This window comes from Palaemon carinicauda, chromosome 37, assembly GCF_036898095.1.
Source record: "Palaemon carinicauda isolate YSFRI2023 chromosome 37, ASM3689809v2, whole genome shotgun sequence".
NCBI lineage: Eukaryota > Metazoa > Arthropoda > Malacostraca > Decapoda > Palaemonidae > Palaemon > Palaemon carinicauda.
In genome coordinates this window covers 48,376,414-48,438,913 of record NC_090761.1, presented here as the reverse complement: position 1 = coordinate 48,438,913, position 62,500 = coordinate 48,376,414, and the positions used below count along the sequence as shown (strand labels likewise).

The 62,500-nt window shown below is 42.1% G+C and overlaps 2 long non-coding RNA genes across 2 annotated transcripts in view; one reads left to right on the top strand and one right to left on the bottom strand.

Moving 5' to 3' along the window:
• Window positions 1-3,719, top strand: part of LOC137629635 (uncharacterized) — a 37,737-nt gene extending 34,018 nt beyond the window's left edge. Inside the window, exon 3 of the long non-coding RNA XR_011041565.1 lies at window positions 481-3,719. This is a non-coding gene — a long non-coding RNA (uncharacterized lncRNA). The remainder of the gene's footprint in view (window positions 1-480) is intronic.
• A 24,201-nt stretch (window positions 3,720-27,920) lies between these two features.
• Window positions 27,921-42,886, bottom strand: LOC137629081 (uncharacterized). Its single transcript, XR_011041442.1, has 2 exons — window positions 42,776-42,886; window positions 27,921-28,164 (listed from the first exon to the last, which is right to left on the bottom strand). It is a non-coding gene; the product is annotated as an uncharacterized lncRNA (long non-coding RNA).
• Window positions 42,887-62,500: the final 19,614 nt, after the last annotated feature.

The window sequence follows — 62,500 nt, the reverse complement described above, 5'->3', positions numbered from 1 at the left end:
TCATTGTCATACCACTTCTCTTGTCCATACAGTAACACCGATCTCACTAAACTGATATATAGCCTGATTTTTATATGAAATTTCAGGCGATTTGATTTCCAAATTTTACTTAACCTAGCCATTGTATGATTTGCTTTTTTAAAATTTTTCGTTGAACTCAAATTCTAGAGATCCTGTATTAGAGATAATAGTTCCTAAATATTTAAATGATTCTACCTCATTAATCATTTTCCCCCCCTCAAATTATATTTGATCTTCCATTGCATATTCCGTACTCATCATGTCTCTCTTCTATTTATATTGAACCCAACCCCATGTGATATTTCATGTATTCTGGTTAGCAAGCTTTGCAAGTCGTGAACTGATAATATAGCCTGTTTTTTATATGTAATTTCAGGCTGTATTAGTGTCCAGAAATTTTGTTGTGTAGTAAAATATCCATCTAAATGTCAAACTGATATTTCAATTTTCTTTTCACAGGATTAAAGAATCCATGGCAATGGACCCTCTACAACTACTGCTGTCAACAAGCCGAGAGCTTCTTAGGATGAATTATTGGCATATTTAACGAAGGATTAATTTCGAAGCTTCAATTTCATTTTAATAAGTCTTGTATCAGAAAAAGTTTCATGTTCTTGACCAAATTTATTTAGGGTAGTTCAATCTTAAACCTTTTCCTATAAAGAATTCAATTTCCACTCCGAACATTTACATTTAATCAGTCAAATTTTAGTATTAAAAATTTGATTAATTTCTTCAAGCATTATTAAGTTCGACCTCAGTGCTTCATATGGTCAACATTTTCAAAATTGGTTTTCATGGCATGAACATTTGAAATATTTTCCGTTTGAAACTCAAAGAATTTAAAGTTTCGATAGCTAAGCTTTTCTTCAATTTAAGACCATCTGAATATTCTTACGAAGTCTCTTCAAGTTAAATCAGCCTTAGATCAAGGAATTAGTTTTAGGTTTTAAGTTTGTTCAAACCTACAAGGAACAAGATTGATATAAGCTTTAATAATTGACAGTAATTATTTATACAATAAGGTCAGTAATTAACTAAGCTGAAAAATATGAAATACAGTAATTTAAAACATTAATTCAGTAGTCATGAAAATGAATTTGAGCACTAAAAGTATTCTTTAAGTGTCCTGTGATGTAGGAAAACACGTCACGCCTACGAATTTTCATGTTAGAGAGAAAAAAAGGTCTACAGTTTTCTCCAGAACAGAAATGTCAAACTTGAGGCTTGAGGGCCAGGTGTAGCCCTTGAGATAACTACGGTAGATTTTTCAACTCTTTAATTGTTACAACTGAGGAAAATTTAACTAAACTATTAAAGTGAACCCAAATGTATTTTTTGGTAATCCATGATGACCAGCAAAAAAAAAAAAAAAAAAAAAAAAACTTTTTCAGTCTATTTTTCAGTCTTGCCAATAGATAATTACCAAATCTTTGATGGTCCTCGAGACTACATTCAAGTGCATTATTGGCCCTAGAAGGGATTTGAGTTTGACATACCTGTTCTAGACTTGTCAGTGAGTAATATTATCTTTGAATTTATGTAACTATTTCAAACAAGTTATCAGTACGTGTGACTGCTGGGTTGTTAGCTGTGTTTCACATTCTAATTTCTAAAACCTATTATTTGCATTGCTTAAAATTCTCAGAACTGTAACTTCAAACCATTCCCCAATTATTCTGCTTTCGTAACTCGTCCCATTTAGACTTGGTTTATAGTTTATTTTAAATTAATCTACTTTTATTTTGAAAGACATTCAAAATAGGCTAAAATCTTACTTAGTTTTAACTTGCACCGTCTATCCCTGTACTTTATTACAAGCATTGATCCCATAGCTATCTTAATTTAAGTAATTGCTGGCTAAAATCTTACTGAATGTCAACTTATACCATCTTTCCCTGTACTGTAGTACAAACATTGATCCCATATCTATCTTTATTTAAGTAATTGCTAAAGAGAATTCTGTTGAACCCATCTATTTGATTCATTAAGAAATTGACAAGTTTCTGAATGAATATTTGTCTTCAGTGTGTTCATTCATAATTTTATAGTTTGAAACCTTTATCAGTCCGTAATATAGCATTAAAATTGAGCGAGATTTTATTTTAAGAAGTTTTGATATATAATGTTATTACCCGGTAAGAATTAAAGTAAACTTACTCTAAATTATTAAAGCTATTTTGAAATCCTGTTCACACAATGGTATCTGATGGAGATCTGTTGAATTAATGATATTACCCAATAGAAATTGCATCTCTCTCTCTCTCTCTCTCTCTCTCTTTTCTTATACAATTCAGGTTTTCAGTAAGTTCCCGTTATGTTAAAGAAAAAAAGTTAATGGCATGTATTTTGATTTCAATAAAGTTAGGACAGTATTTTGTTCACCATTCTCCACTTGCTTTCTTCTTGATGAAAAATTTAAAAGAAAAATCCTTTGTGGAACATAAATGCAGTCACATGTAAGATCCTTGTTCAAAATAGCAGAGAAATTGTCCTAAACTTGATGTTCTTGGAATTACTAGTTTCAGATAGTAGGCCTTAAAATAACTTCATTGTTTTGCACAAAAGTAACTCATTTTAAGGAATGTTTTAGTTCTCGGTATTATATGTAATGACCTTAGCCATGAGCATGTCATATGATCTGCTTCACATCACTAGTTATGTAATGTAGGTCAAGTGACTCTATGGAAAGACTTAAAGGACATAAGGAAGATTAAAGCTTCAGTGTAGGTATCTTGGAATAAATTGTTATAAAGACTTTAGTTTTTAAAAGGTTTGAAGTTAAGACTGATTTTTTAAATTAATGGTAGAGTTATAAGATAAGAGGATGGGTAGATAAAGATTGTTAATAAATATAAGATTAATTATAGATTTTTGAGGATACTTGTTGGATTTAAGATCTATGAAAGAATGTGTATATAATAACTCTATTAGTTTTAAAATCTCAAAGAACGTGTTGATTGATAGATTAAAGGAAGGACGTATTGATTGTAATATTGAAGGAAAATGTAGCTATAAAACTAAAACCATATTTTAAAAAGGGTTCAGTGGTATTGAAGGAATAGATAAGAAATGTCATGGCGTCAATGAAGTATGAAAAAAGGTAAAACACAGAAATGTATTATTTTAAATTGATAGCTGAGATTGATTGAATGGTAGTATAGTGAATTTAGGTAAAACATTTGTGTAAGTTTATTATTTAAATGAGATTCCATATGAATTATCGAAAAGCAAATTAATGCTGATGTTTATCAGGACAAGATTTTAAGCTGTAAAGTTCAGGCCAAGTTTAAAGAAATTTGTATTTATAAATGACTTTAATTTTTTTTTTTTTAAATGAAAGTAAGTGATTGGCGTAAGAATAGCTTTTAATGAGATTAAAGGGCATAGTTTATAGATTAATTCTAGAAAGGCAGTCTAGAGAAGGTATATCTCTTGGTAGTCTTTGTTTGAGTTTTAAGAGAAATTATTTATGGAGAGGTCAGCTTTCAAAATGTATCCTCGGGTGGACAATAATCCTAAACTTTAATGACAAAGAAATGTCTAAAGTTGAAGGAAAAGTTCAATAAGATCTTGAAGCGTAACAAGTGAGGGGATGAGTTTGTTTCTTGCTGGTTTGAAATATGTCACTATTAGGTAGCTTCTAAAAACATCTGTGCTTGAAACACAAGTGATTAACCTATAATTCGTTCTGAAAACGTTCTGTGGTGGCAACCAGATCATGCAGACATTGCTTAAAATCAACATGATGAAAATTGTGAGAAATGTTTTAATTTGCACTTTCAGTTGTCATTCTAAGATGGTTTAGATTCAAGAAAAAATAAGTCAGGCAAGTGGTCCTTATATAGCTATTTTACTCTATATATAGTAAAATTCCTAATCAATTTTGAATAATATTCCAACTTGTGTAAATTGCTGTCGGTAATGTGTTTTTTATATTGCAATTGTACTGTCGGCTTATGTATTGCTTCTGACCTCTGTTTACGTATTGCTACTGTATCTTCTATCCATATATTACAATAATGTCTAATATTTATCCATTATTACTTTATCTGTTATTTATACATTACTCTGTATCTATTATTTATACATTACTACTATATCTTCTATTTTATACATTATTACTGTATCTTCTATTTTATACATTATTACTGTACCTTCTATTTTATACATTATTACTCTGCTTCTATTTTATACATTATTACTGTATCTTCTTTCTTATACATTACTCCTGAATCTATTCATACATTGCTACTGTATCTTCTATTTGTATATTACTACTGTATATTCCATTCATACATTACTACTGTATCATTGTTTATAAATTGCTACTGTATCTTGTAATTTTGATATGAAAATACAGCTGTTTTAACAATGAAAATACAAAAAAGACATTAGTCATGTAAAGTGCTAGAGATTTTTAATGGTAAAGTAGAATACGTTATAGAAGACATAAAAAAACATCCATGGCTTAGCCTTGAATGTCTTAAGATGTCTTTCTTCTATAATGTATTTTACTTTACGATTACAAGTCTTGCACTTTTACATGGCTTATGTCTCATTTGTGTTTTCATTGTTAAAACAGCTGTATTTTCATAATAAAATTACAAGATACAGTAGCAATTTATAAACAAAGATACAGTAGTAATGTATGAATGGAATATACAGTAGTAATATACTAATAGACACAGTAGCAATGTATGAATAGATTCAGGAGTTATGTATAAGAAAGATACAGTAATAACGTATAAAATAGAAGGTTACAGTAATAATGTATAAAATAGAAGATACAGTAGTAATGTATAAAATAGAAGATACAGTTGTATAATAGAAGACATAGTAGTGTAGGAAAGCAGTCAAACTTTGACTGATTTTGTAAACTGTTATAATGTATGATTTATAGAACAAAAGTTGTGAATAAAAGAAATAAAAACTTTTATAAAATTTATTTAATTTCATTACAACCCTATCAAATACAAAAATTTATTGAACAAAATAAAAATAAAATGAAAATATCAGTAACAAGGAGTATTCTCCTTATGCTAACGTTCATATGGCTGAGTGGTCTCCCCAGTCGCCCCCTCCCCCTTCTGGTACCAGTAAATGCCTGCATTCTCCCTCCTCTGAATGACCAGAGCTCATGAAGTATAAACCTTGCTTTCGACTATAATAAACCACAGGTGTTCATTATACAAGACTGGTTTATTACCTTCCCATGTACAGAGCTCGTTCAATCTTCCACTGGTCATATGAGAGAATATATACTGTCTCTTGGTATGGGAGTATTGTCAAAATAAGATGGACTATGCTCTATGATAATTCATGTTCAGTCCAATTATCTTAGTAAATTCATTCCTGACAACTCTAGTCATAACTCATTTCAGCCTCAAAATTAGTTATCTTAATATGCCTCAAAATGGTTTTGTTTAAATTATATAAGTTACTTTATCTCTGGGTTTAAGCCTGGCTAAGAGTCGACTATTATTTTGTGTTCATTTTCAAGTTTATGACTTAATAAAAACAAACAAATTTCGATCGTCTTTTATTGTAGAAGATTGATTGCCATACACAGGACAGGTTTCAATATACTCAATAGCAATATTAAGTATAAATATGAATACACTACAAAGCCAATGACAAACTATATCAAATTCTTTAACCCCGTTTTCTAACAACAAACTCAACTAATGACAGAAAACCATGGAAAACGGAAATTTCAGATCTCATAACATGGATACTGAGTTAACTTATTTTCTTTGATTTTTCTGAACATTGGAATGAGTTCGAAGTTCAACATTTGAGATTACAAGTGTCATGATTGTGTAAATTAGTTAGTTTTCAATAAAAAAAAAAAAAGGAAATGGAAAGCCCACCAAGGCCCGCCCCTTCCCACCTGGTAACAAAAGACTAATTAGGCATTTAGTTTTTGAACGAACAAAGTCACCAGGCCCTTGAATGCTTCCCATTTCCTTCTCTTTTGAAATGTTTTATTGAAAATCTTACAGAAATTAATGCAATGATTGTGAATTAAATATACCAGGAATAGTATGATTTTTCCAAGATAATGTTATAGTATTCTAGTTAATTCTTTGTTAGATTTTAATGAAAATGGCAAGTCATAAATGAAAATTTATAAGAAATTAATTTTTTTTTTTTTTACATTTTAAATTATAAACAGATCAAGGGGATTTCTTTTTACATTTAAAGTTTCGTTTAGAAACAATCATGAAGTGAAAACATGGTTGGAGGGAGTGGAGACCTCATCAGTCTTATAGTGCAATTCCACCACGATCGATTACTCCAGAAACCTTTTGCTCTCTCAAAAGCAGACAGGAACCACAACTGCCCAAAGGCATCTCTCATCCGTCCCATTTCATGTGCATGATTGAGTCGGGTAAAGGAGAAGACACGTGCAAACCACTGCCCTGACTATCCTTACTACTCCTCCTAGCAGATAGCCAGATCGGACCGAAGTACACATTAACCTTGCACGTGGACCACAAAAGTCAATTCAGTTCCATGTGTAATACATTCTCAAATAAGACCCCTTTTAAAAGCTACGTGGAGAGAACCTAATTTAAGATTCTCTTAAACGCTAAACAACATTTAACCTAACAGTAGGCCTTCCTACAAAGCTGAATAACCCTTAAACTAACAGTAGGACTACCTGCAACCCTGAACAGTCCTTAAACTATCAGTAAGCCCTCCTACAAAGTTAAACAACCCTTAATCTATCAGTAGGCCTACCTACAAAGCTGAATAATCCTTAAACTAACAGTAAGCCTACCTACAAAGCTGAACAACCCTTGAACTAACAGTAGGCCTACCTACAAAGCTGTTGCTGATGACCAAATGGAGATTTTACCTAAGAGTCACATTGCCTAGTACTTATTTCTATCATATAGGCACACCAACTAATCGAACAGTTGGCCTACTATGATGAAAATTAGTATACCATATGAAACCACACACACACTGTCCAGTCCTGAATAAAATCTATTGATATACCTGCTCTTGAACATCTTTTATCAAACCATAAAGTATCAACAAGCTTAAGGAGATTTTTAATTATTCAGAATCCCTCTCTATCATATGAATACTTTTAAGTCTGTCTACCCTTAACAGAACATCTTTGGCATTATAAACTTTGTATTCACGATCTTATTAGTCAGTAGAATTTTTAATAATTCGGAAAATTATTTATCTTAAAGCATATTATGTGAAATGAATATAATTTCAATTTGAGTTTATCAGAAATTCATCATAAAATTAATGTCAAAGTCAAAACTTGGCAAACTTGAATTATATTAGACCATTAAATGGTTTAAAAAAGGTTAACAATATAAAAACATCTATGGGTATGATAATCATCATCTTCAACTGTTAAATTCTTAGTAATGTTAAGGGTAGTGGACGGTCTTCAGTTATCCTAGATGTGGCCAAACTGGTTGGCTTCTAACCAAACTATCTGCATTTGGACGATCTCATGAATAATGAAGATAAATGAAACGACTTGAAAAGAATCAATCCCGAGATTTTAACTAATGATTTTACTCTTTCATCAAAAATTAATTCCATTTATGAAGAGAAACTCTTGAAAAAAAGCATTATTATAAAGTGTCTTATACATTAGGTATCATTTGTAAATTTCATTGCCTATGATAAAAGCACAAACCTGAAGCTTGTCCCCTAAAAACAAATTATGTGAAAAACCTTAAGCTCGTCCTTCATATTAAAAAAGAATATTTTTATATCTGCATATCTAACTCTCGCCACCTTGCTTATCGCCTTATCTTAATGTGGTCGCGTATAAAGTTAATGATATTAAACGATTCATAAAATAACATGATATAATTATGACAATCTATGTGGACCAAGACCATTCTTTTACTGGGGGAAAATAGCTCATACGTCACAAATACATAAGAAATATTAGGATACAGTGAACCCTCGTTTATCGCGGTAGATAGGTTCCAGTCGCGGCCGCGATAGGTGAAAATCCGCGAAGTAGTGACACCATATTTACCTATTTATTCAACATGTATATTCAGACTTTTAAAACCTTCCCTTGTACGTAGTACTGTTAACAAACTACCCTTTAATGTACAGAACACTTAATGCATGTACTACAGTACCCTAAACTAAAACAGGCACAAATATTAAAGGTGATTTTATATCATGCATTTCCTAAACATGCTAAAAAGCACGATAAAAAATGGCAACCAATGTTTTGTTTACATTTATCTCTGATCATAATGTAGAAACAAACTGGAGGTAGAGCTTTGCTTATTACCCAGACATATTTCCCATACTTTTCCCTTAGAACTACATCACATCTTCCTACTTTAGATATATAGATATATATATATATATATATATATATATATATATATATATATATATATATATATATGTGTGTGTGTGTGTGTATATATATATATTTATATGTATACATATATACATACCTACATATATACATAAATACATGCATACATATATATATATATATATATTACTGTATATATATGGGTTATGGAAAAAATCCGCGAAGTGGTGAATCCGCGATGGTCGAACCGCGAAGTAGCGAGGGTTCACTGTATACCGATATAATAAACTGAGCAACCGATTAAGCAGTGCACAACTGCGATCCTAGATTCCTTTGGCAGTAAACTGACTCTCCATAGAATGCACTTTTGGGGTATCATTATTAGGAATTTATTTGGTACTATTGAACAACTATTTAGATTTAATCTTTAATATAATTAAAAACAAGTGAAATTACTTTAAATTGATTAACCAGTGGATTTGCTTATTCATATATGCATTCAATTACTCGTTAAAATCTTTAATATCTACGATTCAAATATGAAATATATTTAGGCAATAGAGTTATTCAAATTATTCTTAAAACCTTTTGATTTGAAACTCCCGTTTGGCCAATTATGCAAGGAAACCAACTAATACTGTCATTTATGAAATAAGATTAATCTTAAGAGCTGCCTACTAAACAAAGTTTACCCTACTTTCTCTCCATTTAAACAAAATTTCCTATGATTTTGTACAATTCTAGATTAAATATTTTATGTTAACCTGAGGTATAGACTACTTGTTAACCTTGATTCAACCCAAGTAAACCAACGTGTGTCTCGCGAAGATAACCTTGACACAGCTCTATTAAAATCAGCACCCAATTAAACTAATTTCCACTAAAGACAAAACTAGTGCGAAACTACGATTCTTTTCTATAGACTGGATCCCCTTCGTAACATTTACACCAGACATCATCCAACCACTCGTTCATTGCTTGTTACAAATTTACTGATGTACAAGGAATGCATTGTCCTCTATCAATTAATTCTTAAATTCAATCCCAAGGTTTAATTTTGTGGTAGAGCAGCAACCTAAGTGCTGCACTCTCAGAGCTTACTGTCGTGAAACAATTGTGATAATTACATTTAAAAAGATTTGTGTAGTTACAAAGAGACAAACGGACCTTTTTTTCTTGCCCCATCACGTTACTTAAATATTACTACAATATTTACATTAAAATCAATGCAAGTGGAGACATTTTAAAACTGTACTGTATCCTGTTTTAAGAAAACTATAATTTCACTTAAATAATCTTTACTACCTTTTTCTAAAAGATAATTCCGCTGATCTAAAGCAACAAATTGAAATTCAAAGCTTTCCAACCAAATCAGTAAAGATTTTCTGTGCTTCTCATCTATGTGAAAATATTGAAATGCACGACATAACTCGAAAAATTAAGTCTCAAACAAAGAATTATTGGCTAATTGGTATGTAATTTAAACGCTGGGTACATGAAATATTAAGACATTAAAATCACCTAAACTGATTTTTCAGGATTTTTCTTATAATACTTACATATATTTTGATAAAGTGCTTTGAAAATTAATGGAAAAATTCTAGTTTTAAATTACATCAAGTTACTACACATTTACTCAACATGGATGCAAATTTACAAAAGTTCTAAACCGTTTAATCAACCGTTTATGACGTTAATCTTAAATATATTAGCATTTAAACGTAAGGGACTTTAGCATAAGCAGATCAGACTTTATCAAGCTTTCATTTAATCTAACAGTTTTTGGCTTTAGTTGTCTAGAAAGATTAGCCTAGAACTTATGATCTTCTTTCACGTAAACAACCTAAATTGTACGTTCAAATCTCAAGTGTTAGTAAAATCAGAAGAAATTAGCGAGTTATGTAGTTTATTACAATATAACACTAATGCTGTGACTTGATATTTTGTACAAGCTGCAGAGGCTTATCAGGCTATGACTAGCATTTCTGAATTGCATAGTTTCCTCGCACGAAAAAAAGAAGATAACTTTAGTGTAGTTAATTCTGTAAATTACTACAAAAGATGCATTTCTGTACATCAGTATAACAGTACGTATATAAAATCTAATCTTAAAAAGTCAAACTTCAGTTTGGACACCTTTGCCAAATCATGTATAAATTTTAGAAATACTTAACCAAGAGTTGATTAAATGAAATTGAAGCCATATAATTTAACCCTGTATAAACATCTCCTAGGCTAGGTTACCCGATCCTGAATTACACAAACAAGGACTGTAATAATCCCTCCCCTAGTCAACATTGACAGTAACTCCCAAGCACAAACTCAACTAAAACTATACCAACAACAATATATTCAAGAATGTATTACACATTTCCTCTAAAATGACTACAGCAGTTCTATATCCCTCCTTTATGTCATGAACAGAAACAGTAGGAATCAGATATCTTAGGACATTTATAATCCCAGCTGGACCCCTTTTCAGAGAGCTCGGGTATCTCAGTGTAATGGAAAGCACTGGATTGCAAGACTGAATGTCACCACTTTTTAAGAAAATTATCTAAAGGTTTAAACCTAAAGAAAAATATCTCAACCTTTCAATTGTCATTGACAGATAAAATTTAAAAATTTAGCAATACAGTTACTAATTTAACATTATCATTGAAAACTCACATATTTTTGGACAAGTTTTAAATTACTATCTTCACAAATTTTTTTTCACAATTCAATTTACACAATACATGACAAATTTGAAATAGTTTGACTAAAATTACAGTGTATACATTACAGAAACCTGTTCAATTTGACATTACAATCTCCTACAATTCAAGATTCAAGATTTTTAAAAATAATTATTAAACAATTCCAAAAATATTTAAAAGCATGAAACATCAATATTTAAGATCATTTGAGCCTTTAAAGATCCTTTAACAAGACTGAATTATTATCATGACTAGAATTGACACTACAGAATCTACACTGACATGATTTCAGGGAAATCAAATTGGACTGAACATGTTGACCATGGCACGCAGTCTAGCATTTTGACAATACAACATAACCAAGTTAACAGTCTTCTTTTCTCATTAAACCAGCAAAAGAATGAACGAGTTCCGTACATGGGAAGCTCATAAACAGCCCAAATGAACAGTGGTTCTAGAAAAAAGCAAGATATACTTCATGAGCCCTTTGGCCTTTCAGTGGTGAGGAATATGGCAAATACTGATACCAGAAGAGGAAGGGGGGCAGAGGGGGAGGGAGGCTCAGCCATATGAACGTTCCCTTTATTTTTTAAAATCTTTCCAAATTGGGAGGGGGAAGGATTAAGGAGTGGGAATGGGAGTTCTGAAACTTTAGTTATGTGTTAGAGGGAACAACAATCTGATTCGAACCCATTTGCAAGATTTTCCAAAACACTGCCCTGCGTCATTTTCAAAATTCAAAATTAATTTCAAGGTATGTTCATGTAGCTTAAGAGAGGAAGAGGAATAATACTAATACTAGCCAAAGCTCTATCATTTCACACACTCACATCCTAGCCCTCCCACTTCCTAGCCCTACTACCTATTTCATACTGAAACCCTCCTAGTCATTTCAAACCGAAGCCTTCCTAGTCATTTCACACCAAAGCCCTCCTAGCCCTTTCACAACAAAGCCCTCCTAGACCTTTCACACCAAAGCCCTCCTAGCCCTTTCACACCAAAGCCCTCCTAGCCCTTTCACAACAAAGCCCTCCTAGCCCTTTCACACCAAAGCCCTCCTAGCCCTTTCACACCAAAGCCTTCCTAGCCCTTTCACAACAAAGCCCTCCTAGCCCTATCACAACAAAGCCCTCCTAGCCATTTCACACCGAAGCCCCCTGGCCATCCCACACTAAAAACCTCCAAACTAGCCCTCCTAGCCATTTCACACCCTATCCCTCTTAGCTATTTCACACCATAGTCCTCTTAGCCATTTCACACCCTAGCCCTCATAGCCATTTCACACCGTAGCCCTCATAGCCATTTCACACTAAAACCTTCCTAACCCTTTCACACCAAACTCTTCCTAGCCATTTTACACCAAACTCTTCCTAGCCATTTCACACCAAAGCCTTCCTAGCCATTTCACACCAAAGCACTCCTAGCCATTTCATGCCAAATTTCTCCTAACCTTCTAGTCTGCCAATCATCACCTAAAACTATTCACTATTCTGTATTATCCAGCAATGTTTAATTCCTACTTTAATATGATATTTTAATTATAAAATAAATTTTTGAATATACTTACCCGGTAAATATATAATAGCTGCAACTCTGCGGCTCGACAGAAAACATACTAAAAAACTCGCGAGCGATCGCTATGAAGGTTGCGGGTGTGCCCACCAGCGCCAACTGTCGGCCAGATACCACTCTTGTATGTAAACAAAACCTTCAATTCTTCTCGTCCCGCTGTGTCTCTATTGGGGAGGAAGGGAGGGTCATTTAATTTATATATTCACCGGGTAAGTATATTCAAAAATTTATTTTATAATTAAAATATCATTTTTAAATATTTAACTTAGCCGGTGAATATATAATAGCTGATTCACACCCAAGGAGGTGGGTAGAGACCAGAGTTAATTATGTTTACAGCGTATAAGCTAAGAGTTTTTTCATTTTGGCAGTTATCAATATAACAAAACCAAAATAAATAGGTACCTGGTGAGGAAGTTGACTTAGACGATTACTCTGCCTTGTAAGTCTGTCTTCCTCACGGAGCCCAGCGATCCTCTTAGGATGCTGACAGACTCCCAGGAGCTGAAGTATCAAGGGCTGCAACCCATACAACAGGACCTCATCAAACCCCTAATCTGGGCGCTCTCAAGAAATGACTTTGACCACCCGCCAAATCAATCAGGATGCGAAAGGCTTCTTAGCCTTCCGAACAACCCATAAAACAATATTAAAAACATTTCAAGAGACAGATTAAAAGGATATTGGAATTAGGGAAGTGTAGTGGTAGAACCCTCACCCACTACTGCACTCGCTGCAACGAATGGACCCAGTGTGTAGCAGTCCTCGTAAAGAGTCTGGACATCTTTTAAGTAAAATGACGCGAACACTGACTTGTTTCTCCAAAAAGTCGCGTCCATAATACTTTGCAGAGATTTACTTTGCTTGAAGGCCACGGAGGTTGCTATATCTCTAACTTCGTGCGTCTTAACCTTAAGCAAACATCGGTCTTTCTCATTCAAGTGAGAATGAGCTTCTCGTATTAAAAAAATCTGATAAAATATGACAAAGAATTCTTTGACATGGGCAATGAAGGTTTCTTAACTGAGCACCATAATGCCTCAGATTTCCCTCGTAATGACCTAGTACGAGCTAAATCGAACTTAAGAGCTCTAACAGGACATAATACTCTTTCCAGTTCGTTGCCTACGATCTCTGATAAGCAAGGAATATCAAAAGATTTAGGCCAAGGACGAGAAGGCAGTTCATTTTTGGCCAGGAAACCAAGTTGAAGTGAACAAGTGGCTTTTTTCTGTAGAAAAGCCGATGTTCTTACTGAAGGCATGAAGTTCACTGACCCTTTTAGCCGAAGCCAAGCACACTAGGAAAAGTGTCTTGAGGGTGAGATCCTTCAGGGAGGCTGAATGTAATGGCTCAAACCTGTCTGACATGAGGAACCTTAGGACCACATCTAAGTTCCATCCAGGAGTTGCCAAACGACGTTCCTTAGAGGTCTCGAAAGACTTAAGGAGATCTTGGAGATCTTTATTGTTGGAAAGATCTAAGCCTCTATGTCAAAAGACCGAAGCCAACATGCTCCTGTAGCCCTTAATCGTGGGAGCTGAAAGGGAGCGAACCTTTCTCAGATGTAAAAGAAAATCTGCGATTTGGGCTACAGAGGTACTGGACGAGGACACAGATGCTGACTTGCACCAGTCTCGAAAGAATTCCCACTTCGACTGGTATACTCTAATGGTAGAAGCTCTCCTAGCTCTTGCAATCGCACTGACTGCCTCCTTCGAAAAACCTCTAGCTCTTGAGAGTCTTTCGATAGTGTGAAGGAAGTCAGACGAAGAGCGGGGAGGCTTTGATGGACATTCTTTACGTGGGGCTGACGTAACAGATCTACCCTTAGAGGAAGACTTCTTGGAAAGTCTACCAGCCATTGAAGTACCTCGGTGAACCACTCTCTCGCGGGCCAGAGGGTAGCAACCAACGTCAACCTTGTCCCTCCGTGAGAGGCGAACTTCTGCAGTACCTTGTTGACTATCTTGAATGGTGGGAATGCATATAAGTCCATAAAAGACCAATCCAGTAGAAACGCGTCTATGTAGATTGCTTCTGTATCTAGGACTGGAGAGCAAAAGATTGGTGACCTTTTGGTCAACGAGGAGGCAAAGAGGTCTATGGTTGGTAGACCCCCAAGAAGCCCAAAGACTCTTGCCCACGTCCTTGTGGAGGGTACATTCCGTGGGTATCACCTGACCCCTCCGACTGAGACAGTCTGCCAAGACGTTCAAGTCCCCTTGGATGAATCTAGACCATAAGAGAAGGTCCCTTGCGATCTCGAGCAGCGTGAAGGAGTGTGTGCCTCCTTGCTTGGAGATGTACGCCAAAGTTGTGGTGTTGTCTGAGTTGACCTCTACCACTTAGTTTCGAAGACGCTTCCTAATATCATCAAGGCCAAGTGGACTACTAATAGCTCCTTGCCGTTGATGTGCATGCTCTTCTGACTTGAGGTCCAAAGACCCGCGCATTCCCGACCGTCCAGGGTCGCACCCAACCCAAACCCGATGCGTCTGAGGACAACACGTGGTTTGGGTTCTTGACTGCTAGGGATAGTCCCTCTCTCAGACTGATATTGCTGTCCCACCATTTCAGGCATGCCTTTATTGGTTCGGAGACTGGGAATGATACCGTCTCTAATGTCTTGTCCTAGTTCCAGTGAGAGGCTAGATGGAACCGGAGAGGCAGAAGGGGTAGTCTCCCTAGTGAGACAAACTGCTCCAGGGATGAGAGAGTCCCTACGAGACTGTTCCAACTCCTGACTGAATAAACGTTTTCTTTTCAGCATTAGTTGGACTTCGAGCAGGGCTTGACTGCGAATCTCCATCCCCAAAAATAGAATAATCTGGGATGGGATCAGTTGGGACTTTTAGGTTGACCACAAGTCCCAACTCCCTGGCCAGACTCAACGTCCAATGTAGATCCTGCAGACAGCGAAGGCTGGACGATGCTCTGAGAAGCCAGTCGTCCAAGTACAGGGAGGCTCGGATCCCCGATAGCTCGAAACTGGTACCCCACATTCCTGTAAACAAACCTCAGAAACGGTTGGGAATCCGCGTGTATAGGAATGTGGAAGTATGCCTCCTGAAGGTCGAGAGAGACCATCCAGTCGCCTTCCATAAATGCTGTCAAGACAGCCTGATAGACTTCATCGTGAAGTTTGTCTTGACAATGAACACATTGAGCGCATTTGCCTCTTACGTACTCCTGCAGTGAACATGGCTGCCAAATCATGGAGCCATCCCTGAGGGACTTGTTCCTGCAGAGAACGTGGCTGTCAGATCATTGGAGCCATCCCTGAAAGCCTTGTTTATGCATGACATAATTGTACAGCAAAACTTCAAAGGCTCGAAAACAGCTGTGAAGTTGACCTGTAAAATCTTGGAGCGTCTCACGGCCAGGCGCCAGGGAGAGTCTATGAGGTTTGAGAAGTCTATCTGGGCAGAGGCAGGAACTCCCAAGCCGAGAACTTCTCTCGTGTCATATCAGACTCTCGCTCTATAAGCCAGTTTAAAAGAAGGGAAAGCAAAGGCTGTATCCCCCAAACTCCTCCTGGTGATAAACCAGTCGCCTAGCAAACGTAAAGCTCTCTAGGAGAGCGAGAGAGCACTAGCTTATAAAACAACGGCTTCGAAGTAGCTAGGCCTAGTGTAAGCTCTGACGTTTAGGCGAACGAGGAGCAGCAGTTACAAAAAGATCCGGACAAAGATCCTTAAAAATCAGCATGATTTATTTAAAGTCCATAGAGGGCTAAGCAGCTTTAGGCTCCTTTCCGTCTGACAGAGTCCTCAAGGGAATATCAGTAGGAGGGGGAACAGCAACTCCCTCATCTGAAGGAACCTTGTCCGATAATAGCTGAGTCTCAAGCAAGGGAGAGACCTACCGTGGTGGCAATGCTTTACAAGCAGAGTCCACACGCACTGGTGCATTAGTAGCGGACCAGGACGCAACGTCATGTAACTGCTTGACAGTCTATGAACTGTCAACAACAACAGGTGTGAGAGACCAGGATGCAACGTCATGTAACTGCTTGACAGTCTGTGAACTGTCAACAACAACAGGTGCGTGAGGACGCACAGCGTCCACTCGAGACTGCTTTGACCGCCTAGACTGAGCAGTCAAAACAACTCTAGAATGCGGAGGTTGACGCTCAGCGTCAAAACAAGTCAACTCCGATTGTTAGCGAACGTCCTGAACGTCAACAGGAGCATCAGCAAGTGGCCTAACGTCCAAATGTGGCTGAAAATCCACACAAGACCGCATCGAGTGTGGTTCTAAACAACCTGACTGACGTGACTTAGCTACGCCAACGTCAACAGGACGCACAAAGGAACGTTAGGGTGGCTGAAAGCCAGGATCTCGATGAGATAAACGGCTAGGCTCAACGGACTTATCGGCAGAATAGTCTTCCATAAGGGAGGCAAGCTTATTCTGCATGTCTTGCCGTACAACCCATTTAGGATCAACGGAAATGGTTGCGGTAAGAGACGAGGGTAACGTCTGTGACCGCAAAACCTTGCCAACAAAAAGACTCTCGGAGTCTGTGTTACGCTTTTGTTAGGCGGCGAGCAGTCTTCCGATGACTGCATAGGGTCAGAGCTGTCCTAATGGCTACAACCAGGACGCTGGACCTGTCCTGAAAGGACTGACTTTCGCTTAAGGGCCTCGAAACCTTGTTTCAGGTTTCTTATGCGAAAAGCCTTCGGATGACGAGGAGAAAATCGTCTCTCTCGCCTTATGGTAGGGGTGATCTTGGTAAGATACACCCGATACCATAGAGGGAACGTCTGTTCGCTGATCAAGGCCTCTCGAACCCATAAGTCGTACGACATTACTTCTCCCCTGGGCTTGGGAGCTTGCAAGAGGTCCCGGACTAGGCGAACGACAGGCACAAACAGACGAACCCTCGGTCGCAACACTGATAACACTTTGCGCAATATCACTTTATCACTACGATTTTCTGTTTTGCACTTATTTCACTGAAATCGAAACTTTTACTGATTTCTACCTGAAGCACGCAATTCTACCCTCATCAAAAGGTAGTAATTGCGAAATCAGTCGTATAATGCAAGCACATTAATACCAGCAAAAAACAGTAAACATATTTTAAGATAAAAAATTCAGTGGCTGGGGAAGAGACTAAACACTAGTTCATTCAAAACTAAGTTTTCAATCTCTCACCGTACATTGCCTGGGGACGAGAATAAAAAATTAAAAACGTTTTATCCTTTCTCCCCGTACAGAGACTAGGGACGAGAGTAACTCGAGAACAACGTTACCCGCTTGAAAGGAACGTTTTCTCTCCTCTCTCTCCCTCCGTCTCTATCTCTCTCTCTCTCTCTCTCTTGATTTCGCACCTAAGAGAAGAGCCCACTTACGTTTCGTCAAAAAAACATGTTATTTGACCAAAGGAAAAAAGTGAAAGGTTTTTCAATTAAAAAGTTCCTTTAAAATAGAATTTAAAACATTTAAGCTATTATATATTCATTTAAAAAGTTTTAAATCATTAGCTCTTTAAAAGCTATTTACGATTGAAAGGGCTCAACGTTGTTTAACTTCGGTTTCCAAGTTAGGACCGCCTACTCTCAGGAAAGATCGCATATAAACAAATCATTGAAATTTATTTTTAAGTTTATTATAAATGGAAAGTTAATCGAAGAGGCCTAATAAAGGCGGTGAGATATAAACTATATAGAGGAAAATCTATAATTAATTTATAACGTGATAAGATAATTGCTAAAAGCCTAACCACACTTCCGTCTAAGGGAAGGGTCGGCCATTTAAAAGTCAAAGAAAGTCCATACTCTCTTTGTCATCAAAAATTAAATCTATCCAAAAACGAGTTCAAGATTTAAGATGAAGATAAAACACCTGCACTGCGAAAGCTCAAACCAAAAAGAAGTACTTCACCAAATATGTTGAGAAAACTCCAGGTTCTACAGCGAGTATTGATACGTCTTGTCGTCAACGTCGACAGAGAAGAATTGAAGGTTTTGTTTACATACAAGAGTGGTATCTGGCCGACAGTTGGCGCTGGTGGGCACACCCGCAACCTTCATAGCGATCGCTCGCGAGTTTTTTAGTATATTTTCTGTCGAGCCGCAGAGTTGCAGCTATTATATATTCACCGGCTAAGTTAAATATTTAAAATCATAGTATTTAAATCTATACCAATCAACAAATCAGCATTTCGACCCTCCTAAAATCACATTAGAACCATGTACAGTAGCTTTTCCTTTTACCTATATTATATACCTTTTCATTTCATTCAAAGTATCCTCCTAGAATCTTCTATAAACTACTCCAGTCACTAACTTATATATTGAGAGAGAGAGAGAGAGAGAGAGAGAGAGAGAGAGAGAGAGAGAGAGAGAGAGAGAGAGAGAGAGAGAGAGAGACTTAGGATTTTTAACATGGGGACAGAGGATGGACTTTTCATTAAATACTAGAGAGAGAGAGAGAGAGAGACTTAGGATTTTTAACATGGGGACAGAGGATGGACTTTTCATTAAATACTAAATCTTACAAAATTAAGAATAACAAGTGGGATAAGATTTTATACAAATTACAGACATCAAAATATTTACTCTAAATTTTTTAGTATAGGCCCAATAGTGTATTTAAACTTTAAGATTGCTTCAAATACATTTTTTAGTTATTACCCTTTATAAAAATGTTATTTTGATAATAAAAAAAATTTTTGAATATACTTACCCGGTGATTATAATAGCTGCAGCTCTGCTGCTCGACAGAAAACTCTACGGAAAAAATCCGCCAGCGATCGCTATACAGGTAGGGGGTGTACTTCAACAGCGCCATCTGTCGTCCAGATACCCAGTACTCATTGTAAACAAAGAACTCAATTTTCTCCTCGGTCCACTGCGTCTCTATTGGGGAGGAAGGGAGGGTCCTTTAATTTATAATCACCGGGTAAGTATATTCAAAAATTTATTTTATTATCAAAATAACATTTTTCAATATTTAACTTAGCCGGTGATTATAATAGCTGATTCACACCCAGGGGGGTGGGTAGAGACCAGCAATAAATATTTACATCATTATGAGCTAAGGATTTTTTTATTTCATTTTAGAAGTTATCAAAATAACAAAAACAAAATAAATAGGTACCTGGTAAGGAAGTCGACTTGAACAATTACTCTGCCTTTTTAAGTACGTCTTCCTTACGGAGCCTCGCGATCCTCTTAGGATGCTGAGCGACCCCTAGGATCTGAAGTATGAAGGGTTGCAACCCATACCACAGGACCTCATCAAAACCTCTAATCTAGGCGCTTCTCAAGAAAAGAATTTGACCACCCGCCAAATCAACCAGGATGCGAAAGGCTTCTTAGCCTTCCGGACAACCCAAAAACAACAATAAAAAACATTTCAAGAGAAAGATTAAAAAGGTTATGGAATTAGGGGATTGTAGTGGTTGAGCCCTCACCCACTACTGCACTCGCTGCTACGAATGGTCCCAGAGTGTAGCAGTCCTCGTAAAGAGAGATGTGAATGAGCTTCTCGTATTAACAGTCTGATAAAATAGGATAAAGCATTCTTTGACATAGGCAAAGATGGACTGAACACCATAAAGCTTCTGACTGTCCTCGTAAAGGTTTAGTTCGTCTTAAATAGAACTTGAGAGCTCTCACAGGGCATAAGACTCTTTCTAGTTCATTTCCAACCATATTCGATAGGCTTGGAATATCGAACGATTTCGGCCAAGGACGAGAAGGTAGCTCGTTTTTGGCTAGAAAACCAAGTTGTAGAGAACATGTAGCCGTTTCAGATGAAAATCCGATGTTCCTGCTGAAGGCGTGAATCTCACTGACTCTTTTAGCTGTGGCTAAGCAAACCAGGAAAAGAGTCTTTAAGGTGAGATCTTTAAAGGAGGCTGATTGTAGCGGCTCGAACCTTTCTGACATGAGGAATCTTAGTACCACGTCTAAATTCCAACCAGGTGTAGCCAAACGACGCTCCTTCGTGGTCTCAAAAGACTTAAGGAGGTCCTGTAGATCTTTATTGTTGGAAAGATCCAAGCCTCTGTGACGGAAGACTGATGCCAACATGCTTCTGTAACCCTTGATAGTGGGAGCTGAAAGAGATCGTTCTTTCCTCAGGTATAAAAGGAAGTCAGCTATTTGAGTTACAGAGGTACTGGTCGAGGATACAGATACTGACTTGCACCAGTTTCGGAATACTTCCCACTTCGATTGGTAGACTCTAAGGGTGGATGTCCTCCTTGCTCTAGCAATCGCCCTGGCTGCCTCCTTCGAAAAGCCTCTAGCTCTCGAGAGTCTTTCGATAGTCTGAAGGCAGTCAGACGAAGAGCGTGGAGGCCTTGGTGTACCTTCTTTACGTGTGGCTGACGTAGAAGGTCCACCCTTAGAGGAAGAGTTCTGGGAACGTCCACTAGCCATCGAAGTACCTCGGTGAACCATTCTCTCGCGGGCCAGAGGGGAGCAACTAACGTCAACCTTGTCCCTTCGTGAGAGGCGAACTTCTGCAGTACCTTGTTGACAATCTTGAACGGGGGGAATGCATATAGGTCTAGATGTGACCAATCTAGGAGAAAGGCATCTATATGAACTGCTGCTGGGTCCGGGATTGGTGAGCAATATATTGGGAGCCTCTTGGTCATCGAGGTTGCGAAGAGATCTATGGTTGGCTGGCCCCATGTGGCCCAAAGTCTCTTGCACACATCCTTGTGTAGGGTCCATTCTGTTGGAATGATTTGTCCCTTCCGACTGAGGCAATCTGCCATGACATTCAAGTTGCCTTGGATGAACCTCGTTACTAGCGAAATGTTTTGACCTTTTGACCAGGTGAGGAGGTCCCTTGCGATCTCGTACAACGTCATAGAGTGGGTCCCTCCTTGCTTGGAGATGTACGCCAAAGCCGTGGTGTTGTCCGAGTTCACCTCCACCACTTTGCCTTGAAGGAGAGACTTGAAGCTTTTCAAGGCCAGATGAACTCCCAGTAGCTCCTTGCAGTTGATATGCATTGTCCTTCGACTCGAGTTCCAAGTTCCCGAGCATTCCCGACCGTCTAATGTCGCGCCCCAGCCTGTGTCCGATGCGTCCGAGAAGAGAACGTGGTTGGGAGTCTGAACAGCCAGGGGCAGACCCTCTCTGAGGCTGATACTGTCCTTCCACCAAGTCAGGCAAGACTTCATCTTCTCGGAAATGGGGATCGAGACCGCTTCTAGCGTCTTGTCCTTTTTCCAGTAAACAGCAAGGTGATATTGAAGAGGGCGGAGGTGTAGTCTTCCTAACGATACGAACTGTTCCAGGGATGATAGTGTCCCTATCAGACTCATCCACTGCCTGACTGAACATCGTTCCTTCTTCAGCATGTTCTGGATGCATAACTGGGCTTGGCTTGTTCTGGGGGCCGACGGAAAAGCCCGAAAAGCTAGACTGTGAATCTCCATCCCTAAATACACAATAGTTTGGGATGGGACCACTTGAGACTTTTCCAAATTGACAAGGAGACCCAATTCCTTGGTCAGATCTAGAGTCCACTTTAGACCCTTCAGACAGCGACGACTGGAAGAAGCTCTTAGAAGCCAGTCGTCCAAATAGAGGGAGGGTCGGATGTCCGCTAAATGAAGGAATTTGGCTACATTCCTCATCAGCCTCGTAAACACAAGAGGAGCTGTGCTTAGGCCAAAGCACAGGGCTTGAAACTGGTAGACAACCTTTTCGTAAACAAATCTCAGAAAAGGTTGGGAGTCTGGGTGGATGGGGACGTGGAAGTATGCGTCCCTTAGGTCTAAAGAGACCATCCAGTCTTCCCTTCTGACCGCTGCTAGAACGGACTTTGTGGTCTCCATGGAGAACGTCTGCTTTGTGACAAAGACATTCAGCGCACTGACGTCTAGCACCAGCCTCCACCCTCCTGTCTTCTTTGCCACTAAGAAGAGACGGTTGTAGAAGCCCGGGGTTTGATGGTCCAGGACTTTGACTACCGCTCCCTTTTCTAGTAAGAGAGACACTTCCTGTTTCAATGCTCGTCTCTTGTCTTCCTCTCTGTACCTGGGAGAGAGATCGATGGGAGACGTTGCTAGAGGGGGTTTTCGTACAAACGGGATCTTGTACCCTTCTCTGAGCAACTTCACAGATTGTGCATCTGCGCCTCTCTTCTCCCAGGTCTGCCAGAAGTTCTTGAGTCTGGCTCCCACTGCTGTCTGAAGAAGCTGGCAGTCAGACTCTGCTTTTAAAGTACTTGGTTCCTTTCTTCTTTCCACGTCTCCCTTCGGCACGAGCACCTCCTCTGCTGGAGGCTCTGCCACGAAAGGGCGGAATAAATCGGGACGCTGGAGTGTCCATCCTTGGTCTAGCTGACAAGGTAGGCAAAGGGGTGGCTTTGCGAGCAGAGGACGCAACCAGATCATGAGTATCCTTCTGTATCAAAGAAGCAGCAATCTCCTTAATCAGGTCCTCTGGAAAGAGGCACTTAGAAAGAGGAGCAAACAGAAGTTCGGATCTTTGGCAAGGTGTAACTCCAGCTGACAGGAAAGAGCAAAGGTTCTCACGCTTCTTGAGGACTCCGGACACGAACGATGCTGCAAGCTCATTAGACCCGTCACGTACGGCCTTGTCCATGCAGGACATGATGAGCAAGGAAGTCTCCTTCTCTGTCGGAGAGATCTTCCTGCTAAGAGCTCCCAGACACCAGTCTAAAAAGTTGAAGACCTCGAAGGCTCTAAATATCCCTTTCAAAAGGTGGTCTAGGTCCGAAGATGACCAACATATTTTTAAGCGTCTCATGGCTAGCCGGCGGGGAAAGTCTACCAGACTTGAGAAGTCGCCCTGGGCAGAGGCAGGAACTCCCAAGCCGAGAACTTCTCCCGTGGCATACCAGACGCTCGATCTAGAAGAGAGTCTAGCAGGGGGAAACGTAAAGGCTGTCTTCCCTAGACTCTTTTTGGATTGCATCCATTCTCCTATCACTCGTAAAGCTCTCTTGGACGAGCGTGCGAGGACGAGTCTAGTAAAGGCAGGCGAGGATGACGGCATACCTAAAACAAACTCTGACGGAGGAGAACGCGGAGCCACAGACACAAACTGGTCCGGAAACATCTCTTTGAACAGAGCTAAAACCTTCCTAAAGTCCAAAGAGGGTTGCGTGGACTTAGGCTCATCAAGATCCGAATGTGGTTCATCAACGTGTGCAGCACCATCATCATCCGAAAGTCCATCATCCGAGTATTGAGGAGGAAGCGGCAATGGAGTAGGTAACGGCTGGTTAGCTGAGTCCGGTCGCACGGGTGCATGCGTGACTGAGCCGGACGCAACGTCATGGAACTGTTGCCCAGTCTGTGAGCTGGCAACAACCATAGCAGCGCGGGGACGCACAGCGTCTACTCCAGACTGTCTAGCCTGATGTGGGTGAGCAGTGGCAACCACACTGGGTTGCGGAGGTTGACGCACCGCGTCAAAACAAAACAACTCTGACGGTTGTTGTACCTCGCGAACGTCAACGGAAGGCTCCGTGCTTCGCTGAACGTCAACATGCGGCTGGCAGGGCACACTGGAACGCATGGGTGGCGGAACTCTCTCAACTGGAGTGCGCAAGAAGGTCGCCTCAGCGTCCACAGGACGCACAACCGAGTGTGTGGCTGGTTGTAGGCAAGAGGCTGAACTAGCTGGTGCAGCAGCAACCTTCTCCGCACGCAAGTCCTGCATCAGAGACGTTAACTGAGACTGCATGTTCTGCAGCAAAGACCACTTAGGGTCTGCAGGAGCAGGTGCGGCGACAGACGGTGTAACTGTCTGAGGCGGTACCGCTTTGCCTCTCTTAGGAGGTGAGCAGTCATCGGAAGACTGCAGCGAGTCCGAACTGACCCAGTGGCTACAGCTGGGCCGTTGGACTTGCGCGGAAGGGACCGACTTGCGTTTTAATGGTCGTGAGACCTTGGTCCATTGTTTCTTGCGAGAAACACCTTCCGAAGACGAGGAATAAATGGGCTCTCTCGTCTTTGTGCGGCAGGGGCGATCTTGGGAAGATGCGCCCGGTACCACGGAGGGAACGTCTGTTCGCTGATTAAAGCCTCTCGAACCCATTGGTCGTACGACATTGCTTCTCCCCTGGACTTGGGAGCTTGCAAGAGGTCCCGGACTAGGAGGACGACAGGCACGAACAGACGAACCCTCAAGCGCAACACTATCACTCACTTTAACACTTCCCACTGCACTTTTACACTTCAGCTCCTTGACGTCCGCCATGAGCTGGTTACGGTCACTAGCCAGGGACTCAACTCTCTCACCCAAAGCTTGGATGGCACGCATCATATCAGCCATCGAAGGTTCCTGAGTGCCAGAAGGGGGATTAGGAGCAACCACTACAGGGGAAGGAATAGGTTGTGGGGCATGAGGAGAGGAAATTTCAACAGAACGAGAGGAACTTCTCCTTGCTCTATCTCTCTCTAGCCTACGTGTATACTTTAGGAATTCGATAAAATCGAATTCCGAAAGCCCAACGCATTCCTCACATCGATCTTCCAATTGACAGGTTTTATCCCGACAATTGGAACAAACAGTGTGAGGGTCGATAGAGGCCTTCGGAAGACGCCTTGAACAGTCCCTAGCATTACACTTCCTAAATTTTGGGACTTGAGAAGGGTCAGCCATTTTGAATTGGTCAAAGGGGAATTCAAAAACTATCCAAAGTCATCAACAAATAATCCGTAATCAAAAAAAAAAAAGAATGCAAGGATTTATTGAAGAGAAAGCCTGCACAGCGAAAGCTCAAAACTAGAATAGTGTACTTCACCAAATAGTTGTGAAAACAAATCCAGTTAGCAACAGCGAATTAGTAGGTCGTGCCGGTAGCACGACAGAGAGAAAATTGAGTTCTTTGTTTACAATGAGTACTGGGTATCTGGACGACAGATGGCGCTGTTGAAGTACACCCCCTACCTGTATAGCGATCGCTGGCGGATTTTTTCCGTAGAGTTTTCTGTCGAGCAGCAGAGCTGCAGCTATTATAATCACTGGCTAAGTTAAATATTGAAAATTTAATATACAATGTGGAGGGATCAACTCTCCAAGGAATACTATTGAAACTTGAAAGAGTTTTGTGTTAAGGAACCTTAAGCTTATAGGAAAGAAAGAAAAATTGAAAGGCTAAGCAAGAACACACCTTGAAGTAAGCATTTAAAGAAACTCAAGTCAAATGCCACAAAAAGAAATAAACTATGTATACCTAAACTAAAACCTCATTTCCATTAACTGAAAGTTTTGACACCCGAAAATTCAGTAATCTTATATAAACTATTCATTCCTAATACAATAATACTACTGTTTTAAATTTTCCCAACTAATTTACGAACATGTTCCCTATTTCCTGAGCTTCAAAATGGATATAGATTACAAACTAAAACCTGCTTTAATATTAATAAAGGTCAATCAAATCTTACTAGAAATATTTGATTCTTGAAAGTCAAAATTGACAATATTTACGAAAACATTGCCTCTGGGATCTCATGATAGGAATGTCCAATCCCATTAGATAAAATAAATAAATCTATACTAAAATTTATGTGAAACAGCCTTGCCTCTCCCTGAAATAGTTCAGCCTCTACCTGAAATAGCTCAGCCTCTATCTGAAATAGCCCACCCTCTACCTGAAATAATGCTTGAAAAAATGCCAGCCTCTACCTGAAATAACTCCTACCTGAGATGGCCCAGCCTCTACATGAAATAACTCCTACCTGGAATGGCCCAGCCTCTACATAAAACCACATAGTCCCTACATGAAACAGCTCAGCATCTAGTTCAAATAGCCCAGCCTCTACATGAAATAACTCCTACCTGGAATGGCCCAGCCTCTTCATGAAACTGCATAGGCCCTACCTGAAACAGCCCAGCATCTATTTCAAATAGCCCACCCTATAACCTGAAATAACTTCCTTGAAATAGCCCAGCCTCTACATGAAATAACTCCTACCTGGAATGGCCCAGCCTCTACATAAAACCACATAGTCCCTACATGAAACAGCTCAGCATCTAGTTCAAATAGCCCAGCCTCTACATGAAATAACTCCTACCTGGAATGGCCCAGCCTCTTCATGAAACTGCATAGGCCCTACCTGAAACAGCCCAGCATCTATTTCAAATAGCCCACCCTATAACCTGAAATAACTTCCTTGAAATAGCCCAGCCTCTACATGAAATAACTCCTACCTGGAATGGCCCAGCCTCTACATAAAACCACATAGTCCCTACATGAAACAGCTCAGCATCTAGTTCAAATAGCCCAGCCTCTACATGAAATAACTCCTACCTGGAATGGCCCAGCCTCTTCATGAAACTGCATAGGCCCTACCTGAAACAGCCCAGCATCTATTTCAAATAGCCCACCCTATAACCTGAAATAACTTCCTTGAAATAGCCCAGCCTCTACCTGAAATAACTCTTACCTTAAATGGCCAAGTCTCTATATGATACAGCCCAGCCCCTACCTGAAAGAGCCCAGCCCCTACCTGAAAGAGCCCAGCCCCTACCTGAAAGAGCCCAGCCCTTACCTGAAAGAGCCCAGCATCTACCTAAAATAGCTCACCCTCCACCTGAAATAACTCTTGCTTGAAAACACCCAGCCTCTACCTGAATTAACTCCTACCTGAAATGGCCCACCCTCTACATGAAACAGCCAAACCCCTACCTGAAACAGCCCAGCATCTACCTGAAATATTTCTACCTTGAAATACCCTAGCCTCTACCTGAAATAACTCCTACCTGGAAATGGCCCAGCCTCTACATGAAATAGGCAAGTCCCTAACTGAAACAGCCCAGCATCTAACTGAAACAGCCCAGCATCTACCTGAAACAGCCCAGCATCTACCTGAAACAGCCCACCTTCTACCTGAAACAGCCCACCTTCTACCTGAAATAACCCAGCCTCTACCTGAAATGGCCCAGCCTCTACATGAGACAGCCCAACATACAGCACAACATCTATCTGAAACAGCCCAGCATCTACCTGAAACCACCCAGCATCTACCTGAAATCACCCAGCATCTACTTGAAATAACTTCTTTCAGTACTACCAGAAATTTAATATCTAGGATTTCCACAATAATATTTTTCGTAGATGCCACGAGGTTGATGAGAACGAGATATAATCTACCTCTAAAGGGCTTCAAGTTAGCTAACCCAATATTGCAATCTTAGTTATTGACACAGATTTAGATAGGCCTAAATTGATTTAGAGCTAAATTTTAGTCATCAAGCAATTTCTAAAGGGAATTTAATGTATAGAAACTAAATTCATGAAACTAAAAATAAAAGAATTTAGGTATATTATCAAGCTATCAATATAACTTCGCACACTGTCCAAGACTTAAAACTTGAACTAGATATTCAAATCAGCATTGTGAAAACCTAATCTAAATAGGGGCAACTTCCTACACCCCATGGCCCAAAATGGTGTTCTAGAAGTTCCACTTGCTCTGCTCCAACTGATGGACTTGACCAGGAGAGTCCAGATCAGACAGGACTACTCCAGGATCATCCTTTTGGTTAAAGGGGTTTAAACATCCAAGCAGACGGCCACATTGACCTGAAAGTCAAAAGTGTTAATAGGAACTCACAGATAATTACTAATCATGATTTATAAAGTACAAATTTAGTACTGTTTTCAGTAATTTTTAAGCCATAATATATGTTTTATAAATCAGTTCAATGGAAAACAAATAAGAATACCTTAAGCTCACAAAAGTAGGATATTTTAGGCTCAAAAAAGTAGGATATTTTAAGCCCACAAAAGTAGGATATTTTAAGCTCACAAAAGTAGGATATTTTAAGTTCACAAAAGTAGGATATTTTAGGCTCCCAAAAGTAGGATATTTTAAGCTCATAAAAGTAGGATATTTTAAGCCCACAACAGTAAGATATTTTAAACCCACAAAAGTAAATTTTAAGTCACCAAAATTAATATATTTCAAGCCTCCAAAAGTAGGATATTTCAAGTCCCTGTAGTAAAATATTTTAAGTCTCCAAAAGCAAAATATTTGAAGCCCCAAAAGTAGGATATTTTCAAAAGTAAAATAAGATATTTTACGCCCACAAAATTAAGATATCTTAAGTCTCCAAAAGTAAGATATTTCAAATCTCCAAAAGTAAGATATTTTAAGCCCCCAAAAGTAAGAAATTTTAAGTCCCCGAAAGTGAGATGTTTTAAACCCCCAAAAGTAAGATATTTAAAGAACTCAAAAGTAAGATATTTTAAGCCCCCCAAAAGTAAGATATTTAAAGAACTAAAAAGTAAGATATTCTAAGCCCCCAAAATATGTTTGAACTCCCCAAAAATAAGGTATTTTAAGCCCCAAAATAAGATGTTTGAGCTCCCCAAAAGCAAAAAAGCAATATATTTTAAGCCTCTAAACTAGTAAGGTAATTTAATCCACCAAAACTATGATATTTAAAACCCAAAAATTATGATATTTCAAGGAGACAAATTAGGATATTCCAGGACAACAACAAAAAATCAGGATATCTTAAGAACTAATAAAAAGATGTGCTCGAGTTCCTATGTCAGGTTTTCAACAGTGAATTCACATAAATTCAAGTAGAATGACTTTGCTAAATAAAAATTAAACTAGGTTCAATTAACATCTACAGTGCACCATGCACTGACATCACTACCCACCTGCCATAACAATTTAACTAGTTAACCGATTTACAGCTTCACACAATAACATGGAAACTTCTACCAAAAACAGGTTGATTTAAGTTTTGTTACCTAGATGACTTATTTCACACATAAACAGCACTAAAACCAAACTCTGAACTTACTTGAATTTAAAACAAATTTTCTAGCAAAATCTCATGAATTTAATCTGGGCTTTCCAACTAGCGGGATCTACTAAAAAGAAAAATCATTCAGCAAAAAATATGTATGATTCTTTGATCAAATAAAGTTTGAGTGAATCCTATCACTTGAATTATAATCTAATGACTCCGCTAACTAAGAAAAAGATTCTCACAAAATGGAAAACTAATATTTACAAATACATTTCTTCAATATCATATTTACTCACTCCAGTCTAATATTCCCTCTCAGTACTCTTGTAACTTCCCCCCAGTACTAGTTGACTATCTAATGTCAACAGCGAAGTTTACTGCCAGGTATAAAAAACCTATTTAGCTACAAGATATCCACAATATCCCAAACAAATACAAGAGGTCTAGTTGCTGAACAAGTCAAAATTCATTGGTTGCATTAATCAAATTGTCAAAAAACATCACGCCTCAATAAACTATTGGCTACAAATGAGGAACATACCTACAGAAGAGTTTTTGCCTTGCTTAACTAGTTAAAATTTCATTAAAAATTCACAAATGACAAGACTGTTGTACTGCAGTTTTATAGTAATGTTGAATGTGACCATGGATGTGGTTAATCTTTATACAGGCTTCCATCAGTTTTTAGAGTATAGCGAACTACAACTGTTAAGTTATTCCAGAAAAAATAAATCCTTTGGGTTTTATGGATATTGTGGTAACAGTTTGTGTTATGGTTTTATTTGACTTCGATTTTCATTTATTTTTTTTTTTGCAATCTGGGCAAGACGTGGAAGACTGCACGATTTAAAATTGGGGACCCGGCAGATTTTTTGCAAAATGCAACATTGGCAATAGATTTTTAGATATTGAAGAGCCTGCATACACTAATGTTTTAGAAGGCTTACATTATAATGAAAATTCTACAGTAATGTTATGATACTCATTCTATGTTATGTATATTGTCAGCATTAACAACTATAAAATTTAGTTCGTTCATAGAACTATATTTGATAAATGATTTATAAACAAACAAATTATCTTGATTTATTTTTTTCTTAAACTGAATACTGAAAAGTAGGTGTAGTACCTGATGCATAAAATCCCTTTAAGGTCAGTTTCAATATTATTGAAAAGCAGACACCCAAAATATCTAAGGGAATTGCTACATGTTCCAGCCAACAAATCGTGTTGACCCGAGAATAGTTACAGATGGTTTCAAATTATTGGAACCTAGATATATGTCTACTGTAGGCTCCAGAGCCTTTGAATATGCGACACCAAGACTGCAATAAGCTCCCACTAGACATTCGAAAGACTTTAGATATTAAGGCTTTCAAGAGGAAACTGAAAACTTTCTGCTCTCAAAGTGTTTTGATAATGTGGATTTAACAATAAACAAGCAATATGCGGTGTGAAATGTTGAATGATTTCGAACGAATATGATAAAATGACTATGAAGGTCCTATAGACATTGGGGTTCCCCTGCTGTATAGGACCAGAAAGCAGCCCTTAAAGTAAAGTAAGGTATTTTAAATTAGTTGAATAATAGATGCAAAAATTACACTGGTTTCTAATCTAAGTAAATACCGATTTCTAATAAATTACAGAAAAAATTGAATATCAAAGTAAATGAAGAGGATGACAGCAGTATTACCTCAGAGTTTGAACAAAGGACCAACAACTAGATCCATATTTCACTCCAAACTTCAGAGTATGACTTGTTTCTTTTGTAACCTAAAACTAGAAACCATTCACTATATACAGTTTCCACATCATCAGTAGGTAAAAAGTTGTATGATGATGTGAATCAGGGTACTAATACAGTACAGAATGGAAACTTGAATTAAATGGATGTATTTACCCAAGACATTGCCATGCCTGATTTTGCATACCACAAGGAGTGCTTAAGCATAAATGTCGGCAATGTAACTTCCAAATTTCCAAAACTACCATCTCGGCCATTCTTCAAGACAAATTTTAGAACTGAAATCTCCATTACCGACATTTTCATCATTGTGCACTTCAAAAGTATCTACATTACTGTACCTACAATTCACAGTCTTTCAGGCTGTGACACAACTGGTGCCTTGGTTGGTAAGGGCAAACTCTTACTGGAAGGCATTTAATATGGTAAGTAAAGAACCCTTGGAAGCATTGGTGATACTTGGAACAAGTGAAGAAATCTCTGATGGAGTTCAAGAGGAACTTGAAAATTTTTGTCAAATATACAAAAAAATGGTCAAGTATAGATAAACTGACAGAACTTCAAAAATATATGTTTTCAAAGAAACAAATACCCTGGGAAAGGCTACTGCACACAAAGTGCTGTAGTACCTATGCTTAAGAAAATAAATCATCAGGTCATGATGTGGACTAAGGTTAGAGGCAAAACGAACACTCCCTTCGCCCATTGGTAATGGATGGGACATAATTAATGGACACACACTGCTAAATGTCTGTGATTTTTTTTGTTCTCCTATTAATATCCTGTCTGTAAGCCACCATGCAAATGCTTAGCAAACGATTTAGAACATGCAGATATGTGTGTATGAGAAGGGAATTTGGAGCTTTTTAACAATGATATCAAATTTACACCAGAAACAATTCAGTGAAGATGATTTTATAGATATTGCATAGGAAATATTTTTACATCTTTATTGCTTAGCAACAGATTGGTGAATTCATTTTTAATAATTTAATCTGTAAAAAAATTTTTGATTTCCCACTGATATTCTAGCTATACAGACGCTTTGTTAATTTTTCAATATTTACTATGTAATCAGTTACAAAGAATCATAAGAATTAATATTAATACATTACTTAGATTCTACAACAATCTATGTTGTTTATCCCACTCATGGATTTTGTAATGCGCAGAACAGTCGGAGATGGTGGAGAAGGATTGGACTGGACTAGTGATAGGAATTTAGCAGACCTAGAGTATGCAGATGATGCTGTCCTTGTTAGCAAAACATCACAGGATTTGCAATGCTTCTTACCAGAATGCATGAAATATCACATGTGGTTGGGCTGAAGATAAATAGAAGAAAGACATAGATGATGTGAATTGAGTATGCAATGGAAGATGAAATATCATTGGAAGGAGAAAGGACTAATGAGGTAAAATCATTTAAGTACTTAGGAACTATGATCTCCAATATAGGGTCTTTACAATTAAGTTTAGTGAAAGATTGAAACAAAGCATATCGGACAATGGCTATGTTAAGTAAAATTTGGAAACCAAATCGCATGAAATTACATATAAAAACCAGACTATATATCAGTTTAGTGAGATGGGTGTTAGTATATGGACATGAGTCATGGTATGACAATGAAACAATCTCCAATAGATTTAGTAGATTTGAGAACAAAGCCCTCAGAAGGATATTGGCAATTAAATGGGAGGACAGGATTAGAAATGAAACTATAAGAGATTATTCAAGTGCTATATGTGGATGAGATCATAATGAGGGTTAGATGGAGATGGTTTGGGCATGCTCTTCGCACTCCCCAAATGTTCAGCTGGGCTCCAGAAGGCACTAGAAGAGTTGGAAGACCCAGGCCTCAATGGCTGAGGACTATGAAGCACAAAGTAGGAAATGATGAATGGAGAAGTATTGAATTAAAAGCTCAAGATAGAGACAACTGGCGAAATCTAACTGAAGCCTTTTGTGTCAATAGACGTAGGAGGAAATGATGATGATGATGAAATTTTAAAAGAAAAGTATTTTGTTTATGCCCAACAATCATCACTGGCTTCATCAGGGTACTCTTAATACCATATGCCACAATGGTCAGTGCTAATGTTCAGACTCTTGATGCTAAAGACATTGTAAGTCTTTCTATGCTGACCTTGATAGAATACTTACATCAGTCCCTAGCCATGACAAAGTGTTCCTCCTAGGTGACTTTAACATTAGAGTTGGCACTCTCATTCATGGCAAAATACAATCGGTAGTCATGGAGTGAGTAAGATCAATACAAATGGACCCTTCTCCTATCCAAGCGTTCAGAATTCAACCTATGAATCACAAATACTATATTCAGGCAAAGGAACACATTCAAGACTACCTGGAAACATCAAAGATCCAAACACTAGCACTTACTAGGTTATATCATTGTAAGAACCCATGACTGTAAAGATGTAATGATTGCAAGAGCTGCCTCTTTCACAGACTGCTGGACTGACTATTGTTTTGTCTACTCAGTCATAAAAATAAGTCTTGAAAAGACCGTCAGGAACAGACGAATGCTGAAGAGAACCACTTTTAGAGTGAATGTCTATATGACTCATCTGCAGAACAATTATTTCAGAATGGCCTTAGCAATATTCTACCAGATGAATATCCCCAGATATTAGAGGACACGGGGAGAAACTCAAAACAAGAGTGTAGGACAGCTGCTCAGAAGCAATTGGCATGAAAGATCACAAACATGAGGACTGGTTTGATGAAAATGATGAGGAAAACACAAAGCTAACAGATGTAAAAAGAAAGGCACTGATTGATCATCTGAACAATCTCACCTCAGAAACTAAAAGAAAAAAGGATAGACAACTGAAAGATGATGTTCAAAGATCCACAAGAAGAATTGAGAATGAGTGGTAGGTAAGAAAGTATGAAGAAATGCAAAGAAAATGCTGACTTTTTCAGCACTGCAAGAGCACTGTGTGGTTCCATCTCACAAGGACTAGCTCCATTAAGAAATAAAGATGGTACAAGAAACTTCAAGGGTGAATTAGAGATCCTTAATCGGTGGGGAACACTTCCAGGAATTATTGAATAGAGATCCTCTAAAAGATGAAAATGCCATTAATAACATACCTCAACAACCAGTTGATGAAACACTGGACAGACTCCAAACCTTAGTCGAGGTAACATCTGTAATGTCTAGTCTGAAAAACAAGGCTCCAAGTATATGACATACCAGCTGAAACTTTTATAAAGTGGGAGAACCTCTTCTCCGCTTGCATATCCATAAATTCCTTGAAAAACTTGCGATCAAAGAAGAGGCACCAGAAGACCTATGAGATGGTTTAATGGCAATCATCTATAAAAAGAAAGATCAATCGATCAGATAGTGGTAATTACAGGGGTATCATGCTTTTGTCTAAGGGCAGGTAAAATCCTAGCCAAAATTCCTAACAATAGTCTAATGCCAATTGCTGAAAAAATACTCCCAGAATCTCAGAGCAGCTTTGGACCAGCCAAGGGAACAACCAACATGATTTTCAAAGCATCCACCATAAAAAAGCAAAGAACAACAGAAATCATTATACCTGGCATTTACTGACCTAACTAAGGTCTCTGACAGTTGGCTTCTTTGGAAAGTTATATCCAAAGCGAGCTTCCCACAGAAGTTCATCAGTATTTTAAGGCTACTTCGTGATAACACGCCTGTTGCTGTGACTGCGAATAAAAACATAGCTCACCTTTCACAGTAAAATCTGGTGTAAAACAGGGATGCGTGGTGTGGCGGCTCCCACCCTTTTCTCTGTGTTCATCACTGCTATTATGCATCTCATAAACAATCAGGTCCCTTCAGGCATATCAATTACATATTGAATGGCCAGAGGAATTGTCAACCTTAGACGCCTCAGTCACAGAACAAAAATCAAAACTGCAACTCTTATTGAATTCAAATATGCAGACTATAATGCCATAGGTGCCCAAACTGAAGTTGATCTTCAAAGAATCCTTAATGCCAAGTGCTTTACCAGTCTGCATCAAACAGCAAATTAGGAAATCCTAACATCCTCTTAAATATTGAGACCCTTGATAACATCCAAGATTTTTCTTATCTTGGCAGTCATATCTCAGCAGATGTAAATATTGATGGTGAGATCCAATACCTTATACAATGTGCTAGCTGTGCTTTTGGGAAACTGTGATACAGAGTATTTGAAAACCGCAATCTAAAAAATGCAACCAAAATGGTCTATCGCTCGGTTGTCCTTCCTACTGTTCTTTATGCCTCATAGACTTGGACTACATATAGACATCACATTAAAACTCCTGAAAAATTCCATTAACGTTTTATGCAAAAAACTTGAAAAATCAGTTGGCAAAGTCATCGAATAAACAGCAGCATTTCGGAAGAGTCAAACTGGTTAAGTATTGAAGCCCTTATCACTCAAGAGTCAATTAAGATGCACTAGTCATGTGGTCAGAATGGACAAATCCATTCCAAACCAAATATTTTACATGGAGTTAAGCGGGGGAACCCGAGCACTGGGTGGACAGAGGAAGCGTTTCAAGGACTGTCTGAAGACAAATATGAAAATATGTGAAGTCACTTATAAAACCTGGGAAAGAGATGCACATGACTGCACTGCTTGGAGGGCAAAACTAAAGGAAGGCATTCATATACTCCAGAGAAAACTTAAACAGAAGAATGATGAAAAAAGAGCACGATCAGCTAGACGTGAAACCCACAACTTCCACTACCTCCTCAAAATTATTTTCTACACTGTGGAAATGTGTGGATCTAGAATTGGACTAGTTTCTCATGAGAACTTATTAATGTCTTTGAAACATGATAAATTCATAGATAATTTGTATTTTTCCTAACTATACAAACCTTAGCTATCTATTAGGGGTTATACTTTCGGCGGAGCTGAAATGACGAGCCATTAAAATTTAGTGAGGGTTAACTACCCACACCTTTAGTTAGCAGGGGATAGGAGGGTAGCTTGCTACCACTCCCCATCACACACCTGAGATTTAACTCACTTTGCTTGGAGGTAGGGCTCAAGGGCAAGTTTGTATAAATAGCTAAGGTTCGTATAGTTAGGAAAAATACAAATTTGTCATTTGTTCCGTAACTGGAATACAAACCACGCTATTTATTAGGGGTGACTCACCCATTAGGAAGGGTGGACGTCCCTGCCAATCTGGATTTTGGCTTTACCTGGGGGCTCCTTATCTGAGCATATTAGTACTCAAAAATAAGGAGTCCCTGCCCTATCTAAAACCTTGCTACGCAAGGTCCGCGGCCTACGCAAGTTGTGCGTTGAGACATGCAGAAGTGTGACTGTCTAGGTAAAGTTATTCCGAGTCTATTGTAGGAAAAAACTGATGTAACCAAGACTTTCCCAATACCACTTTGCCAGGGTATGGGGATGCAACAGTACTGTATTAGCTTAATACTAGGTACACAAGGGAGCATGGTTTACCTGCAGTGGTATGAGGTCAGCTTATGCAGAGAACCCAGGATGCGGCTTTCCCCATGAGAGGGTAGGATGAAGAAAAGAATAAGAGCCAGTCAAATCTTTTTATTCACGTAGCAGTCTGCGATCTGAGCCAGAGAGGCTCCGACTTGAGAGATGCCCCTTCCACTACACCAATCAAAGAAGACCAACCACTTCCCCTGGTAGACTGAGGAGGAGGATCTTCTAAGGTACCCAGACATCTCTCTCGCAGCGAGTCGCGAAAAGCCTCGCGTTCTGAGGAGATGGTGGATAGTCTCCATGAGTGAAGTCTGAGCGACTGTACCGTCTGGTGGTACCTGTTCGAAAACGGTTGCTGAAGGATATTGGGACAGTGTGGTAGCTCTCTCGGTGCCTGGACCAGGAGACAACAGATCTGAAAACCACTCCATGTGTGGCCATAGTGGAGCAATGAGAGTCATTCTGAGTCCTGGGGTTACTAGGACCAGGGACAGGACTGCGCGAAGCACGCAAAATGGGGGGAAACGCATAGCAATCCAGTATATCCCAAGGATGTTGCAGTGGGTCCTCGAGCGCAGCCCAGGGATCTGGTACTGGAGAGCAAACCACGGGAAGCTTGGCGTTGTGCCGTGTTGCGAATAGGTCAATGCATGGTTCTCATCAGAGGTCAAGTACTCGACTCGCGACCCAAGGGTGAAGAGACCATTCTGACCCTATTACTTGGTTTCTGCGACTTAGGGCGTCTGCCAGAACATTTCTCTTGCCTGGAATGTACCTGGCTGACAAGGTTACGTGTTGACTCTCTGCCCACAGAAACACCTGCCTAGTCAACTGCTGCAAGGGACGTGAGAGCGTGCCCCCTTGCTTGTTGACGTACGCGACCACGGACGTATTGTCGCTCATCAGCACTACCGAGTGCCCTCTCAAACGGGCCTGGAAATGAAAGAGTGCTCTCAAGACTGCCATAATTTCCAGCACGTTGATGTGCAGGTGTTTCTCCTCTTCCGACAACACACCTGACACGACCAAGTCGTCCAGGTGTGCACCCCCAACCTTCCGTGGGGGTGTCTGTGAACAGACAGAACTGAGGTGGAGGAGGATTTATGAGAAACCCTCTCATGAGGTTCTCCTCGTTTAGCCACCAAAGGAGATCCTCCCTTACCTCGCGTTCCATGAGGATTGGACAAGAGGGAGGACCGGTGGCTGCTGACCACTGCTCCTTCAGACACCACAGAAGGGAGCGGAGATGGATCTGCCTGAAAGGAACGAGCTTCTCCAGAGAGGAGAGGTGACCTAGAAGATCTTGCCACTGGAGGGCTGGAAGTTGCTATGCGACAGGAACGGCTGCGCAACCTCTCTGAGTCTGCTGATCCGTTCTTCCGAGGGAAGAACGTGAGCTGCTGCCAAGTCGATCAGCATTCCCAGATACTTCCCCTTCTGCTTGGGAATGAGGCTCGACTTCTAGTAGTGTACCTGGCTGACAAGGTTACGTGTTGACTCTCTGCCCACAGAAACACCTGCCTAGTCAACTGCTGCAAGGGACGTGAGAGCGTGCCCCCTTGCTTGTTGACGTACGCGACCACGGACGTATTGTCGCTCATCAGCACTACCGAGTGCCCTCTCAAACGGGCCTGGAAATGAAAGAGTGCTCTCAAGACTGCCATAATTTCCAGCACGTTGATGTGCAGGTGTTTCTCCTCTTCCGACAACACACCTGACACGACCAAGTCGTCCAGGTGTGCACCCCCAACCTTCCGTGGGGGTGTCTGTGAACAGACAGAACTGAGGTGGAGGAGGATTTATGAGAAACCCTCTCATGAGGTTCTCCTCGTTTAGCCACCAAAGGAGATCCTCCCTTACCTCGCGTTCCATGAGGATTGGACAAGAGGGAGGACCGGTGGCTGCTGACCACTGCTCCTTCAGACACCACAGAAGGGAGCGGAGATGGATCTGCCTGAAAGGAACGAGCTTCTCCAGAGAGGAGAGGTGACCTAGAAGATCTTGCCACTGGAGGGCTGGAAGTTGCTATGCGACAGGAACGGCTGCGCAACCTCTCTGAGTCTGCTGATCCGTTCTTCCGAGGGAAGAACGTGAGCTGCTGCCAAGTCGATCAGCATTCCCAGATACTTCCCCTTCTGCTTGGGAATGAGGCTCGACTTCTAGTAGTTCACCACGATCCCCAGATCGTGACAAACTGCCAGAAGCGAGTCTCGATCCTGAATCAACTGCTCCTGCGAGGGAGCGAGAATCAGCCAGTCGTTGAGGTACATCAGTAGGCGGATGCCCCTCGAGTAGGCCCAAGCTGCTACTGTCGTGAACACTCGCGTGAACACTTGGGGAGCTGTGCACAGTCTGAAGCACAGAACTTTGAACTGGTACACCGTGACCTGGAAGGTGAATCGGAGGTACTTTCGAGACGACCAATGAACTGGTACTTGAATGTACACGTCTTTCAAGTCTATCAAAAGCATGAAGTCGTACTGCCTGATGGCTAACAGCACAGTGCAAACTGTCAGCATCTTGAACGCAGTTTGCTGAACAAGCTTGTTCAAAGGCGAAAGGTCGATGATTGGTCGAACCTCCTGTCGCCTTCTCGACAAGGAAGAGATGACAGTAGAACCCTGGTGACTGATCGTGTACGATTTCTAGCGCATCTTTCTCCAACATTTCCTGGACCTTCGCCTCCAAGGCCAGAGCCTTCGGAGATGTTGGAGCGTGCGTGTGGAGGATAGGGGGGGCCGATGAAGCACGGAGCTTGTACCCTTCGCGAAGGGTCAACACTACCCATTCCTTGGCCCGAGATGCTGCCACATCACCCAGTGGCGCGATAGGCATCCCCCTCCCTTCGGCAGCATGGGAAGGGGAAAGCCAAACTCAGCATTTCCCTTTCCCTCGCTTGCCCCTGTTCTTTCCCAGACGTGGAGGAGCTCCCGAGGGAGGCTGAAAGGTCTGTTTGGGGGAAGAACCCTTCTGAACAGGAGCAGGTCTCGGCTGCACAGGAGCACGACCAGTGGTACCCTTGCTACTTCCCGTGGGCTTGGTCTGACACAGCCTGGCTGCGGACGGTTTCACGGGACAAGGTCCCTATAAACTCGCAGCCTGCGCCTGGTGGATAATGGAGTCCTTCGAGTCGAGGTGCCATTTATCCCGCGTGGCCCGAACTTCCTCTGGTGGAAAGAGAGAAATTGCAGCTCTAACAGGAGTGTTCCTGAGTGCCAGGGCCTCTACTGAACCAATCTGTCTCGCCAAACAAGTGGCTACTGCCTCGCATTTTTTGAGGATCAGATTGGCATACTCGGTAGCAAGCTGGTAAAAGAGAAAAGCAACAATTTTCCCACCACACAAAGCCAGGTTCCTGTACTGTTCCCTGTGTTTGGGGATAGCAAGCTTGGTGTCCCGTGCGAAGACTGTGGCCGTACCACACCAGTGGTCGAGCCTTGAAGCAGCATTGAGAGCAGCTACAGAGATGGACTCCATATTTGAAAACTCAGAGGCCAAGAAGGAGACACTCTGGGATTTCAAGCTCTCGACCGAAGAACCCCCAGCAAGCGCACCGACTGTGGGGTCGAGAGGGAGAGGACAAGGCACAGAAGACTCTGTGACATAGTACCTCTTCTGTCGCTGGAGTGGTTGAGGGAGAAGCTTGTTCGAATCTTGGCTCCTAAGCGAGTCCCCAGGTCCTGTGATCTGGTCACTCACTCGGTCCAATGCTTGAGCAGCCTGTCTCTACCAGGGTAATGTGATGAGCCGTGAACTGCCTTTGGGAGCTCCCCCTAGGCTGTACACTTATCCTCAGACACTACCACAGGAGGAGCCCTGAGGCCATTAATCTCACGCACGAGGTTAATGGCCTCAGGAACGGCGACTCCACCTCGGGAGCTTCCGTCTCCACGGCTGGGGAAGGCCGTGGAAGTGGCTGATCCCTCAGTCCCGCTACATCCGTAGGTGTAGGGGAAGCGACATGCTGCATGGGTGATGACACCCCCCATGAATACCCTCGATCTGCCCCTAAGACCGAACCAGGCGTGTATTCAGGAGTCAAGAAAGGACCCTGGCAGGGTTCATCCCCGACGGAATGCATCGAGGTTCCCACTGCGACCGAGTGCATGACTTGTCGCTGCGAGCCCCATGAAGCTCCCGAAGGAGCTTGAGCGCGAGTGGAGTCGCTGGGAACTGCAGTGCTCACACCAGGTGTAGACAGGTTAGTCGAGGCCTCACCTGTTACATGGCCAGAAAGCATGGGGGTTGGCTGCATCTCGCGCGGCTGGTATGCGCGAGAGCTTGCATGGTCGTGCACGACCGGACCCCATGCCGCGGGCTAAGCCGCAAGGTGGCTCCATGCCGGGCGGGTCAAGTGCGTGGCTGTCTAAGTCTGCTCCCTGCTCAAGCGACACACGAGTCGCGGAGTCAGTCAGCGTGGCTACCCCCGTGGAGGTAGTCGTGCGTTCTGCGGATTCTTCACGAGACACCACAGCAGAGATTTTTCATCCCGAAGCCAGGACTCTCCTTTCCCCGCTCAAGAGCGGTTCAATTCGAGTCTGAGCAGTAGCTTGGGAGCCTGAGGATCCCGTCACCATGCTCTGGGAGATGATACCTACGCCCTAAAGTGCAGTTGTCGTGCATGGAGGCCTTCCGTGAGATTCGCCGTGAACAATCTCACTAGTGTGGGGAACACGGGAATCCCGCACGTCACCCTCATCCTCCGGAGGAGAAGAGGTGTCTCGAGGCGCCATGTCCCTTCGACTACGACTGGCCTTCTTGGCCCTCTTTGCTTTCCTCTTCTTCCCCTTCCTCTTTCTCCTTGGGGGAGAAGAGTCAGAGTCAGAAGATGAAGACGAAGAGGAGGAGAGAGAGGTACTGAAACGGTGGTCGAGGCAACAGCACACGACACTGGACGAGGATGAACAACCTGAGCCATGTCCGTAGGAAGAGCCGTGGTCGGTGAACTTGGTGAACCTGAAAAACATATTGTATCAGCAGGAGTTTTGGCAGATTTTAATTTTAACTGACTTGCAGGCAAAGCTGTAAAGGGTTTGCCAGCAGTGGTTAAAGAAATCTCTGTGTTTAAAACCTTATTCTCCCTTGTTTTAACAGGGAGTCCAGCAGTTATCTTACCTTTGGAAAAAGTTTGCATTTTGCCAGGAACAAATGCTTTAACAGGTACATGGTCAACAATAACAGGGGCATCAGGGAACATGGAAGTCAATAAAGTTGCAAAATCAGGTATATTCATGTGTTCATCAACAATCGGATCATTCAAATGACGTTGTTCAATCTCGTCCGCTAGAGTTAATCAGCGTTTTAACAAATCCAAGTCAGGCTTACCTGATAATCCGAGAGATGCCCAAAGTACCCCATCTTACCGGGTAACATGTCGTCATCGATATCAGACGGTCCAACAATCCGTCGGGTGTCCCTCAAGATCGCCGAAGTAGCGGGAGCGCTAAGGTCACCCGCTTCCCCGCCGAAATCTAAGAAATCACCGACAGGCTGTAAATCCGAGCTTCCCAAATTCATACTCACACCCTCCTCCGACTCGGAGAGGACGTGAGCAGACTTCACTGTGGTAGTTTCTTGAGACGACACACTTTGCATGGGTTCCCCACTCTTCTTCTTCTTCAAAAGAGGCAAGCTCTCCGACGCAGAAGCAGCTTTAGGGTTCCGGCGATATTTGCGTCGATTCTCGAAAGCTTGCCACTGCAAGGGCGGCCAGGATTCACACTCACAGCAAGGAGAACCTTGAGAGCAAGGTTTTCCCCTGCATGTTCGGCAGAGCGTGTGTGGGTCTATAGAAGGTGACGAAAGCCACCTACTGCAGCGCCCACCACGTCCTACACAACATTGCATCTTACGAGTAATTTTCTCCTCCATTACAATCACTAGTACACAAGTACAAGAGAGGGCAAAAGGCTGCAGCGTAGAGAGCGGAGACTAGCACAACCATCCCCGTTGACCCGAAGCGAGTGAAAGCGGGCTGGCAGTATACAGCCAGCCAACCAATCAGCACGACTGTCTGGTTTTCTTACTCTTCAGCTGTTTCAGCTGAGCTGAAGCGAATTCCTATATTAAATGATTACGAGGTTTGTATATCGCGTTGGAACAAAATACACTATAGCACCTGTTACTCCTACAAATCATTTCGTTGAATTACAAATAACATGCAGGTTGTGTACAAAATTATTGCAGCAATACAAAGATAACAATTTTCAGTACTTACAAATCCTTGTTCATTAGTATATATTACAATTTCAAAAAGAGGTGGTCCACAATGATGTAACAAAAAGTCAACACCCGGTCGTTTCTTGAATCGCCAACCTCTTTCATACTGGAATAACAAAAACCTTCAATAAATATCTGTTGCTTTATTTCAAGGTACATGTACCCATTTTATCTTTGAAAGTATTTCATAGAAATGAAATTATGCAAAAGTAATAAAAGAAAGAATGAGATAATGATGGATTAGTTAATATACTGTAATAAAGATAGTTAGCAATGACTCTTAAAGGCAAGGTATAAATTCAGACAGCATATATTACCTAGAATATTCCCTAGCACTTCATTATTCTTAAAATTAAATGTCCAACTAGGTAGTAAGCTGGCCAAGGCAACAGCCACCAGCTGAGATACTACTGCTAGAGTGTTATTGGGTCCTTTGACTAGCTAGATAGTACTACAATGGATCATTCTCTGGTTATGGCTCATTTTTCCTTTGCCTACACATACACCAAATAGTCTGGCCTATTCTTTGCATATTATAATTATCATCAATTGCTAAGCTACAACCCTAGTTGGAAAAGCAGGATGCTATAAGCCCAAGTGCCCCAACAGGGAAAATAGCCCAGTGAGGAAAGGAAAGAAGGAAAAATAAAATATTTTAAGAAGGGTAACAACATTCAAATAAATATTTCCTATATAAATTATAAATACTTTAACAAAACAAGAGGAAGAGAAATCAGATAGAACAGTGCGCGCAAGTGTACCCTCAAGCAAGAGAACTCTAACCCAAGACAGTGGAAGACCATGGTACTGAGGCTATGGCACTAACCAAGACTTGAGAACAATGGTTTGATTTTGGAGCGTCCTTCTCCTAGAAGAGCTGCTTACCATAGCTAAAGTCTCTCTTCTACCCTTACCAAGAGAAAAGTAGCCACTGAACAATTGCAGTGCAGTAGTTAATCCCTTGAACAAAGAAGAATTGTTTGGTAATATCAGTGTTGTCAGGTGTATGAGGGCAGAGGAGAATCTGTAAAGAATAGGCCAGACTATTCGGTGTATGAGTAGGCAAAGGGAAAGAACCGTAATCAGAAAGAAGAATCCAATGTAGTACTGCCTGGCCAGTCAAAGACCCTATAACTCTCTAGTGGTAGTATCTCAACGGGCGGCTGGTGCTCTGGCCAACCTACTACCTCTTTCCACATACATCTGAAAACACTAAGATAACCAAAAATTCTTCTTCACTCAAGGGGTTAACTACTGAACTGTAACTGTTCAGTGGCTACTTTCCACTTGGCAAGGGTAGAAGACTCTTTAGCTATAGTAAGCAGCTCTTCTAGGACACTCCAAAATCAAACCACTGATCTCTCATCTGCCGTAGCCTCTGTAACATAGTCTTCCACTGCCTTGGGAGTTCCTTTACTTGAGGGTACACTCAGGCACACTACTCAATATGTTTCCTTATTTCTTTTCATCATGGGGTTATTTTTCCTATTGGACCCCTTGGGCTTATATCATCTTGCTTTTCCAACTAGGGTTGTAGATTAGCTAGTAATAATGATACATGAAAAAAAAAAAAATCCTCTGTAGCAAGAAAGTGATTAACACCGCATTTTTGCGTTTCCTATTTAGCAATAAACTGGAAGTTTTCTCAAATAAAAAGAATAAGAGCTTCCTCTGGTGTAATCACTGCAAATCTTAAAAGAAATTATCCCTTATAAAAGAGTCTATGATAATGTCAAGAACACAGGAGAATCATGAAAGATATTACAATTTTCGATAATGTCAGGAACACAGGAGAATCATGAAAGATGTCCTTCAATTAGGAAGTGTTTTTCAGCATGAGCTGGAATCGGTCGTTAAAGTTGGTGAATATGCAGGGTGGGCGAGGAGCCCCGGCCCCTTTCCAGCTGGAGAGTCCTCACTTTTGACCTTTCGGTCCAGGACTGAGAAGTGCAGTTGGATTAAAGAACTCGGGTCTACAGTGAACCCTCGATTATCGCGGTAGATAGGTTCCAAACCCGACCGCGATAGCTGAAAATCCGCGAAGTAGGGACACCATATTTACGTATTTATTTAACATGTATATTCAGACTTTTAAAACCTTCCCTTTATGTAGTACTGTTAACAAACTACCCTTTAATGTACAGAATACTTAATGCATGTACTTCAGTACCCTAAACTAAAACAGGCACAAATATTAAAGGCGATTTTATATCATGCGTTTCCTAAACACGCCAAAAAGCACGATAAAAAATGACAACCAATGTTTTTGTTTACGTTTATCTCTGATCGTAATGAAGAAACAAACGTCTAAACACGCCAAAAAGCACGATAAAAAATGACAACCAATGTTTAGTTTACGTTTATCTCTGATCATAATGAAGAAACAAACGCATTTACACATCTGTGTATAGGTTAGTTTTTGCATCGATTATATTGAGTATATGTTGATTTTGTTATTACCAATGTTTTACTTAATTTTTCTTAGAACTTCCAAATAAATTAAATGAATCCCATTTATATAATGTTTTTCTTTATGACGCCGCCTGAAACGGAAACCTTCCATTCGTTTACTGTACGCTCCATTTTCGATCGTAATAAACAAACGAAGGCATTAAACGCGCATGATGAAAGTGATAAAATGGAGTTTTTATGATAAAACAAAGTTTTATGAATACTTACCAGGCAGTTATATATATATAGCTGAGTCTCCGACTGCGGCAGAATCTAATCGAAAATCGCGGCAACCGCCTTGTGGTGGTTGTGTGGTTAGATGGTTAACAACCCTTACAGGGTGATACTACATTCCCGTTTTCTGTTCCTCAGATTATCTTTGCCCGACCTGTCTCCTGAGGGGAGGTGGGTGGGCTTTAAAATATATATATAACTGCCAGGTAAGTATTCATAAAACTTTGTTTTATCATAAAAACTCCATTTTTATGAATAGTACTTACCTGGCAGTTATATATATATAGCTGAGTCACACATTTGGAGGAGGGAAACAGACAGAAAAACATAGTTGGGGAAACAACAAAAGAGTTGTAGGAGAACAAACACCTTGATTCCTTACCTGCTAAGGTAGCTGACTTCAAAGGTAACTGCCTCTAGAGTCGCTTTCCCTTAGGAGTGTTCAGCCAGGAGTAGACCTGCTACGCTGCAAACAACTCAATCGAGTCTGTCAAAGGGGTAGGACCAACAACTTGACTAGACTTCAGAAACTACCTTCCCATATAATAAAAACCTGCAACCTTACTAAAGCTAACCACCTAACCTTGCAGAAATAGATATAAACTATCTATCTGGACTGAGGGAACCGTACCACAAGACGAGGACCTCAGACAACCATAAAAAACACAAACCCATATACAAGTACATAAACTAAGGTTGAGTGGGGGTAGTAACTCCTTTGCCTAATGCAGAAGCCACAGCTACGTATGGGCCCAAGGTATAACACTTGTCATAGTCCACTCTTACCTCTCTGAGGTAATGAGAAGCGAAGACAGAGTTGCGTCCATGATCTGTCTAACTGACATATTTTTCCGGTATGCCAGTGAAGCAGCAATGGCCCTTACTTCGTGAGCCCGTACTTTTAACAGGGCGAAGTTTTCTTCCTCACAAAAGAGGTGGGCTTCCCTAATAGTTTCCCTCAGGAAAAAGGACAAAGCGTTCTTTGACAGGGGTTTTTGAGGATCCTTCACCGAACACCATAAGGAGTTGGAAGCACCCCTCACGTTCTTAGTGTGGGCCAAATAAGCCTTGAGAGCCCTAACCGGGCAGAGGAGGCTTTCCTGTTCCTGACCCACCAGATTCGTGAGGTTAGGGACTTCAAAAGTCCTGGGCCAGGGTTTCGAAGGGTTCTCATTCTTGGCAAGAAAGTCGAACCTCAAGGCACAAACCGCTCCATTTAGGGTGAAGCCTACACGCTTCTGGATTGCCTGGACCTCGCTGATCCTCCTGGCAGTCGCTAGTCAAAAGGAAGAGGGTTTTCTTAGTCACATCTTGCAGAGAGGCTTGCGAGATAGGCTCAAACTTCCTGGAGCACAAAAACTTAAGCACCACATCCAGGTTCCAAGAAGGGGGTCTTAAGTGCACCTGCTTCGTTGTCTCAAAAGACCTAATGAGGTCCTGCAAGTCCTTATTCTGAGATAACTCTAAGCCTCTATGCCTAAAGACGGTTGAGAGCATGCTCCTGTATCCTTTAATGGTAGATACAGCCAGCTTAGCATCCTGCCTGAGGTACAAAAGAAAGTCTGCAATCTGGCTTAGAGAGGTAGAGGACGAGGAAACCTTGCGCCTCCTGCAACAAGCTCTAAAGGTCTCCCACTTTGACTGGTAGACTCTTTGTGAAGAGATCCTCCTTGCTCTGGCAATAGCTTTCGCCGCTTGTGCCAAAAAGCCTCGAGATCTAACGAGCTTCTCGACAGTCTGAAGGCAGTCAGATTGAAAGTGAGGGGGTTTTGGTGAAATCTCTCGAAGTGGGGTTGTCTGAGAAGATCTGGACTTGCCGGGAGTCTTCTTGGAAAGTCCATCAGCAACCCTACCACTTCGGTGAACCACTCCCTCGCAGGCCAGAATGGAGCCACTAGGATCATTTGTCCTGAATCGAGGAGAGCGAATTTCCTGACATCCAGATTGATGATCTTGAACGGGGGAAAGGCATACATGTCCAGCCCCGTCCAATCCATCAAGAAGGCGTCCACTGCAACAGCTTCCTCGTCGGGGACTAGGGAGCAGTAGTTGGGGATCCTCTTGTTTAGACCGGAGGCAAAAAGGTCAATTACAGGTCTGCCCCACAACTTCCAGAGGCTCCGACAGACATGCGGGTTGAGAGTCCACTCTATAGGAAGGACTTGTCCCCTCCTGCTGAGCATGTCTGCCCTGATGTTTCTCTGCCCTTGAACAAACCTTGTCAACAGCTGGGTCTCGTTCTCGTTCGCCCAAAGGAGAAGCTCTCTCGCAGTTGAGAACAGAGAGAGGGAGTGAGTTCCCCCTTGCTTCCTTATGTACGCGAGAGCTGTGGTGTTGTCGGAATTGATCTCCACAGTCTTTCCTGACACCGAGGTTTTGAAGGCCTTGAGCCCTAACAAAATGGCCATCAATTCCTTCCTGTTGATATGCCAACTGATCTGACTCCCTTCCCAAATACCTGAGACCTCTTTGTTCCCTAGTGTTGCTCCCCAGCCTGACTCGGACGCGTCTGAGAATAACACTAGGTCGGGGTTCTTCTTGAACAAGGAGATCCCTTTTCCCAACAGAGCTGGGTCCAGCCACCACATCAAAAGATCCTTGATCTTTGTCGGAATGGGAAAAGAAAAAGTGTCCTCCTGGATCTTTCTGTTCCAAACCTTTGCGAGGAAGTGTTGCAGAGGCCTTAGGTGCAGTCTCCCCAACGGGACAAACTGCTCCAGGGAGGATAGAGTTCCCAGCAGACTCATCCACTCCTTCGCTGAGCATTCCTGCTTCCTCAAAAAGTCTTTGACTTTGTCTAGGCACCTGGTCTGCCTCTCCTGGGAGGGAGAAGCCTGAAAAAGAACTGAATTCAGAACTATCCCCAAATAGAGAATAGTCTGATTCGGCTTGGTCTGAGACTTCCCCCAGTTGACGATGAGTCCCAGGTCCTGAGTCATCGTATACGTCTTCATTAGGTCCTCCAGACATTTCTCTTTCGACTGTGACCGGATCAGCCAGTCGTCTAGATAGAAGGAAACCCTTATCCCCTCCTGGTGTAACCAGCCTGCCACATTCGCCATTAGTCTGGTGAAAACTCGGGGAGCTGTGCTGAGACCGAAGCAAAGTGCCCTGAATTGGAAGCACTTGCCTGGAACACAAACCTCAGATATCTCCTCGAAGACGGATGAATGAGGACGTGAAAATAAGTGTCCTGCAGGTCGAGAGAAACCATCCAGTCTCCTGGACGAACTGCAGCCAGCACTGACTGAGTCGTCTCCATGGAGAACTTTGTTTTCTCCATGAAGGCGTTCAGAGAGCTGACATCTAGGACTGGTCTCCATCCACCCGAGTTCTTGGGAACCAGAAAAAGGAGATTGTAAAAGCCTGGGGAGGCGAGGTCTTGAACCGGCTCTATTGCTCCTTTGACCAACATCTGGTCGACTAGCTCCAGAAGAGCCTCTCGTTTCCCCGCGTCGGTGTACTGAGCCACTAAGGCTAGGGGAGTGTCTGAGAGAGGTGGTTTCTTTAAAAAGGGGATCTTGTAACCTTCCTTGACGACTGAGAGGGACCAGGTGTCCGCCCCTCTCCTTTTCCAAGACTGCCAAAAACGAGACAGTCTTGCCCCTACTGGTGTCTGGAGGACTTCCATCTCATTTTTTGGACCGGGGCCTAAACGCACCCCTGCTGGTCCTTGGCCCTGACTCTTGTCTTCTCCCCCTAAAATCCGCTCTCGAGGAGATCCTACACCGAAAGGGCTGTTGAAACTTCTTCTCTTCCTTCTTCAGAGGAGCAGGAGCAACAGGTAAGGTCTTCCTAGCCGACCGAGACAAAAGGTCCTGAGTAGCCTTCTGAGCCAGAGAAAGGGAGATATCTCTGACCAGAGCTTCAGGAAAAAGATGACGTGAAAAAGGGGCGTAAAGCAGCTCCGACTTCTGGGCAACAGTCACAGATCTAGAAGTGAAGGAGCACAAAAGGGCCCTCTTCTTTAAGACCCTTGCTGAGAAAAGGGAAGCCAATTCATTCACTCCATCCCTTTGAGCTTTGTCCATGCAGGACATGATACTCGTCAGGTCCTTCGTGTCCTCCAGGAGTTCAGACTTCCTGGCCAGAGTCCCGAGAGACCAGTCCAGGAAGCTGAAAACCTCGAAAACCCTGAAAATTCCCTTGACGAGGTGATCAAGCTCCGACATGGACCACATCACCTTGGCAGAGTTTAAAGTATGCCTTCTTGCCGAGTCCACAAGAGCCGAGAAGTCACCTTGGGAGGAGGCAGGCACTCCTAACCCCAAAGGTTCCCCTGTCTCATACCACATACCGGCCTTGGAAGCGAGCCGAGACGGTGGAAAAGAAAAGGTGGTCTTGACAGCTTATCTCCGTTCCTTCATCCAATCATCCACCTTAGCGAGAGCTTTCCTGGCCGAAATAGAAAGTTTCATTTTGATGAAGGCCGAAGACTTAGTAGCTTTCTTCCTGGAAAATTGAGACTGAGGAGAACGAGGGGCTGAAGGTTGAAATTCCTCCCCATAAAGTTCCAAAAGAGAGTGAGAAAGAACCTTAAAATCACTAGAAGAGTCGGCAGGTTTTTCTTCCTCTTCCGAAATATCTTCGAGGTCCTGCTCAAGGATAACATCCTGAAGAGTTGGGCTGCCAGCAGTCTGGCACCGAGAGCTGTTTGAATCCTGGCGCCGAGCGCCGCTAACATCCAGTCCGCGAGAAGCGGTATCGTCACGATGACGAGAAGCGGTATCGTCACGATGACGAGAAGCAGTATCGTCACGATGACGAGAAACGGAATCGTCCTGAAGATGCAGGCTGCCTTCGCCTTGAAAATGCAGACTGCATTCATCCTGTTTCCTAAGAAACGAGGCAGTAACGTCCTGCCGTTTCGAAAGAGAAACGGAATCGTCACGGCGCCGAGAACGAGAGGCAGTATCGTCCTGGCGCCGGGAGAGGGGGGGACGGAAATTCCTGGCAGCGTGCCGATGAAGAGGGTGTGCGTTGTCGTACGGCCGACAAAGTGCGCAGAGGTTTCTTGGGAGAGATACTAAGACCTCTCTTAGAAGAAGATCTCTTAACAGGCAAAGAGACGTCCTTACGTCTGACGGACTGAGAAGGGTGGCTGAAAGCTTGAACTAACGATGAAAGTTGTTCCTGCATAACAACCATGAAAGCTTTAGCAACCTCCGCTGGCTCTCGCGGTGCCGAAGACGGCAGTTGTCGTACGGCTTGACGGGGAGCGCTGGCAGAAGAAGTAGGGAGTTTAGCAGGATTAACTGGGCTAAGGACTCTCTGTTTCGCCCTCTTAACAGGAACATCGAAATCGTTTTCTGAAGGATCAGGATCTCGGCTACTCGAACCGGGAGAGGGAGAGCGAGACTGCACATCCCGGTTCCACCCTCTCTTCATTGGTCTTGATTCGTAACGCCAATTACGTCTGGGAGAACGATCAGGCGAAGACACAAACGTATCCGTTTCTACGGCGGTCAAGAGCAGCCTGGGAGATCGCAACAGGACTGTCTGAGGCAACGACTGACCGAGGATAAGCACCTCTCACCCCCTTTCGGCTTTCGACGTACCTTCTCCCTTGGTCCTGGGAGCTTGGTAGAGGTCTAGACCTAGGGGTATGACAGATTCGATCAGTCACCGCCTCCACTGCACTTCCACAAGCACTAATTTCACTTACACCCTTACCTTTAAAGGCTTCCAATTGAGCTTTAATGGTCATCCGTAGGCACAGATCCTGTAGAAGGGGCAGGAGTTACTTCATTCGGGGAAGGAATAACTTCCAAAGAGGTTACAAGCAAAGGATCAATAGATAAATCTAATCTAGGCTCACTAGCAGACTTTGACTTTGATTTAGCTCTTCTAACTCTATCAACCTCAAGTGTGCGCACATAGCGCTTCATAGCTAACCAATTATCATCACTTAAAACATCGCATTCCTTGCACCTATTATCTAGAGCACATTCAAACCCCCTGCAACCCATACAGATAGTGTGAGGGTCAACCGACACTTTCGGCAACTTCACCTTGCAAATATCATTCGCACAAATACAAAAATGAATTTTCTCACTCATGATAAGAAAGGAAAAAAGACAAAAAACAAACACGATTGCCAAATCCCAACACAGTGTACTTCACCAAAAATGAAGTCCAAAAAGGCGATGAAGGGAAAGCGATCCGAAAAAACTCTAAATGGCGGACCAACGATGTTGTCGATCCGGCCGGCAGAGATAATCTGAGGAACAGAAAACGGGAATGATTCCTAGTACCACCCTGTAAGGGTTGTTAACCATCTAACCACACAACCACCACAAGGCGGTTGCCGCGATTTTCGATTAAATTCTGCCGCAGTCGGAGACTCAGCTATATATATATAACTGCCAGGTAAGTACTATTCATAAAATAATGATATTAAAAGCTTATAGTAAATATGTTATTACAAATATTATTTACCGTATCTATACAAAATCCTACATACGTAGCAAAGCAGGAAAACAAATTTTTTTCTTGTTTTTTTTGGCGTTTAATCAACAGTAACAAACTGCCACTAATGACCGAATGATAATTTACGAGAGAGAGAGAGAGAGAGAGAGAGAGAGAGAGAGAGAGAGAGAGAGAGAGGAGAGAGATTGTTTTAAATGTAATAAACAAAAAAATATGATAGGTTATAACATGTATATTCAGACTTTTAAAACCTTCCCTTTACGTAGTACTGTTAACAAACTACCTTTTAATGTACAGAACACTTAATGCATGTACTACAGTACCCTAAACTAAAACAGGCACAAATATTAAAATGTTAGAATATTAAAGTAGTATAAAAAAATAAAGATTGTTACTGTACTCACCACGAAAGAAATTGAAGAAAAACTTGAATGATGATGGCGATGAATTTGCTGCACAGTAGAAATGAAGATGATGAAGCTGATGATGACTTCTACTGTGCAGCCAATGATAGTATTATACGTCTCTTCAGACGGAGGTGTCTTTTCCTGGGACACCTCTTCAACTTCTTCCTGGGACACTTCTTCAATTTCTTCCGAAGGCATAGTAGCAGGAGGAACTGGCTCTTTTTTGCGAGGCTGGAAGAACATTGTGATCGGAAGTTGCTGCCACTGCTTCTTTTTTCGCTCGAAGAGCATCCTGTAGGGAGTCATGTCTTCATCGATTTTGTTGCAGAATTGCATAGAACGAACCATATCCTCGTCCCACTCTTGCGACAATTCTCTCAACTCCTTCGCAAGGTTGCAGAGCTTGGCAAGCCGTTCTAATGTTAAGCCCGTTTCTTCGACATTTTCTTGGGTATCTTCCTGTGTTTCACTGTCTTCTTCACTGGCCGATTTCGTCAGGTCTTCGAGGTCTGCGTCAGTTAGCGGCTGGGAATGGCAGTCCAACAACTCGTCGACATCTTCAGTCGTCATGTCGCCAAACCCGTCACCTCCAATTATCGCAGCCAACTGCTCAGATTTCCGTATTGCAGAGTGTTGAATCTCAGCAGGTGTAAATCCCTCGTCATCGTAAACAATCTGGGGCCACAACTTCTTCCAGCTCGCATTAACAGTAGCAGGTTTCATTTCTTTCAGTGCCTTCAGGATGTTCTTCAGGCACGTGGCTATTGTGTACTTCCCCCAGTACGCCTTCAAATTGAATGTTTCATCCTCATCATCTTGGGCAGCATCTACACATGCAACGAGGTCCGCCAAGGTATTCTTCGTGTAGAGGGCCTTGAACGCCCTGATAACCCCCTGGTCCATCGGCTGAATTAATGATGTTGTGTTGGGTGGCAGGAACTCAACCTGAATGCCCTCATGTGACAGATCAGTTGCGTGTCCACCAGCGTTAACCATAAGGAGAAGGATCTTAAATGGCAAGCCCTTCTCTAAGAGATATTTACTGACTTGCGGGATAAAACACTGGTGGAACCAGTTGGAGGTCCGCATCTTCGTAATCCATGCTTTTGGATTATGCATCCAGTACACGGGAAGGAGATTCTTATTTTTATTTTTCAAAGCGCAAGGGTTTTTCTATTTGCAAATAAGCCCCGGCTTTAGCAAAAATCCAGCAGCATTGCCACACATCACGAGGGTAACACGATCTTTGAATGCTTTAAAGCCAGAGGCTTTGGCTTCTTCTTTGAACAGGAAAGTTCGCGACGGCATTCTCTTCCAAAACAAGCCGGTCTCATCCATATTAAACACTTGTTCGGGCTTGTATCCACCTTCAGTGATAATGTTCTTAAATGTCTCATTCGCGTAAGTTTCAGCAGCGGTAGTGTCAGCGGAAGCAGCCTTGCCATACAGGGAAATGCTTTTCAGGCCGAAGCGTTTCTGAAACTTCGCGAACCATCCTTTGCTGGCGGAAAAACGTTGTTTCTGAGGCTGGGAATCAGTGGATGTCCCTGCTTGAGGTTCATCTAGTACATCATCTTCGTCTTCTTCAGCATGGTCGCCATCGTCGTCTTGAGGTTCCTTTGCCGCAAAATTCTCATACAAACCCAAAGCCTTGGTTCGGATGGTGTTCGTATCCAAGGCTATGTTCTTCTTCCGGCAGTCGGCAATCCAGACTGCTAAAGCACCTTCCATACGGACGATCGTTTCATTACGAGCGGTAACAACTCGCTTTGCTGACCTGCTAAAGGTGATGGCAGCCGTCTTTCTAATGTTCGCCTCGTCCTTCTTAATGTAGTGAACGGTGGATTCGTTCACTCCAAAATGGCGGGCTGCGGCCGCGTAACTTCTGCCTTCTTTTAACATATCGAGAAGTGTCACCTTCTCAGCAATCGTCATCATTTTTCGGTGGCGTTTAGGCTCACTACCAGCCTTAGTAGAAGCAGAACGCTTGGGAGCCATTGAATGCTTGGGAGCCATTGCAGGGGTTAAACAGAAAGTTCAACAAAAAGTTCAACTTCGAACAGTCACGCACAGCACAGATTAAAGTTACACAGTAACGTAGCAGCATCTACCCGGCGAGAGAGCGGCAAACAAAGTGGCCGCGAGAAGATGCTGCGGATCGGAGAAGCGGTCAAAACACCAATCACAGGCTAGATTACAAAACTTGGGAGCTGATTCGTCATCTATCAGCACTGGAACCAATCACAGTCCATCTTACATGCTACGTAGTACATGTAGTTACAAATTCAAATACAGTACAAGGTACTACAGTGAACCCTCGTTTATCGCGGTAGATAGGTTCCAGACGCGGGCGCGATAGGTGAAAATCCGCGAAGTAGTGACAGCATATTTACCTATTTATTTAACATGTATATTCGGACTTTTAAAACCTTCCCTTGTACGTAGTACTGTTAACAAACCACCCTTTAATGTACAGAACACTTAATGCATGTACTACAGCACCCTAAACTAAAACAGGCACAAATATTAAAGGCGATTTTATATCATGTGTTTCCTAAACACCTAAAAAGCACGATAAAAAATGGCAACCAATGTTTTGTTTACGTTCATCTCTGATCATAATGAAGAAACAAACTCATTTAGTGTACACATATATGTATAGGTTAGTTTTTGCATCGATTATATTGATTATACAGTACTGTATGTTGATTTTTTTATTACCAATGTTTTAGTTTACGTATTTTTCTTAGGACTTCCAAATGAAATCTTTTTCTTTATGACGCCGCCTGAAACGACGGTGTGTACGCTCAGTAAACAACCACGCTCAGAACAAACAAGGCATTTAACGCGCATGATGATAGTGATAAATAATGATACAGTACATACAGTATTTACAGTAAAAGCATTTACAAAATATGTTACCTTACAAATATAAATTATACAGTACTTGTACGTAGCAAAACAGGAAAACAATTTGAGAGAGAGAGAGAGAGAGAGAGAGAGAGAGAGAGAGATTGTTTTACGTACGAATGTAAATTTTAAACAAAAAAAATATGATAGGTTACAACATGTAGACTTTTAAAACCTTCCCTTTAACTTAATGCATACAGTACGTACATTACTAAACTATAAAACAGGTTAAAGTAAAAAATAAAGATTGTTACTGTACTCACCACGAAAGAAGTTCAAGAAAAACTTGAATGACGATGGCGATGAATTTGCTGCACAGTAGAAATGATGATGATGAAGCTGATGATGTGTTCTACTGTGCAGTCAATGATAGTATTTTACGTCTCTTCAGACGGAGGTGTCTTTTCCTGGGACACCTCTTCAACTTCTTCCTGGGAAACTTCTTCAATTTCTTCCGAAGGCGTACTAGCAGGAGGAACTGGCTCTTTTTTGCGAGGCTGGAAGAACATTGTGATCGGAAGTTGTTGCCGCTGCTTCTTTTTTCGATCCAAGAGCATCCTGTAGGGAGTCATGATGTCATCGACCTTATTTGAGAATTGCATCGAGCGAACCATATCCTCGTCCCACTCTTGTAACATTTCTTTCGCCTCCTTCATATGGTTGCAGAACTTGGCAAGCCGTTCTAATGTTAAGCCCGTTTCTTCGACATTTTCTTGGGTCTCTTCCTGGGTACCCTCACTCTCTTCCTCACTTGCCGATTTCGTCAGGTCTTCGAGGTCTGCGTCAGTTAGGGGCTGGGAATGGCAGTCCAACAACTCGTCGACGTCTTCAGTCGTCATGTCGCCAAACCCGTCACCTCCAATTATGGCAGCCAACTGCACAGATTTCCGTATTGCAGAGTGTTGGATTTCCGACGGAGTAAATCCCTTGTCGTCGTAAACAATATCGGGCCACAGCTTCTTCCAGCTCGCATTCACGGTTGCAGGTTTCATCTCTTGAAGTGCCTTTTGAATATTCTGCAGGCACGTGGCTATGGTGTACTGCCGCCAGTACGCCTTCAAGTTGAAATCTTCATCCTCGTCATCTTGGGCAGCATCCACACACGCAACGAGGTCCGCCAAGGTATTCTTCGTGTAGAGGGCCTTGAACGCCCTGATAACCCCCTGGTCCATCGGTTGAATTAATGACGTGGTGTTGGGTGGCAGGAACTCAACCTGAACGCCCTCACGCGACAGGTCAGTTGCGTGTCCACCAGCGTTATCCATAAGGAGAAGGATCTTGAATGGCAAGCCCTTCTCTAAGAGATATTCATGGACTTGCGGGATGAAACACTGGTGGAACCAGTTGGAGGTCAGCATCTTCGTAATCCATGCTTTTTGATTATGCATCCAGTACACGGGAAGGAGATTCTTATTTTTATTTTTCAAAGCGCGAGGATTTTTCGACTTATAAATAAGCCCCGGCTTTAACAAAAATCCAGCAGCATTGCCACACATCACGAGGGTAACGCGATCCTTGAATGCCTTAAAGCCAGAGGCTTTGGCTTCCTCTTTGAACAGGAAAGTTCGCGACGGCATTCTCTTCCAAAACAAGCCGGTTTCATCCATATTAAACACTTGTTCCGGCTTGTATCCACCTTCAGCGATAATGTTCTTGAAAGTCTGGTTCACGTAAGTTTCAGCAGCGGCAGTGTCAGCGGAAGCAGACTCCCCATGCAGGGAAACGCTTTTCAGGGCGAAGCGTTTCTGAAACTTCGCGAACCATCCTTTGCTTGCGGAAAAACGTTTCTGAGGCTGGGAATCAGTGGATGTCCCTGGTTGAGGATCATCTGCATCATCATCATCTTCAGCATGGTTGCCGTCGTCGTCTTTAGGTTCCTTTGCAGCAAAATTCTCATATAAGCTCAAAGCCTTTGTTTGGATGGTGTTCGTATCCAACGCTATGTTCTTCTTCCGGCAGTCGGCAATCCACACAGCTAAAGCACCTTCCATGCGTACGATCGTTTTATTACGCGTTGTAACGACTCGCTTCGCTGATCTGCTAAAGGTGATTGCAGCAGTCTTTCTAATGTTCGCCTCGTCCTTTTTGATATAGCGAACGGTGGATTCGTTGATGCCAAAATGGCGGCCGGCGGCCGCGTAACTTCTACCATCTTTTAACATGTCGAGAAGCGTAACCTTCTCAGCTATCGTCATCATCCTTCGGTGGCGTTTAGGCTCACTACCAGCCTTACTAGAAGCAGAACGCTTGGGAGGCATTATACAGTAGGATTTAACAGAAAGTTCAACAAAAAGTTCAACTAAAACAGTCGCACACAGCACAGATTAAACTTCACAAACTTAAGAACGTCTACTCAGCAATACGCGGAAAGAGAAAGTGAACGATCCAGCCCCGCGAGAACTTTGATGCTGCGGGTAGAAGATGCGGGCAAAACACCAATCACAGGCTAGATAAACAAAACTTGAGTTTTGATTCGTCATCTATCAGCGCTTGAACCAATCACAACCCGTCTTACAGTACTATGGTGCGTTGGTTACTCATAGAAGATGCCCCGCGCATACTGAACGTACGTAGATTAAGTACAATACCGTAATATTAATAAATAATGATAATAATACTGTACAGTAATAATAATAATGATTAATAATAATAACAATAATAATTTTATTAACAACAACAACAATAATAATAATAATAACAATAATAATAAAAATTTACGTACGCTATTTTACGCCTCTCTCTCTCTCTCTCTCTCTCTCTCTCTCTCTCGTACGCTTACAGTATTCGAAATGTGATTTTTGCAACAAACAATATTATTGGATGCAGTACTGTACTACGTACGTATACATACAAAAGATTCATGGAAAAGAAGCACATCCATTACAGTACACACCATTCTAATATGGTATGACTGCATCTGATTTGCGTTTCATGTTCTATTTAATTTTACTACGTACTGAATTATCGTATGATCACATTCTCTTTTCGTGTTTTATTTCTTTCTGTGCTGAATTATATATCATATGTAATGCAATGAACAATCAGTAAGAGCAGATATTACTAATTACAGTATTAATGGAATTACAGGTAACAAAATATCGTATTTGGTTGTCTTCAGATTTCGCGGTATTTTCGAATTTTCCGGAAAATCCGCGATATGTATATATATATGGGTTATGGGAAAACCCCGCGTGGTGAATCCGCGATTGTCGAACCGCGAAGTAGCGAGGGTTCACTGTATATACAATATGCTTTACGTACGCTATTTTACGCTTGTTTTGTTGTAGGATATGTACGCTTATTCGAGATGTGATTTTTGCAACAAAGAATATTTTTGGGCTCAAGCCATGTCGTCCTGATGGAAGTTCCTTAAAGGCAGCTTCCTAGGGTATATTACAACTACGGCGATATTCCCAGAGAATTACCTTCAGGTACCCAGAATTCTAACTCCTGGAGCGAGTATCCCTAAAAAAGACCTTAGGGATATCGTAAATATCAGTGGACGTATTCTTGACACGCCTCATAGCAATCTATACCCCGAATAGAGTTAACACTTCGTAGGGGTAAAATGGCAAGAAAACGAAAACGATAAGAAGGGGGGAGCCGTTCATAAGGCATCCCTCCTCCCCGTTTCGAAAGCGTGCCCTGCGCCGCTCACGGCGCCATCTGTATTCCTTTTTGCGTAGCTCTACGACTCGGTGTATTTTTCCCTGTTTACTACCCAATCTTGGAATTTTCTCGTTAATAATGCTTTCTCCAACTTCTTCTGCCTCGGATAAGTTGAGTATTATTTCTTTTATGTATAAATGTAGGCTCTTGGTTAAAATTAAAGTTATTAAAAGAGTTATCTTTGATACAAGAGCTGTTGCCTGCTGGAGGCATCATGGATGCTGTCGCTCGCTAGAATAGGATTTATTTGTTAGCAAGAGCGACGTTCCCAGCCCCCTTTGCGCTTAAATATTAGCTACTTAGCTTATTTAGGAATTCTGTTATGATGCGATAGTAGTGTGCCTGGCGAAATTGCCAAGGCTACCAACACTAGTCTTCGTAGGCTAGTTGTTGGCCTATGTACTTCCTGCATGATAATTAGTCTTCCAAATGTGAATTTATTGCTTTAAGCGTTAGGCAACGTTATACATATTAGTCCTTTTCGAGTACCTTCCAAGATAGTATTGATGTGAGTTTCGGTGAATTAGGTAATCGATTCTCTTAGTGCCTAGGCTAGGTTGTCTTAGGTCATTATAATATTATCTGTTCCCCGTTTGCTCCCTTCTCTTCGGGGAAGGGGCAAACCCTTTCCCTCTGTTTAAGCCTTAGGCTTAACTCTAGTGGTTTATTTGAATTAATCTTCTAATATTATCTATGCTGGAGTAGTACTGTACCTTCCCGTTCCAACAGTATTGGTTCAGAGGGGGACAGTACAACAGTGTTTAGTCTGAGCCCCGGTTTGTCTGGCATGGTGCAGAGTCTCCCTTGCCGATTGACTCGGGCACTAAGGGTTACCCCCTTAGTCCACCTTGTTGGGTTCCAGTAGTGATCCCTTTACTCGGTGACTCATCAGGACTGTCCTTGCCGTTCCGGTCTCGGGATATGTTCCCTTTTCTGGAAAGGCAATTCCTTCCTTGCCGTGGTTCGTGGGAGGCAGCCAGTAGTGCCGGCCTCCCTCTCGGGTCTTTCTCTAACTGAGATGAACTGTCTTAGTTGGGAATGACCCTTAACCAAGGTAAGGTTGGATAGGACCCTCTGTCCTTCCCTTCTCTTTTTCCGTTCATTGTGTCAGTCGTCTGCATCCTTGCCTAGCCTAGGTTGGGATGAGGAACTGACGTGGTCTCCTGTCGGCCGGCAAAGTGTGCCGACCGGCAGAGACCATTACTGTGAGTGCTGCCCGGTCCTTTCTTGGTCCCTCTATCGCTGCCGTCTGAAAATTCAGTAGGCAGCGGTTAGGAAGCTTGACTTAGTGTCTCCCCCTTCCTTTCGGCACTCTTTCGGGTGCCGGGCCCAGAGACTTATAGTCTCTTTACCCGGCACTCATTCTTTTGTCTTAGTATGTGTTGTCCTTGCCGTCTGCCGGCCTACAGGCCGGCCGTCGGTGGGGAGGGGTGTTCTCCAGTTCTCTTGCTGTCGGTCGGCGTTGGGTGTATACCTTTGCCGGCCGGTCTATTGCTCATCTGCCGGCCACTACAAGTGGGGCCGGCAGCCGAGCGCTGCCTAGTGTGGGGGCCAGCCGGCAGGGTTTGTTTACTGCTGCCGGCCGGCCCGCGACACTGCCCAGTCAGCCGGCCACTAAATATGATGGCCGGCAACTCAGTGCAAACCGGGTGGCTACGGTCTGGCAACCACTGCCGGCCGGTTCAGGCATGGGTTCTGGAGTTCTCCCCAATAAGGTGATCTGATGTTGTGTACTTGAGATCTACCTTTCGAAAACAAGGGGGGGGGGGTGCTGCGCGGCAATAGCCGGCTGGCACACCACCCTCAGGTACTGTATCAGTCCTCTCTTGGTGGTATATTCAACCAAGGGAGTTCATGATGTAGTAGGTTACAACACTGTCTTTTTCTATCTTACTTGTGTTACTGGTATAATCACCTGTGTCGCCTTACAAGGATAAAAGATAATTCTTTTATTCCTGGCCAGAATGGTATTATTTTACCTTAGGTGTGAGCTACACCTAATTTCCTTTGGAAATACGTTCTCTGGTTATTCTAGTAAAGACTAACTATGTGACTTGGCTGGTGGGCTTCCACAGGTGTTTGTGTGGGTTTCACAAGTAGGTGTCTTTCCCTTATTCTTGTTGAATACTCATTTGTTACATGTGAATTAAAATTCACTTGATATTCATGGAAATTTTTCTTCTTTTACAGGAGGAGCATCCGAAGTGTGATAGTGTCTACTGCAATGTCCGCAGTAAGAACTTTTGCGGACATGCCTCGTGTAGGAGGCACGCGGCTTGTGCAGCCTCCAATGATGAACATCGTTACTGGGATCCGCAGGTATGTGCTGTATGTACTAACCTGCTATCAGAGGCTTTTGAATCCCCTAGGTCGGCGGAGTCAAGAGATGCAGCGAGGGAGAGGCTTCGCGTATGGGTAAGGGGTTTTCAGAAAAACACCACTGGACCTTATCTTCCTAACGAGAAGATGAGGGCATACCTTTTTCCCAAGGCTTCCCCTGATGCTGTTGTTCCCCAGCCTCGGCCGGAGATCCCTCTGATCCAGATCCCAGTGGAGGAGGATGTCGCTGACGCCTTGCAGGACATCCAGCTTGGACGACAAGATGTCCGACTTGTCCGATCGTGCGGAGCAGGATCTCCTCGCAGAGGGCGAGGAGCAGGATCGAGATCCTATTGCCGTGGAGGAAGAGGTTCCCGTATCATCAGACGTGCCGGTTCAGGTCCCTGAACCTATCCCCTCTACCTCGTCCGCTCTTCCAGCAGAGCTTGGACAGGCTCTCTCTTCCATCGTTGGTATGATCCAACAGATGCAGAGGGAGAATAATCAGAAGGCCGCTACTTTGGAGCTCCAGATGCAGAAGATCACAGCATCACGTGGACCTCCAAAGAAGCTCAACGTTAAGGACCTTCCTCTGTGCTCGGATGCCAACCCGTGGAGATATGCCGAGCACATGCCGATGACGATTGGGAAGATCGTCATGTCGGAGAAACTGGGTTCAGTTCCCCTTGAGGAGGTGGAATTCTGGCCCAGTAGAGGGGCCTACCCGGACTGCTATGTCCGTTTGAAGAAGGAGCCGGCTTCGAAGGAGGAGACGGAACCAAAGGAGGTGATTATCCTGGATCACTCCAAGGCTCAAGCCACTTTGACAGCTGCTTTAAAGGAGAGGGGGTTCTCAAACTCAAAGGTTGCCTCCTTGAGCAAGAAGCACCCCTCCTTTGTATCCTCCCGGCTAGGGCCTTCCCTTCTATGCAAAAGGGGTTTGCGGCCGTCATCAAGGCGGTTGAAAGCTGGCAAGCCGTGCCCGTCTTTGGAGGAATGTAAACCTCTATCGCTGGCATTGCCAATGGATAATAAGACTGGAAGGAGGTGCACCTTACTTTCTCGGTTGGGAAGTTGGACGCCGACATTGCAGGACAGCAGTTCGGCGAAAACCTTCCCAAGTTGTCGGAATTCCTTCTACGGAGGGAATTGGACACAAAGGAGCGCCTGGCAGCCTCGATGTCTCTCCAGACCAACATGGAGACGATGGCTAGCGACCCCAAGATGCCAGAGATGTTCATGGTTATGGCTAAAATCCATCTGGCCACAGTAACCAAGGACCTCTATTGCTTTGTTAAAGCAAG